Source organism: Thamnophis elegans, chromosome Z (assembly GCF_009769535.1).
Source record: "Thamnophis elegans isolate rThaEle1 chromosome Z, rThaEle1.pri, whole genome shotgun sequence".
NCBI lineage: Eukaryota > Metazoa > Chordata > Lepidosauria > Squamata > Colubridae > Thamnophis > Thamnophis elegans.
The window spans coordinates 93,055,919-93,122,765 of record NC_045558.1 but is presented as its reverse complement, the minus strand read 5'-3'; the positions used below and the strand labels follow the sequence as shown (position 1 = coordinate 93,122,765).

Here is a 66,847-nt window from a genome sequence, read left to right as displayed (position 1 = left end):
CCCCCACCCCATCTGTCATCGCCCGCCGCTTTGCTTTTCGCCGCCGGGTCCAGAAGAAAAACGAATCAATAAGTCAATTCCTAGAAGCATTGCGTATGGTGGCCGCTCAGTGTGACTTTTCTAATTTAGAAGAGAATCTGGTGGAACAGTTTGGGTGCGGGGTCCGCGACGTCAACCTGCGGAGCCGCATGTTCCGGAACCACCAGATCACCTTGCTCCAGGCCGTGGAGACTGCCAGAGCAGCCGAGCTCTCGGAGCAGTCCACGGCCGATATTGAGCGGCTACAGCTTGCCTCGCCGGAACGGCCACCCCCGGAGCCACCAACGCAAACCCATATGATCGAAGACGAGCTGACCTTTGAAGACCAGGAGGAAGACGTTGTGGGACAAATGAGGGCACAGCCTAAACGGAAGCCCAAGCCACAGTCCACAGCGCAAACCGCAGCGCAAAATGTGCCTTGCCGCGGGTGTGGAGGCCGTCACACCCGCACGGCCTGCCCTTTCCGAAATGCTATTTGCCTCAGATGCAAGGGTGAAGGCCACCTGGCTAAAGTTTGCAGGGCCCTCCTACCGGCACCATCATTCCTGCAACCTTCGAGCCGATCCCAGGCGCAGCCGCGCCGCCAGCAGCCGCGGGCCGCGCGGTGGGCTGAAGACTGTTATTCAACCTGTCAGCCGAATGTTTCTGACTGTGCAGCGAACCAAGCCACTGCGGGAGCCCGGAAGGTCGCAGCCTCCGTCCAGCTGGAAGGTCAGCCTTGCCGGATGGAGGTGGACTCCGGCTCTTCCCGGTCTCTCTTGCCCTGGTCCCTTTTCTCCCGGCTCTGTCCTAAAGTTCCCCAGAGCCACTTATTGCCGTCGGAGGTTTCCCTGAGGGATTATCAGGGGAAGTTGATTCCCACTCTAGGCTCCTTCCCTATCTCGGTTTGCTATGGCCCATTCCAAGGGAAACTACCCATCCTCATCGTTAGGGACGACCTACCAGCCCTCTTGGGCCTGGATTGGTTCCCAGCCCTGGGATTGTCAATTGGGGGGGTACACCGGGTTGTCCCCTCTTCCATCGAAGACATATTAAAGGAATATGCCGATGTTTTCGATGGCCAGCTGGGTTGTTATAAGGGCACCCCCATCTCTTTAAGTCTTGATCCCCAGGTTGCTCCCATTAGGCTGAAAGCCCGCAGGGTGCCTTTTGCCTTGAGGGCCAAGGTTGACGCCGAACTGGATAAACTGTTGGCGCAGGGAGTCATCGAGCCCGTTGACCATTCTCGTTGGGAGACACCCATTGTCCTCCCAATCAAGCCAGACGGGTCGGTGAGGATCTGCGCCGACTACAAGTCGACGATCAACTTGGCCCTTCAGGCAAACCCCTATCCAGTCCCTGTAGTGCAACACCTGCTCCATTCCCTGGGGCAGGGTTGCACATTCGCCAAACTGGATATGGCGCAGGCCTATCAACAGCTCCCGGTGGATGACGATGCGGCGGCTGCCCAAACCATCGTCACCCATCGTGGGGCTTTTCGTTGTCGCCGCCTTCAATTCGGCATTTCCGTGGCCCCGGGGATCTTCCAAAGCCTCATGGAGCGGCTGCTCCATGGGCTACCGGGCGTTGTACCGTATTTCGATGATGTTCTGATCGCTGCTTCCAGCCGCTCAGAACTCATCGAAGTACTCAGGAAGGTCCTCAGTCGTTTCAGGGGCGCGGGCCTAAAACTTAAACGCAGCAAATGCTCGTTTGCTGTCCCTAAGGTGGAATTCTTGGGCTTCATGATTGACGCCCAAGGCATCCACCCCACGCCTTCAAAGGTTGCAGCCATTAGGAACGCCCCGGCACCCACCACCAAGGCGGAGCTGCAGGCGTTCCTAGGGCTCCTAAATTTCTACGCCCCCTTCATACCTCATAAGGCGTCACTAGCCAAGCCGCTTCATCGGTTGCTCGACCGATCCGCGGCCTGGCGCTGGGGGAGCCGCGAAGCGCATGCGTTCGCGGCTGTCAAAGAGACTCTGACGTCAGCGGCAGTCCTAATTCAGTACAATGACAGGATGCCAGTGACGTTAGCGTGTGACGCCTCCCCCTACGGAGTCGGGGCGGTCCTGAGCCATATCCTCCCGAATGGCTCGGAAGCCCCAGTGGCCTTTTATTCCCGGACACTCTCCTCGGCGGAGCGGAATTACAGCCAGATCGACAAGGAGGCTCTGGCTGCAGTGTCCGGGATTAAGAGGTTCCATGACTACCTCTACGGTCGGCATTTCACTCTTGTCACCGACCATAAGCCACTCCTTGGGCTTCTGGCGGGTGACAAGCCGACCCCCCCCCCATCCTCTCCCCTCGCATGACTCGCTGGACAGAGTTCCTCGCAGCGTACTCGTATACGCTGCAGTACCGTCCGGGCAAGCAGCTAGGGCACGCTGATGCCCTGAGCCGCTGCCCCTTGCCGGAGACAGATACCGCCCCTGTGCCCAGCCTCTCTATCCTCACCATCGCGTCTTCCGGCCTTCCCATCTCTGCCGCAGATGTCGCGGCCTACACTAAGGCTGATCCAATCCTCTCCCAGGTCGCTTCCTGGGTCTTGAGGGGATGGCCCACAGACAAGGTGGCAGAGGGCTTCCAGCCCTTTAAATCCAGACAAGCGGAGCTCTCCCTCCACGGGGGGTGCCTTGTTTGGGGGGATCGAGTGGTGATCCCCGAAGCACTTCGGCCACAAGTTCTGTCTCTGCTCCATAAGGATCACCCCGGCATAGCACGGATGAAGGCATTGGCCCGTAGCTATGTCTGGTGGCCCTTGCTGGACTCAGAGATAGCGGCCTATGTAGGCCGCTGCACCCCATGTCAACAGTCCAGGCCCAACCCCCCTGCCGGGCCTGCTCGCGAGTGGGAGGCTCCGAGAGGCCCATGGTCACGCCTCCACATCGACTTTGCTGGTCCCTTCCACGGCCAGAATTTCCTGATTGTGGTGGACGCCTACTCCCGTTGGGTGGAGCTGGTCTTGATGCCCTCCACAACGGCTGAGAGGACGGTCCGGGCCTTGAGAAGGCTCTTCGCAACCCACGGGTTGCCAGACTTAGTAGTTTCGGACAATGGGCCCCAATTTATGTCCACCACATTTCAGGAGTTCCTGGCCGAGCAAGGGATCCGGCACGCGCCCATAGCCCCGTACCACCCGGCCAGCAATGGCCGGGCGGAGCGGGCGGTCCGCTCAGCGAAGGAGGCCCTGGGCCGCATGGACCGGGGCGACTGGCAGGCGAGAGTGGCGGCTTACCTGCTAAGCCAGCATTCCACTCCCTGCCCAACGACCAACCGAAGCCCCATGGAGCTCTGGATGGGCCGGCGTCTGCGGACTCCCCTGGATAGGCTTCACCCGCTCTATTCAGGGGATCAGCCGAGCAACCTGGGGGTTCTCCCTCCCCGTTCGTTTAAGCTGGGGGATGCAGTCTGGGCCCGGGCATTCTCAGGGGCTACCCAATGGGTTCCGGCCACCGTAACCGCCCTGACAGGCCCCTGTTCTTTTAGGGTCGGACTGGCTGACGGATCCCAATGGAGGCGCCACCTGGATCAATTAAGGAGGCGCCTCCCGCCACCGGCCGGCAACCCGGACTCTGCTGCAGACAACACCGCCCTTCCGGGGTTGCCACTTGAGGCCTTCGCCAGACCAGGCCTCGCCTCTCAATTGCCTGGAGCTCAAACCGAAGAAGTACATTCTCGGGCCTTCACCACACCAGGCCCGGCCTACCCGAGCTCCCCCAGCAGGGAGCACCAACAGAACTCTCAAGCCGCCGCAGAACAGGCCCCACCTATTGCTCCTGCCTTCCCCAGTGACTCTCCTCCCATACCTAACTCTGTTGTTTTGGGCACGCCGCCTCGTCCCTGCTTACCATCGTTGTTGAGCCCACCTTCTGGGCCTTCGCGAGAGGGCGGGCCTTGGAGCTACACCCCCTTCCGGGAGGAGCTACGACAAGGAGGTCCACCTCCGCCGACGACTCCTGTCGAACTGCGAAGGTCGGGGCGGGTCCGGCGCCGCCCCGCCTATCTACAGGACTACGCATGCTCCACCTGGGGAGCATGCGCGGAACTGGGGGGAAGGGGTGTTAAATATTAATGAGCCATGTAAATTAGGCTCAGCAGTTCAGCACCTTCTTGGAGGCCAGCAACAGCCTGCTGCCTCCTGATTGGCCGGGATGCAGCAGGAGCTGTTGCCGGCCGAAGTTACTCTTTGATTGGACCGGGACTTGACAGCAGTTGCTGCCCAAGTCCCGGGTTCCTATTGGTTGAACAGTTAGTATAAATACCTTGGCGCGCACCGCGCCCCTTGGAATCACTGTCTTAAGTTGTTTGTTAATAAAGCAGTTAGTTGTTCATCCTGGTTGTCGCGTCCCTCCTTCAGTCTTCAAAACTCTCCATTTCCACTTTGCAATAAGTTCCATTCAGTCCTCAAAGACTGACGTCTAGAGGATTGCAACTTGAAAGAATGATAGTCTTCAAGCGACAGAACTGAAATCAGCCCAGAATAACTCAAGTGTTCTATAAACATTAAAATATTCACTCCCCAACTTTAATCTATTTGCAGAAATAGCATTGTCGGCTCAACAGATGGAGGTGGGGGGTGGGGTTAAAAAGACTTTTGATATCTTCTTCATGTTTAATTTGGCTGCCTACTGCACTGTGGGCGACTTTCTAAGCACGCATATGTCATCTTTGTTTGTGGCTGTTCTTGGAACCTTAAATACGTCAAATCTGTGGACCTGCTTGCTTGCCAAATGACTACTTTCACAATTGACTCTCAGTTTTCGACATCTCTTCAGGGAGGATCTGTCATGTGTTGTTTCTAGCTGAGCTTGAAACTAATGATCTTCCCACCCAAACATTCCTCCTTCCTACACTTTGGATTAGCTGAAAAGCACTGTCACTTTCAAAGTGTGTGAGTTGAGAGGCCTCTCACGTTAAGAGTGTAGGACAAAGATGTTTTGAAAAATCAGTTTTATCTTATGGAGTGAAAGAACAGTACACTTTTTTCAAAGTGTAGGGCATTCTCATCAAAAACAGGAGAAGAAAAGGTGATTGAAGAATCAGTGCATTTTGCTGGGTTTTTTTTTCACTTTTTCATAATTTTTTTATTTACAAAAATTGATATTATTTCAGTTTTTCACAATCATAACCTTGCTATGTGGACTGATCTTCAGCTCCCAAATTCTCCATATTCAAAAGGTTGCATTATATATCTATATACTGTTAACGTTTTCGTTGTCCTGACCTTTAACTTGCAAGGGAAGGGAAGGGAAGGAAACAAAAGGGGATTTCCAACGCTGCCAATGCTTCCACAAGGAAATTCAATGACCAGCAGGAATTTGGCCCTTTCCTTTCCCACTACCTTTGATCATTCTGTGTCTCTGTTTGGTAGGAAAATATTTCCGAAACAGTGACCCAACAGGGCATCTAATTGTCTAATTTGGTCTAAAAATCTTAGAATTTGATCAGTATACTTTTTTCATCATTTCCTTTTCTATTATATATGTGTTTTTAAAAGAACCTTTATTCAGCTAAATGTTTGCTTTCTGAATAGAGGATAGTTTTGCCCTGTGTGCATGTGTGCACGCAAAGTGAGTGAAAATAGTGACAGAATAATTACTGTCAACCCTTCAACCCAGAATTTTTATTTTCCACATTAAATCAAGATGTCCACCCAACTGTATTGAACAACAAAAACATTGAGATTGATTTCAAAGCTATCACACCACAGTTTCTTCAACAACAAAAACCATTTTTTTTTAAAAAAAACAGATTAAATATGAAACCAATAATAAAAACTGAAGCACTTTAATCTTTCTGTGATAAATCACACTCTGTATTGTGAGTTTGGCAAACCCACAAATTAAAAATAGGAAGGACAAGCTGTTCCTTAAAAGACAACTTTTTCTGTAAATCGATGAAATTTTTTTCCCAGCCAACGCTTCAGCAGAACCAACCTTATCATTAGGCAGAATTAGCCAGATGCCTCAGGCTGGCTAGATGGGGCAGGAAAAGAAGACAGCTGCTTGCCATAGGGTACATCTACACAGCATTTCTGTGACAGAAACTTGTCACATGATGATTACCTGATGTCACTGTCATAAAATCCAAAGTGATTTGGAATCTGGTGCATTTGCGCTTCTTCATTCAGTGTTACCATTGTTAATTAACTCCCTATGTTTACCAAAGTCATAGGGTAATGAAATACTGTTAGAAAGATTGATTGATTGCCAGATTTGTTCTCTTATCTGTTCCTGAATGCCTGCTGCATTATTGAAGGCTATTTGGGAAATGATGGGGCCACAGTTACTATTGTTAATCATCATAAATAACATCTTAAAGCAGCAAAAACATGTGAGCTTCTTTGAGAAAGGTTACAGTATAATCTGTCAGTTTTACATTTTTCATTTTATACTTGATTTAGCCTCTCACATATTATCAAAGCAATCAATTTATCTTCAGTTTGCTAATTCAGCTTGCATTCAATTCAGAATAGGAACTTTAATACCTCTGTGCATGATTTAATATGCAGAGTGAGATCCCAGAAGTTAACAAGAAATCCTGATACTTTTTTTTAAAATAATCACCATGAAGAAAGGACTGAGACAATGATGCAGAGGTGGGGGGTTGATTCTATCCCAGTATGGTTCTGATGAAAATTGCTCCTGGATATTCTGACTACTCATGATACTAGCATAGTCCTATAGGGACTAATTGCAGCTTTGGGGTATTTTTCATCTGACCTAGGAAGAAACAGAAACTGTGAACACCCCCTTCGCACATGACACAATTCTGATCAGGCTCTTTTCAAATGGTTATTTAAATGGGGGGGAAATCAAATGTCTACTTAAATCTTTTGCACTACGCACAAGCAGCACAACTGCTGTCCATCATTAAGGCTTTCCATTTCATTTTCATTCAGCCCATTGTATTTTAATGTCATATTTGGTTTTGCTCAGAACTTCTGACAATTAGCAAATCTGGCAATAGAACTGAGAATACTTGCAGTAGAAGAGAAGGGACCATTATTTCTGCTGATCAAGAATGTAATGCAGAGTTGCTTCTGATCTGGATTTGATGCTTTGTTCTCTACTGATGCCAACGGTCAGGAACATTTTTTGCCAACTTCACTGGGTAAACCAGCTGTGACCTGTCTTCTTCTCTTCACACCATTCAACATGCATCATTAACCCCCAGCAACAATTAGTTTAATGTCCTTGAAGACACAATGAAGGCTTCATTTGGTTCGAATGCAATTATGAAGTTGCAGGCTGAAATATGGCAATAGGCCAGATCATTCCAGTTCTCCTAGGATTGTACTGTCTACTTAATCTTTTGCACTACACACAAGCAGCATAACTGCTGTCCACCATTAAGGCTTTCCCTTTTACTAGGAAATATTGCCACTTCTTGGAGGAAGTGGCTCTGGTGGCAGCTATAGTATTGCCTATAGGTAAAAGTAAAAGTTCCCCTCGCACATATGTGACCAGCACTGTCCAAAATCATCTCTGTGGTCATGTGGCCGGCATGACTAAACACTGAAGGTACACAGAATGCTGTTACCTCCCACCAAAGGTGGTTCCTATTTTTCTATTTGCATTTTTACATGCTTTCAAACTGCTACGTTCACAGAAGCTGGGATAAGTAACGGGAACTTACTCCATTACGTGGCACTAGGGATTTGAACCGCCAAACTGTCAATCTTTCTGATCAAGAAGCTCATTGTCTTAGCCACTGAACCACCACATCCCTATACTGTTGCCTACTCCAAGGCTAATGGAGCACTCACCAGGATGCTGCAAATTCTGATTTGTCTTATCTTATTGCTTCTAGAATAATCTAGCTATCATTACTTTAGACTTTCCTTCTTTCCTATCTCTCTTTATTCCCTTTTTCTTCCTATGCCATGTCTTTCATAGCATAAACTTTACTTAGGGACAATCTCTTAAGGTAGGGCTGCAAACTGAGCTGTTTTGGCTTGGAAAATGATCTTTTTTTATTCATGTCAGAAGAACTTTCAAATTGTAAACACACACCATTCAAAACTGAGCAAATAAGAGAGATATAAATATAAAATAAAAATACAGCCCATGTGAAAAGTATTTTAAAAATTTGATTAAAATTAAATTGACCAGTATTTGCACATTTACTGCATTATCTCTCCCCAGCATGAGGTCTTCCTCCATTCATGTAGACATTGTATGCACCGCAACATATGTGAGATGAATTGTTCTTCTCCACAGTACCAAATTATCTTGCATTGGAAGCTCCATTTTCTTAGATTGTCATTTGGTTTTCCTACCCAAAGTACAGTCTATTTAGTCACCTTCATTCAAGCCAAGGTTATTCTTGACCAGGCGACAATTGCCTGGTAGCTTCTTACTCACCTTCCATTGTTCCTGGGCAGTCTGCAGCATCTGGTTGTTAGGAAGGGTGGGAGTTTTGAAAAAACTGATCTACAATCTTAGTCTTGGTCTTGGAAGTTGATAGCTGTATGTGTGTTTCTGCAGACATTGTTTTAACCCACTCTTTCTACGTAGCCCTTCTGTGGCAGAATTTTGGAGGGAGACAGCAGTTGGTAATATGCCTTTTGTATTTGGGCTGGTTTTAGACACCTCCTTGACCAGTCTCACTGTTTCATTTTGGCCCTACATGTTTTGATCTGTACCAAATAGAGCTAGCATATTCACCCACAATGTAACATAGGGCTAATATGGAAGTTCTTAATGTGTGCGGTTGGGTGCCCCATCTTGCGCTCAGTTATTTTTCTCAGAATGTTGTTCCTAGCAAATATTTTTTGTTTGGGGTTAAAACAGTTATTCCTAAAACTAAGTGTGAGATCCAGAAATACTCTTAAATACTTTGGAGTAGCACAATATTGTAGGCTGGTACATTCCATCGTATCTGCAGCATTTTGATTGCCTCATGGTTTTTCAAGTGAAAAGCACACTGTTATATTTTAGATGAAATGTGTGTGTGTGTGTGTGTGAGAGAGAGAGAGAGAGAGAGAGAGAGTGAGAGAGAGAGAGAGAGAGAGGTGGATGGATATTTTAAAAAAGTAAAAGTGATTAATTAATTAACATCTGTTTGTTTGTTTGTTTATTTATTTATTTATTTTTACAAACATTATTAGATTGTTTTAGTTGCAAGTCTATATATAGCACTTATTATATCATGCCACTCAAGAAACATTTACCCCTATTTATCAACAATCAATGAATCAGTATTTATCTGTCTCACATTTTGTACTATATTTCCGCAAAAATAAGACAGGGTCTTATTTTCTTTTGACTCTCTCAAATAAGCCCTTGGCCTTATTTTTGGGGGGAGGTCTTATTATTTTTCAGGTGCCAGAGGCAATGAGCATGGTCACCTCATGGCTGCTGCTGTGTTGCAATATTTTTGGGCAGGGGTTATTTGGGGGGGGTTACCGCATGCGCTCAAAAGCCTGATTAGGCTTATTATTCAAGGAGGTCTTATTTTCAGGGAAACAGTGTATCATTTTCGATTTTATACATTCTTGTTCTTTTTCAGGCATTCTTGTTCATTTTCAAAGTGGAAAAAGCATATTTCCATTTATTTTCATATGTCCCTTTTCAAAATCAACATATATTGGTGTGCACTTTTGGAAGAGAGAATTGCAACATACAATTCAGAGCACTGCTAGAAGAATAACTGTATTCTGTTCCACATAGTTGGCTGGGAAGGGTGAATTAGATCGGTTTCATTTTTAAATGATTGTTTTCTGTCACCCAGAGTCACTTGTCTGAGATGGGCAATGGTAGAAATTGAATAAATAAATAAAAATGGTTTCTTTTTTCAAAAAAATATACCATCTTTAATCTTGAGTACTTATATTGTTGAACTAAATAACTAAATAAATTTACATATCTTTGGGGAGTGGGAGAAATCAAGAGCATTCAGGCAAGGGCACTGAAATTACATTTTCTTTTCTTCCCACATCCTCACAAAATATGGGCAAGGTTGTTACAGATGTGAGAGGCTTGTGGGTGGCACTGCATTCGTGAAAATACCATCGCAGATCAAACAGTCTGCTTGGAAAATCTAAATAAAGCAATAATCACAACACTGCAATTTTTTCTCTTTTTTTGGTGAACAGTAGACATTTTATAACATACAAACAGCTAAAAATTCTCAAGATTAACTTCAGTGCATAAACTAAAATAAGACAAAATATAAAACAGGAAAAATAAATTACAAATTCACATTCATTAACATTAGGCTATAAAATTATTTTGTCTATCTTAGTCAATAATGTTACAGTCAAGTATTCAAAATATAGGATTCATTTTGTGTTTAGCATTTGGTATGTATAAGTATGGACATGTAAGAATATGCATCTTCTATCTATCTATGTCTGTCTGTCTGTCTATCTCTTATCTATCTCTTATCTATCTATCTATCTATCTATCTATCTATCTATCTATCTATCTATCTATCTATATATCTATCATCTATCTATCTTCATCATCATCACCAGGGATGGGTTCCTGCCAGTTCTAACCTCTTCTATAGAAGAGGTTCCACAAATCTACAGTGCCGTTTAGAATCAGTTCCAGCTCCCTCCCCCAGCCTGTCTGCACATCATCAAGATGAAGAACGAGAGGAGGAATTCTGGGAGTTGGAGTCCACAAGTCTTAAAGCTGTCAAGTTTGAACATTCCTGGGTTTATTTTCTAAAGGGTTAAGGATGCAAAAGTCTTGTAACTTGACAGCTTTAAGACTTGCACACTTCAATGCCAGAGTTCCTGAGCTAACATGACTGAAGGAGAAATTCTGTGAGTTGAAGTCCACAAGTCTTAAAGCTGTCAAGTTTGAACACCCCTGGGTTTTTTTCCCTAAAGGGTGCAAGGGTCTTGTAACTTGACAGCTTTCAGAATTGCGTGCTTGAAATGCCAGAGTTTCTGAGCCAACATTTTGGTTGCTAAGCAAGAGCGTTGTCAAGTAAGTTTCACCACATTTTAGAAGTTGGCCATGCCCACCCAGTCACATGGGTGACAAGCCACCCCCATCCAGTCACATGGCCAGCAAGCCACTCCCACAAAGCAGGCTGTACCTACAGAAGAGGTTCTAAAAATTTTTGAAACCTACCACTAATCATCACTATCATCTTACAGTTACTAAAAACATTTCCACCATCTTCATTTGCTCTTTTATTGGCTACAGTGCATGGTTTGAATGATTTAGTGCATTCTTCCATGATTCCGAACATACAGTACATATTGCAAGCACTAACATTAAAATAAGAGTCAACCATGACCTGAATGACTGAGAATCTCCATAGATAAATACATGTTTTGCCACTTTTTTCATCATTGTCTGGGCTATAATATGAAGATAGCATGTCAGATGTCTCCACAGTTGAGTACTTCAGTTCCCAGAATTCCTCAGTCAACATGGCTGGTTGAGGAATTCTGGAGTTGAAGTCCATAAATCTTAAATGTTGCCAAGTTGCCAACCGCTCTGCGGTTTATTTCCGCAGTGCAGCAACAGTGAGTTGGCAACAATTTTAACCAATTTCAATCTTATGGAAGTGATGGGTCCCAGGTTTTAAACTGAAGTATGATTGATTGAAGTATGTTGATTGAAAAATTGTTGACCAATGATGCAACATTTCTCCCAAGTTATAAACAATCATGAGAATATTAATGGTATCTATATTCAAAACAACCTGGAGAGCCTAACTAATCAGCAACCTGGCAGCAAATCTAATAGAATGAGTAGAATAGTGCTCTTATTTTTCTTTACAAATTGGTGTAAAGTGGCTTACTAAATTACTAAAACACATCAGAACATGAAATCCAATTATACCTGTTACCAACAGCCCCATTCTGCACGTACCTACTAAATTATCTGCAGTCACGTGAATCTTTCCCTGCATTAACAGAGTGGGGCAGTGAGCTAATAAATGAACTCCTCTCAGAGCCTCAAGTTTATTGTGTAAAAATAATTTTGCTTTTAATCACTTCTTGGTCCCGCATTCATCAGTGAATGTATTGTAGGATGGTGGAACTAAATTCAGAAATGTTCATGAGATGCACAGTTTAAACACGGCATTAGCAGGGTATGTTCAAAAAAGTCAAAATGGCATTGACAATGATGTAATCTGCACTTTGCCGTTTCTTTACCACATGCTACAGATAACCCTGCCTGCAGAAGAATTAAAGGCCAGTTCCATCGATATGCCAGATCAATAAACATCCTGACATTCAGAACAATTTTATGGCATTCTATGCAGAAAAAGTATGCAGAAACCCTCTTAAAAAAATAACCTGCTCCCCTTCCTCCTTCTCCTGAGCAACAGGCAACCTACATGCAATCCTTATTATATAAAAAAAAACAAAGGGACAGGGCTTTGAGAAAAATGCAGTCTTTTCTTGCTTTCTGGTTCTTGTCGTTAAACCACACACACACACACACACACACAGAGAGAGAGAGAGAGAGAGAGAGAGAGAGAGAGAGAGAGAGAGAGAGAGAGAGAGAGAGAGAGAGAGAGATCTTGCAGGACTCTGAGGAAAAAACCCGATAACACGCAGCATTCTCCTGTACATATCTATTGAGAACTAAGCCCTATTAAGCTCAGCAAAGCTTACTCTTAGATAAGTAGAGTTGAGTTGTTGCCTTTGAAGTTCAACTAAGAAACAGTAATTCTTTCATTCTCAAGCTTACAAAGATTGATCTGAAGTACTTGTAGTTTGTGGTGTGGCGTAAAAGTGATCCCTGAAGCTAACCCTAAACCTTCCTCCCTTAAAATACTTGCTTGTGTAATACCACTTATACAGTGGTACAATTGAGAATATCTAGATTTTGTCTATCATTCTAGTAAGTGTAATTTATTACATTTAACCTCTAGGAAATTTTAAATTGGGCCAAGCAAAGTTACACCAATGGAATTGTGTTGTTATTATCTGTGAATATTTGTAACTGCTGTGTGGATCTAAGAAAGAATATATCTTTGGGGCAGGGGAGAGTTGGATAATGAACCATCCTTTACACTGTTATTGGAAGAAAAACTTTGTGTGAAATCAGAAGGTACGATGGTTACCCATGAAGAACATAAAGGGTTGGGTTCATTACTTGAAGCTTTTTTAAATATGATCTCGACTTCCATGGTGATGGGTGTAGGGGCACTGTTGATATAAAAGAAGCTATTTTTAATGAATTATTTTAGCTGCCTCATAAAGATGAAGTGCAGGAATTTTTTTGTACCATGTCCAAGTTTAAGGTAAATTTTCATTTTTGATGGGCCATGGCCATTAACTAGGGAAATGCAAGATAAGGTGCCATATTCCATTTGTACTTATCTCTAGTTTTGCCAACCTAGCAGTTTGAAAGCATGTAAAAATGCAAGTAGAAAAAATAGGGACCACCTTTGGTGGAAGGTAACAGTGTTCTTTGCACCTTTGGCATTTAGTCATGCTGGTCACATGGCCACAGAGACTGTCTTCAGACAGCGCTGACTCTTCAGCTTTGAAACAAAGATGAGCACCTCCCCCTCGAGTCGGGAACGACTAGCACATATGTGCGAGGGGAACCTTTACCTTTATCTATAGTTTTGTTGAAGTGCTCTAACTGTAGGCTTAATGTTGCTCATTGTGGACCAACTATTTTGGTGGCACAGAACACTAATGAGCAAGGTTTCTGTTCTTCTCGATACAAGAAATCATTGAAATAGTTGTGTCTGACTAGCCCACTTTTGACCCAGGGTCTGCAGAGAGAAAGCTCTGCAATGCCCCTACTCTTCTTTGCTAAGTCCTTACCACAATTCACCCAGTTTATTGCAGATGAACCTGCTGTGTCATCATGGATATGGATTTCAAAACTCCACAACCAATTTGAGAGTATGAGCTTCAGAGCCACCAGGTGATTTTGAAGAACAGTAAAGGAAGGAGTGGGTGTTACAGACCATTTTAACATTAGCTACAGTATATGTGTATGTTCCTGTTCAATTACTTTGTTCTTGTTCTTACTTGGGCCCAGATTGCTGGACGTAATGGTAGCATCTTTCAAGGCCCCAAAGATGCTTTTTAAAATAGAGATGCCAGTGGCAGCTCCTCCTCCTCCTCCTCCTCTTCCTTCTTCCTCCTCCTTCCTCCTCCTCCTCCTCCTCCTCCTTCTTCCTCCTCCTTCTTCCTCCTCATCTTTGGTTTGCGTTAAAGCAACTTCAACACACGCAATGTTCTGATTGCACCACAAACGCAGTAGTCATCCTTACCTTTCACAGAGGCACTGAGTTTTATAAATATGAGCATGATAGTGTAGAATAATCATATCCAAGGACCAGTGGTGGATTTCAAAAAATTTTGGAACCTCTTCTGTAGGTATGGCTTGCTTTCCGGGTCCACTGGTGGAACCTCTTCTAACCGGTTCAGTAGATTTCACGAACCGGTTCTACTGAATAGGTGCGAACTGGTAGGAACCCACCTCTGATTATATATATATATATATAACATATACATATACATATACATATACATATACGTATACGTATACGTATACGTATACATATACATATACATATACATATACATATACATATACATATACATATACATATATATATATATATGTGTTATATTTATGCTGATAATATAATATATAATAATATATAAATAATAATATAAAAATAATATACATACATACATACATACATACATACATACATACATACATACATATATATATATATATATATATATATATATGAGATTTGTACAACCCCCGGTATGCCCAAATATGGGAGGAAGATCACTACTTCCATTCTCTGTCCTTCGGCTCATCACAAGAGACCATCCAGGCAGAAACCCAATATTTTTTACTGTTGCCTTTTTGTTACATTTTGTTGTATTTGTGCTGATAAATAAATAAAGGGAGACTAGTATAGATCTATTTCAAGCTATTTAGCTCTCATCAGCTAGCCATACCCTTACTGGGATTTGAACCTGGGCTATATTACATACTAGGCAGACATCTAAGCCATTAGGCCACAGGCTCTTATCCGTTATCAGCGAGGCCAGGGTGAAAGGTATCTATTAGATTTTTACAAACCCCCGTATGCCCAAATATGGTGTGTGTGTGTGTGTGTGTGTGTGTGTGTATGTATGTATGTATGTATATGTGTGTGTGTGTGTGTGTATGTATGTATGTATGTATGTAGAAGAAAGAAGTTGATTATTTCCACAAACAGAAATTATCTCCTTTAAAAAAAATAATAATCAACTTTTTTTAAAAAAAAGGAAAAGAAAAATGTTAATTACAATAGTCATTCCTTATTTTAACCTTCGTTTTTAGAACAGGCCAATCATCGAAGAGGAGGTTTCACAATTATGGGGCAAGGAGAAAAGTTGGGGAGGGGGGATGTGCATATGTACCCCCCTTCCTGTCTCATGTACCTGCTATACCTGTCATCATGCATGACTGCAAGTTGGAAATAGGAAATTGTGATTTTAATTGCTATAATTTCATTTCAAGTGTGCAGCACTCTAAAAATAGCAAGGCCTGCCTCAGATTCCTCATCTGGTAACTATGTTTTCCTCCACACACACACACACCAATATGTTTTCTTGTCTTTATTTCAGAGAGGTTGAGGTCTGATCCACATTATCTAAACTCAGACAGAATATAATAAATTGTCTGTTTGGCTAAATTATGTCATTTCTTTTCCCTAATGCAAATTTTACGTTTGTTGTCTTTTTATGCTGAAGCTTCTTTTTCTAAAGCTAACATGGAATTGGGTGGATCTGAGTTTCAGTGCTCAGTCACATAAAGTCACAAAAAAGTTCATTCTCTCAAGTTGTTTTCAAAATAAATTGAAAGCAATTACGGAGAAGACTATAGCGATATATAAATGGGGGCAAAAAATTGAAAACAGTAATATTCCAGCGATCAGACTATAAACAGTTGATGTAAACACTTTAATTCAACCTCATGAATAACAGTGACTTATATAACATATGATCCAGGTTAAACATCACTCCAACTTATGCCTTCTCTAGTATTATTTGCTGAATAAACCACAATGGGCTGAATTGGCAGATTGCACTAAGCCATACAGTTTATTTCATTTTTATTTTAATGTGGTGTCGTACATGTCAGAGTTTGTTGAATAAATTCAAATCCAGAAGCACACACAGATAACTGATGCAGTAGGATTCATTAACTTCTTTATATACAAAAGAATAGATGAATAAATGTACAATACCAACAGATGGTTCTTCCAAGTAAACATAAGGCAGGAGAGTTACTGGCAAACACAAGCAGTTAGTTTCATTTTAGCAGACCAGCACAGATAGACTGCTTGTTTACTTCTCAGAGCAGTGGACTGCTTTCTTTTTAAGTTTCTGCTTCAATTCTCTGCACAGATTCAGATCTGTTTACGCTCCTATTGGCTGACTTCATTGCTATGCCTATTCATTGGCTGACCTTGTTCCCATGTCTCTCCAAGTCATGAATATTTTAACATTACACAATGTGTAACTCTATAGTAATAGCATGTAATAGAGTAGGCATACTCAGCATAGGAATTCTGATTCAACCGTCAGTTCCAAGTGATCAGCTGGTGGGATTATTGGAAAATTGTTCTGGATAATTTCTAAATTTAAATTCTAAATTTATTTTTAAATTGGAGCATACACATATGATACTCATACAGTGAGCAAAAATAAAGTATAATATTTACATATTAAATATCAGGAAAAAACAAAACAGTTAACTGGTAATATAGAGCAGAAAAGGCAAGGGGAGAGAGAAACATGAGCAACAAGCAAGACTTTAAATTAACTATAGAGCTAATTCAAAAGAGCAGAGAACTTTTCAGAACCATCCAAAGCAATCCTATGTTATAATTAATATGGAAAGTCCCAAAGGTTAATTCCATCTTTAACCTTTTCCACCCTACATAAGGGCAGTAGAAAAGAGATGGAAACTAGAATATCAGAGGATCCTTCCTCTATTCTACACAGTGAAGGAAATAATTTGGTGGACAGCAATTATATATAATTTTATAAAACATAACATTTAAAAAAAACTGAAAATGAATGCACAGCTGTTTCAGCTCTTTTGTCCTGCCTCTAACTTATATTAGCTATAGACTTAGCATGATCATGTTTACTACAGTACTAGTATACTTAAAACCAGATTAGTAAACCAGGTATTTTTGCAATAGGGCCTTAGCTAATATTTCCAATGAATTATGGATTATGAGAGTTGCAATTCAAATCACATGGAAGATGCCAGGTTACCTATTCTGTGGCCACTGTAATACAGGTAGTCCTCAACATGACCACAACTGAACCCCACATTTATGTTGTTAAGTAGACATTTGGGCTAAGTGAGCTTTGCCTCATTTTATGACCTTTCTTGCCACAATTGTTAAGTGACTCAGTTGATAAATTAGTAATCCAGTCCTTAAGTGAATCTGGCTTCCCCATTGACTTTGCTTGTCAGAAAGTCGCAAAATGTGATCACATGACCCTGGGACACAGCAACGGTCATAAATATCGGACAGTTGCCAACAAGCATCTGAATTCTGACCACATGACCATGGGGTTGCTGCAAAGATTGTAAGTGTGAAAATCTGTGAAAAACATTTTTCACTGCTGTTGTAACTTTGATCACAAAGTTTGATTAAACAAACTGTTGTAATTCGAGCACTAGCTGCATTCCATGCCCATTTTTGCCATCTATGTCAAAGTAGAAAATTTAGATCTCAGCTCCTACATCCAACCTGAGAGGTTTCCTACTAAAGGAAAGCAAAAATTGCAGCTCTGCCAAATATGTCTGGATCCAGCTCCTAGGAATGAAACGACTGAGCATTGGCCTACTTCAAACTGGCTGCCCTCCGGCTAGGGAAACTTCTGGAATGGAGGTATTACATTACTGGATTCTGTGTTCTACAAGTGAAACCATGCCATGGATTCTTCATCTTTTTTTTTTAACTCTCTAGAAAATATTCTTCTATAGTTGGTAAATTAATTCTCTGTAAACCTATGCTGGGCATCAAGAAAAGGGGAAGAACATGTAGGAGGTGGTTGTTAACTGATTAGCTCAAAATAGCTTAGGAAGAGATTACCATATTTTTCCAACTATAAGACACACAAACACCCCAAAAAGTTAGTGAAAATGTCTGTACGTCTTATACAGCGAATGTTGCCAAAGCCCCGGCCACTTACCGGCCCCCACCTTTCGGCCCCTGCCTCCCAGCAATTTGCCTCCTTGCAGCAAACAGCCTGGTCAGCTTCAACAGAGCCTGATTTAGCAGGAGCAGGTGATTGGCGGTTGGATCACCCTCCCAGAATACCGCCTATCAGCTGTTCCAGGCTGCGGGAATCACTGCCAATATCACCGCCATCAAGGCACATCACTGCTGCCCCATTTTTGGCCTCCATGCGCCCTGTTTTTGGCCTCTGTGCATCCCATTTTCAACCTCGGCACATCTGGTTTTTGGCCTGTTCCAGGTGGCAGGGATAGTTGTGTCTTATTGTCCAGAGCCTCTTATAGTCTGAAAAATATGGTAAATAAAACCAGAATTGTGAAGTTTGTTCATGAGTAGGGGGAAAAAATCCCTCACAGTTGAAATGGGAGGAGGAGGAAGATGAGGAAGAAGACTTTGAGCAACCTCATGGAAATAACATTGTATGGTAGACAGTAGAAGCATTTAATTATTCATATCAACTTGGCTGCAAATTGTAATAAGAACTTTCTAATGGATGGCAGAGATATCATGCAGATTTGTGCCATAATCTGGGAATATAGGTCCCCATTTATAGGTATACAAAAACAACCCAACCACATATTACTAAAAATATGCCAGGAAGCCTTTATTTACATGCTGGTATTAAAAACTGTATATTGAGAGAATAGGTACAGCAGTTTTTATGTTGCCTTTGGATTATGTGTTGTGTTAGGACCAAATAGAAAATATGAAATAAATTCCGTGCTAGGAGTTATGACCTAAATTAAGAACTTTTGTGTGATAAAAGACACACTTACTAAATTTTACTAATTTGCATGCTTTGTGCTGATGGCAGATTACAAAAAATACAACAGGATACACTATCTCATTTACTATTAATTGTAGCACCCTTGAAAAGGTGATGAGAAAATATATCATATCAGGAACGGCTTTCCTTTTGCTCAATTATCTCACACTTCAGAACAAGCATTTGTGTGCACATACAGCTCAGCTCTGTGATCTTCATTAGAATCCTTTTGCAGCTACAGCCTGACTTAATCAATTTTTGCACTTCAGGCCTTTCTTATAGTAAATAGTCCTAAAGTTACTTTTTCATCCCCTTCATCATAATTACGAACAATCCAAGTTCCTGACTCTAGGGGGCGATGCTCATCTCCATTTCTTAGCTGGGGGAGCCAGCGTTGTCTGAAAACATTTCAGTGGTCAATTGGCCAGCATAACTAGACCCAAAGACACACAGAACACTGTGACCTTCCTACCAAAGTGATACCTATTTATCTAGTAATATCTGTATATATAAAATGCAACCTAGCTTGATATGAAAGATGTAAAATAGGCTATGATCAAGGGAGGGATTCTACCAGTTCGGACCGGTTCAGGTGAAGAGATAGCTCTGATGATCAACTGGGAGTGAACTGATTTGCTCTGACTTTCAGATGCCCCCACACCCCTGTGTTATACTGAACTATATTCCCTTTTCTGAAGTCCAGCTGATAGGCGCGGCACAGCGGATTGCTGCGCCTCACCTGTTTTACACTGGGCCCGCAGTAGAAGGTAAGTTTCCAAACCCACTGCGCGCATGCTCAGCGAACCAGTTGCTACATAGTTGAATCCCACCACTGATATGATATTATGCAGATGCTGTTGGAATTCAACTGTCCCTGTGACACCTTTCCTTCAAGGAAATCAATCACTTGTCTTTTCTTTTTGCAAGTAATTTTTATTTTTATTAAACAAACAACACACACAAAAAATCATCATCTTACATTACATCTTGTAGAAAGTGTGTCAATTGGTTAGAATTAGCTTTCGTGTATCTCTTCCACAGTCATTACTTATATTCATATCAGATGTCAAAGATTCTTAATGAGTCTTACTATCAACATAGCATAGTTTTCATTTGGCTGAAGTTGTTTTAGTGTCCTTTTGCCTTAAATAACCCATAGTTAAAAACACAACCACCTGATGGCATTTCATTAGTTATTATAAAAACCATCCAATAACCTTAAGCCTCTATAACATATTCCAAATAAAGTTGACAAAGTTTCTAAGCCCTTTTCCCCCCCCAAAGTTTACAATTTGTGTCCAGGTTCCTTCTGTTATGGTAGTACAAATACGTATACTGTATATCAATCACTTTTCTGAGTGGCATAGATCCAAGTGGGAAGCTGAAATTGGAAGGGGAAAAAAGGCTTCAGTTGGGTTCTAGGACTTATAGCTGCGATGGCGAACCAATGGTACGCATTCCACAGGTGGCACACAGAGCCATCTATGCAGGCACGTGAGCTGTCACCCAGGTTAGCTCCGTTGTGCATGAGCACACGCCTCCCACCAGCCAGCTGACTTTCAAGTCTCTGATTTTAGAGATGTGTATGAGTGTGTAGGGGGTGGGGTGAGAGGGGGTCACACCAGGGGTGGGTTTCAACCGGTTCGCGGCGGTCCCTGCGAACCGGTTGGTCGCCAAACCCGGAAGTAAGTAACTTCCGGGAACAGCAAAGGGCCCGCCCACCCGCCCGCAGTCCTTACCCGGTTTTAACGAGTTCTGCGCTTCCACGCATGCGCAGGATGCATACAGCGCCTGCGCGATCCTCCAGGAGCAGCTGGAGCATCGCACAGACACTAGTACGCATGTGTGCACCGCGCGCGTGCACGAGGACGCTGAACCGGTTGGAACGGGGCGAGAAACCCACCCCTGGGTCACACGCATATGCATGGGGGGATGCAGCCCCCCCACTCCCTGTTTTTTGTTCCAGGAGGCTTCAGGGAGGCCTTCTAGCACCAAAATGAGGGGTGGGGTATGTGGCACCCCACACATTTTGGTGTTAGCAGGCCTCCCTGAAGCCTCCCAGGACCAAAAACTGGGTGTGGGGGAGCAGCCACCCCATCCTCCTTTTTGGCAGTAGCAGGCCTTCCTGAAGCCTCCTAGAAACTGGGTGTGGGGAGGTGCAGCACACCCCACACCCCATTTTTGGCATCAGGAGGCTTCAGGGAGGCCTGTTAGCACCAAAACAGGGTCATGAGCGCTTATGCGGGGGGGCTGCGCCTGTGGGGGGCATTTCATTAAGGGTGTTGGCATGCGCGCATGTGCTATCATTCGTGCGTGCATGCATTCAGCACCCAAGGGAGAAAGGGTTGGCTATCACTGACTTATCACATCACATCCTATCCCTGGGTGGGGAGATAAAGCAGTCCCCCTTTTCAGATGAAGAAAATAATCAAATAATCTAATATTCTGCTCTCTCCCCAATTGGCACCTGATCCTGCAGTTGCGCTGTTGTTCCCACCCATCCCTACCCCGCACGACCTTAGGTACAGACATACGACATCGGTCAAGACTGGCCATGATGGTCTTAAGTCAAGAATTGCCATCAAATTGGAAAACAGTAAAGGTAGTCTGCAATGTACGACAGTTCATCTAGTGCAGTGTTTCTGAACCTTGGCGACTTGAAGATGTCTGGACTTCAACTCCCAGAATTCCCCAGCCTGCGAATGCTGGCTGGGGAATTCTGGGAGTTGAAGTCTGGACATCTTCAAGTTGCCAAGGTTGAGAAACACTGATCTAGGTGACTGTTCAAAGTTACAATGCTACTGGGGGAGCCAGCTTCGCTTAACCATCGTGTCTGACTGACTTAAACAACAACCCACTTAACAGTGGTGGCAAGAAAGCTCATAAAATGAGTCCAAGCTCACTGAACAGCTTTCTCACTTAGCAATGGAGATTCGGGGAAGCCAGATTCACTTAGTGACTGTGTGATTGACTTAGCGACTGTTCAAGTTACAACGGCACTGGAGAAAGAGACTTATGACTGTTTTTCACACTTAACAACCGTTGCAACATCCCAATGTCAGGGGATCCAAATTCAGACACTTGGCAACTGATTCCTACTTATGACAGTCTCAGTGTCCCAGAGTCACACGATCCACTTTTGCAACCTGACCAATGAAGTCCACGGGGAAGCCAGTTTCACTTACTTAAGAGCTGCAACTACTTAAGAGCTGCAACTATTCGCTTAACAATGGTAGCAAGAAAGGTCATAAAGTGGGTGAAAGCTCACTGATCAGCTGTTTTGCTTATCAACAGATATTCGATGCTCAATGGTGGACATACAGTAAGTTGAGAGGTACCCTTACCCTTCCCTTACGAGTATGTCAATCACCGGTAATCCGGCAGGCCTTTGCTCTCAAATTCTCAATCTGGTTGACAGTGATTGACATCCACTTTTGGAGGATGAATTGAGTAAAATGTGTCGAAACTCACTTTAACAATGCTCTTGCTTAGCAACCAAAACTTTGGGCTCAATTTGGTCATACGTTGGGACTATCTCTGCCTTCCTCTGCATGGCAGCCTTGTCCTATTAAACTCCTTCCCTTTTCTGAGAATTTTCCTCTCCGTTAGAGGCACCAAAATAACCCTGATGATATAAGGTCTCCTGGTAAAGCAGGGTGTTGGACTAGATGACCTCTGAGGTCCCTCCCAGCCCTGGGTTGCTGTGCTGTTTCAGAGCATCCTCTGAAGCTGCATCTAGTGCCAGGATTTGTGGTCCTTCTTTCCATTCCTTTTTTTCTCCTTCCTTCCCTCTATACATCCATCCATATCTCATTCACTTAGCCTTCCCTCTTTTCTTCTTTCTTTCTTCCTTCCTTCCTTTTCTCTCCCTCTCTTCCTTCCTTCCCTCCCTCTTTCTTTCTCCCTTCCCTTTTCTTTCTTTCTTTCTCTTCCTTTTCTTTCTTTTCTTTATTGTCTCTCTTCTCTCTCCCCTCCTCTCTTTCTCTCTTTCTCTCCCCCTTTCCTTCCTGCTTCCCTCTCTCCTTCTAAGGCTAGGATACCCACCTGAAACAAAAACTCCTTTGGATGAAGCCAGCTTACTTACCCCACCCCCACCCCCGCTCTTCCCTTCCAACTAAATCCGGGCGGCAGTCACAGAAACAACACTGCCTGTTCAATGTCAGGGAGGCACAATTAGGTATGGAGGATCCCCTCCCCTTCCTTTCCCTAACAAATGCCTGAGGCCGTTTGGCTGCAGCATCTCCCCCAAAGCCCCCCAGAACCTGCAATCGATCACACCATGGCTTCTGGCTGCCAGCATTGGCAGTTAGCCAATTGGCTGGCGGCTAAGTGTCCAGGGAAGCCAAAGGTCAAGGACAAAAACTGTTTCAGCGAATGGGCCATGCCGAAGGGTGTGAGGCGGAGTGGCTGTGACCCATTGGTCAGGGCGAAAAGCTAGGGATGGGCCAGCTAAGGAGAAAAGCTAGGTTAATGCGTGGAGGCGGGACCCTAGCAGAGAAGCAGATGCAGCCAAGGGTAGGAGCCTGAAAGTCCCATTCTGTTCAATTGTAATACTATCAAAGGGCTATTACATTCCTTTGAATGCAGCTAGTGCAACAGGCGTGTATGTTGCAAAGATTTGGAACAGTGCACTGAAGGTGTTAGAATAGGAGTGAGGAAACCCAGATTCTAGTATTTCCTCAACCATGGAAATATACAGGGTGATGAGGACCAATCTCTGTGTCCAGCTAACCTCATGGGAAGGTTGCTATGGAGAGAAATATGAGGGTGCTCTCTAACCTGTTTGGAACTATTAAAAGAAAGACAGACTATTTATCAAATAAACTAACATACAAGCAATTGCAAGCATGCTGCTGTTTTTTGAAGTAATATTTCATTTCAGGGAAATAGGGGCAGCAAATCCCCAAATATATCAGTTTTCTCAGCCTCATTTATCCCAATGCAGTTCCAGCTCCAGAAATACAATAGTAGGGAATTGAAGGATTAAAACCTCCCCCCCCCACCCCCCATGCTGTTAACTGGACATCATTCTTCAATGAATTCCCTTATATTTTTTAATATTGTACAATCAAGATTAGGGATGACACGTTATTTAATAATTCACAGGAAATGGGATGGATTTAGCTATTGTAGAATTTGCATATAATGACCAGGAAAGATAGGTGGTGGTTGGGGAAGATTCATACTCCCAGCACCAATGGCCAAGCAAAGAAAACCAAGATAAACCTTTGTCAGGGAATTTATTTTTAAGATAATGTGGATGTATAACCCTGGCAGTTTAGACTTTCTACAAAGCCACATTATTAACCAGGTTTAATAAGCCATAAATATTAACCAGGTTTTATTGACCAAACTCTAATGCTTAAAACCCACATTGTGCTAAATTACAAAGTTTAATTTCTATTATAGCGTAACACAATGCTTATTGCCCATCATACGAAACTGAATACCACACTCCATTCCTTGCAAACTGTCACATGGACACTTGGTGGTTGTTTGGAATTATAAAATTATTGGCTTCTGTGTGTGATGCCTGTATGTTTGTAAGCAAAGAGAGCATCCTAATGAAACTAAAAACAAAAACAAAAAAAGTCCTTCCAATGAATGACAATGACCAAGCATATGTATTCTTTAACTTCTCATTCTTAAAGAAATGGGAAAAGCTATCTGACTAAGCCGAGTAGCCTACGATAATCATGTAGTCATCAAATATCAGAAATGTGTCACCCAATTTAGCATTTTTCTTCTGGCAAGCTATATTGGGAGAAATTTGATCCCTGCATTCATTCTTGCACACCCTATAAAACCACACTGGAGCAGGCCAAAAGCCCATGTAATAATGGCTTGTTCATATTTAGTTAACAAGATACAATGAGAAGCCCACAAGTTGATTATATACAACATTTTCCCTTTCAGGAAGCAAATACTGAGTAGCCCAGTTCCACTCATACTTGTTACTTAACCAGTAACTTTCAGATAACACCCACTGATGGATTTTCATTCTAATACCCTCTGAATGTTTTACTAAACTGATGGGAGTTATTTCCATGGGCTAAACTGTGTTTGCATGAACTAGCACTTTGTCCTTCCTATGTTGAGTTTTATAACAATGGAATTTTGCTTTATTTTAAAATCACAAATGATAGAAACTGAGTCATGGACCAGAGGAGGAGCCATTGAATAGATCACTGTTCCCAAAGCCCTAAAGGTGAATGATCTCAAAGTTCACAGCTGTTTGGTTAACCCAGTAATGGTAAACCTATGACAGCCACACCAAGGATGACACACTACATTTAGGTAACTTCCCATCACCCAGCAATTATTCCCGAAACTATGTATCATTCTCAGATAGGTTTTGGAGGCAACGGAGGCTGTGTGACAATGGAATGTATTCTCAATGGCCTGTGGAAGGCCATTTGTGCTCCTGCACTGCCTCCTGGGCCTTTCAAAATCATGTGAGAATGTGGCAGGCTTTTATGTGATTTTTGGAAGTGGCAGAAGAGCATTATCCAAAGGTGCTTCAAGAACAAAAGCTTCATGGACTCAGAGCTACGTCAGGTAGGTCACCAGGAAATGTCAACAGAAAGGAGACCTGAAAGCAAGTAGTGTGTGGCAGATCACACACAATTTGACTGTATTTTTTAAAATAAAAGAATAAATTTTGTTTGTTTATGTTCAGGGTGGAGTGGGGGGGTTGCAGCAAAGCCAAGTTAGGCATTTTCTGGATTTTTGACATGCCTATCCCAATGGGTTCGTCATCACCAGGTTAACTTGTCCAGTTGCATGTGGCTAGGCTGCCTTTACTTCAACAGATTGGAGGCCAAGTAGCAAGGAAACAATATGTAACCCTTGCTGCTCTTGGTTTTTTGTCCTTGTCCAAGGCTTTGGGCAAAAATGACAGAAGCAGCAAAAAAAAAAAAAAAAAAACCCAGCAAGACAGGCAAAAGATCTTTGAAGTATCATTTTTTATTGTCTGCTCTTGAACAATATATCCTTCGTCAATTTCTCACAGCACTACAAGGCAAGTGCTCCAAGTCTAATTAATGCACAACTTAAATGGCAATTGTAACTATCAATTATTTAGACACCTTATCCATTGATAATACATTGTCAATGCAAAGAGTCATGTTGCAAAAAGAAAAGAAAAAAAAATGGTGGGAAAGGAAAAACACAAAATCTGGCAGCTGGGGTTCGAAAAGCAAATATTGAAAGCAGCAATATTCTTTGGAGTTGAGGAAAGGAAAGGAAAAGAGACTAAATGAGGGAAACAAAACAGAGAAATTAAACGTATCTGCCAATTCATACAAGGCAGTTTTACACTGTGCACTGTGTCTTTTTCTCCAGAGCCTTCTTATTCATTGGACTTCTGGATTCCTTGGAATTGAACTCATTCCAAAGAATGTCCAATCACCATGCATAAAGATTTCACCCCCTGCCAGTAAATCACAAAGTTTAATGTTATAAGAAACCTCTCCCTCTCCCTCTGATATTGGGGAAACCCCTGGTCCCATCAGGCCCTCGAGGAAGGTGGACCACTGTAGGACAAACAACTTCTGGTTTATGGAAGATTGTGGAAGGTGGGCGTAAATTTAAAGACTCTGGGTTCTGTACACCTGGTTGTTTATTGGGTGTTACACGCCACTTTGGTGTCCCCATGTTTCCTGGACCTACTCTATTGCCCGAGAAGGAATTGGATGGTTTCTGTAATTCTAATGTGCCTGACTTTGGTGCAGAAATAGGTGAGGGGCATAATGGCTTTGACAAAGGTTTGCATGATTCTACAGCGTCTGCATGTGATCGGCTAGAGGAAATTGGTTTATAGGCCTGACCTGATGAGTTGTAAGGCTTAGTTGTAGACATGACTGGAGGAGAGGAGAAATTCCAAGGAACGATAGGAGTAGAAACTCGGATACTATCTGGTTCTGTAGATGAACTGCGGGGGGAGAAGTCTTCGGGGCCTTCTGGTAACTTGTTGGACCATTTTGTAAAAGGCTTTAGTATCTCTTCAATCTTTTCACTATCTTCTTGAATGACCACATTGGTCCTTTTGAGAGTAGAGAGGTTGATCACTTTGATGCTTTGCCCAGGAGAACAGAACTGCTTGTGGCGAAGCCCTTCAAAAGCCTTTTGAGCACTCTTCAACCTTTCATATTCCACCAATGCACACCATCTGCTCAAAAGCTCAGGATAAGAAGTGGTAGATTTCTTCACTGCGGAGGGAAGCTTTTTGCCAGGTCTGAAGATGCGTATGCAGGCAATGTCACCAAAAGGCCCGAACAGTTTTGTGAGTGTATCCAGAAAGTTTTCTTGAAGCAGGATTGAAGAACTAGCGGATTCTTCACATGAAATGACATTCCATGCAAGGAGCGTCTTGTTTAGAGGGACATTTACAAAGGTTTCTGGGATAGGCTTCTTCCTCCTCACTTTGGTCCCATCTTCATTGAGTTCCAGCAACTTCGAGAATTGCAGAGCATAAAGGGTCACTCGCCAGTTACAAGTTAAACATCTCATCTAGGTTTTTTTAAAGAGAAAAATATCAGTATTGAGTAAGATAACCTTGATAAAGACATGCAAGCTTTCTTGACAAGAGATAAAGCATCTTTTAAGTTCAGAATATACAGATAATATTCAGAAGTAGTTCAAACCTCTCTAATTCCCCAATTTTATTAAAATTATAATGATAAAATCTAATTCAAACTTAGCAAAAGAAATAAAAGGAATAAAAAGTGCAAGAAAAAGAAAAGCGAAGAAAAAGAAAGGAAGTGACCTCCAAGAATAATCTTTTATATTTATCACAAATACCCCCCCAAAATTATTCTTTCCTCTCTCTAAAATGGCAAACTCATCATAGTGGCTTGGATATTGTTTGTAAAAAGTACAGGAAAACAAGTTTATGAATTCCTTGTATAGCTGAAGTAGCCACAAATATTAAAAAGAAAAAAATATTTCATATTTTAGTTCAGTCTTTCCATATCCTGGGGTGCCCAAATATATTGAGCTACAGTGCCTACCATGTTCTACAAATACCCCCATGGTTAGTACTTTTGAGTTGTAGATGGGACAGATAATCCAATATACTTGATGAGGAGCACTCTTAAAAACACAATATTTAAAACCATTCATCTACGTACATTTGGGAAAATAAGATTCTATCAGAGTATTAAAACAGGGAGTACTTTTCTTTCATTTGAACAACTATATTTGTTATCTACATTTCTAAAAGATACCTTTTTCTGTTTTTTCCCCCCTCAATCCTGGAAGTTGACATTCCAAATATGGAAGGGCATCAGATTGGGGAAGGATAGGATGTTCAGACCCTTGGATCCAGGCAATACTTAACATCTCTCTTTACAGATAAACTTTTTTTTAAAAAAAAATTACCCACCTTTTTTAAACTTGTCAGAAGTTTTATGCTCACAAATCCCATCTGTTCCTTTGTATATGCCTCAGGAGGAACAAATCTTTGAACAAGTTGTCATCTGAAAAGTAGAACTCTATTTGTGACACGATTTTTTTTGATCAGGAGTTGATCTGGGATAATGAAATAGCTGCTTTCAGAGGCACTTGAGCTGAGATCATTAAAGTTCTGCTGTGTCCTATCCAGGGATAAGGAAAAAGAGCAAAAATGTAAAGCCAGTGTCTTAAAAAGACAGTAGCATAGGTCAAATGTGGATAGAATTTTATTGCATATTTGCTATATTTGCCTGTACTGTATTGCCAATTACCTCCACTAGACCGATTAGATCCCACAGATTAGGCCTCCTCCGAATTCCATCCGCCGGCCAATGTCGACTGGCGACTACCCGGAGGAGAGCCTTCTCTGTGGCTGCTCCGACCCTCTGGAACGAGCTCCCCGTGGAGATTCGAACCCTCACCACCCTCCAGGCCTTCCGCAAAGCCCTTAAAACCTGGCTGTTCCGACAGGCCTGGGGCTAAAGAACTGTTGCCCCGCCTCGAATTGGTATGACTGTTGTGTTTTAATTATACATTGTTTTTTGTGTCGTTTTAAATTTTTTGTTTGTATCCCCCTTCCCTGGTTGAGTTGTGAGCTGCCCTGAGTCCCCTTCGGGGGAAAAGGGCAGCATATAAATAAAATCAACATTCAACATTCATTCAACATATTGTAAGTTAATACTTGGGACCATTCTATAATTTGGTCAGTCTTTAATTTAATGTTGTATGAATAAAATGATTGTGGCTTGCAAACTGTAGCTTTTGGCTTAGCATGCTGTGTTCTTCATCTGAATTTGGTATAGAAATGGGGCAATTTTTGAAAGACCATCAAAAGTCTGTGATATTCTATTGGGGGACAATATATGGCCACAACCTGACAAAATTGGCAAACATTTGCAAGCTAGGGCTAGAATCAGGTTAAAGGACTGGAGAAGGGGGTGCACTCTTCATTCTCTTCCTCATGGACACACACAAATCTGAGTTCTAGCCAATGTAAATGCACAATTTCTTATGGAAAAAATATTTTATTCAACTTTTACATTGCCATCTCATCTAACTAATGCTGGGAGGTTTAAAAAAAATGCCTCCTGAAAAGCCATTGCATTTTTAGATGGTATTCTTAAAGTAATATTTAAGAGGAGTTCTGCCTGCAACATTTTCTATGCAATGGAATTCAATTATTTATGATTTATTTTATTAAACAAGTTTATATAGGCACTAATCTCACAGAAGTGACGGGTTCATGTAATAAGTAAATAAAACTACAGTGTAAAAACAATCTTTCTTTTTTTTTAGAATTTAGAAAACTCTGGCCAGGAAAACCTGGATTGCTATGTTGTTATCATGTTACTGATGCTATATAACAAACTACATAATTAAAACTTCAGTGATGGAATGAAGGCTATCCAGCATTAGTGATGGACATAACAGAATTGGGTCGAGACGTCACACTAAACTATTATTTGCTTAGCAATGGTTAAAACATAATTGACTGTATTAACATAAGCCTTATATCTGGTTTATGAACTACAATGGGTTTTTAAACCATGATATATGCCTTATGTTGCACAAGGACTAGAATCACACAAACTAAGCCAAACCCAAGAAAGCAATGTATATCGACTGAATATTGATTAGAAATTTTGGGATCTGTGCTCCCAAAATACACTTTGAAGAATATCAGGAAGATTGAAATAGAAGTTGGTTTTCTCAATCTGGAATGTTTCCCTTGATGCACGGAAGAGATTTCACCACCAGATAAGCCCAGCCCCTCTGCTTCTCATTGTTTTTTCTTCTCTTAAAATAACCGTCTGTTTATCACTCACCATTTAGTTCAGAGAAGATTTTACCCATAGAAATAAATGGAAAATCTTGCTCACCTAGCCACTATATTCTCTCGTGGCAAAAAATTACTTCTTGCAGACTGAGAATGGGAAGTGGGAGGAAAATATCTAGAGGTCTGGGCTGGAAAGAAACATTTCAGCTGGGATTCACACCTGAAAGCCATTGTAGGATAGAATGCTTCCTCTGTGAAGAAGACACAAGAGAAGCCCTGTAGAAAGACAGCATTTTTAAATTACTATTGTTGCAAACTGACCCAGTTCAGCTAAATCACATTATGTTTAGCTTAATGAATGAATCCAGCCACAGACATCCAAGGAAGCTCAAAAGTGAAACATCCTCTTAAGAAGACTCAGAAGAAAACTAAAAATAAACAAGCATCAACCCAAAGTAACTTCTAATTTAAAAATTGTTGCAGCAAAATCCTAAACACTAAGTTGCATTTCTATTATTTTGCCCCCAGATACAGAGACATACAATTAATTCAAGGTCCCCTTGTTGCAGCTTCAAACTTCTCCTTGTTTCCACAAACTAGGTTGGAGCAGAAGCACAAGTGGTCTTTTTTCATAATATTCCTCTGCGCTGTGCAGCACATACAAATTGCAAAGAGGAAAAATATTTTACCACAGGAAAAATAGAAATAATGAACATCTTCTAATCTGTCAAGTAATACATTTTAAAAGGAATTTTTGGATTATCTGAAGTACACTTTCCAACCAACCACACAACATGAACTCACTGTTGTAGCTACAATAGTTGTAACTATTCCACTAGTTCACCTGAATTTGAAAAATGCCCTTCAACTACTCATTCCAGATAGAGTTTGTTGGCTTTTTACAAAAGCTCTCTTGAAGAAAAAAAAGCAAAGACTGAGAAAATGCTAACCTGTTGCAAGATAGGTTAAGGGAAGGTTTAGGAAAGGGATCAGCAGCTGCTCCTGTATGGCTATTTAAGCTAAACTCTCCTGCTGAAGCCAGTCAGCATCTTAAAGGTAAAGAGCTGCATTGAGGAGTATAGAATGAAAGGCATCAACCAAACTAATAAACTGTAGTTGATTGAGGCTTAGTAATAGTAATTTTTTTGAATATACCCTGAATTCACTAAACATATTACACCAAAAGACTATGTCTAGTCTTGTTTTGGTTTGAACATCATGGATGTGTTCGATATGTTTCATGAATCTAGCCATAACTTTTGGATTTCTTCAAGATAGTTCTAAGATTAATGTGTTCTGGGCATCCAACCAGTATTGTTTATTCACCAACCCTAATTAAGCATCCTGTTTAGATGCTTAACTGGATAGAGCATTCCAGGGGTTGATCACTCTGTTACTGAAGTCGTATTTTCTGCAATCGAGTTTGGAGTGATTTACCTTGATTTTGTATCTAATGTTTGCCCGTGTATTATTGCAGTTGAAGCTGAAATAGTCATTGACAGGTAGGACGTTGTAACAGACAATTTTGTGTACTATGCTTAGTTAAGACCATAGGCAGATAGTTCCAGGTTGTCCAAGCCCAAAATTTCGAACCTTTCCTCCTTTCTCTTGCCTCTCTTGCCCTCCTCCTGACTGGGTTGGATAATCTGAAGACTGCATAGTCTCAAAAATGGAAAACCCACAAATCATACCATTAAGCTACTTAAATCTAGTATTCAGTAGTGTTGCTTCTATGTTTGTGTAAAATCTGGCTTCTGCCCACAATCAGAGACTTTTAAGAGATCATTGGCATGCCACTCCATGGCATGATCACCAAGGGCTCAAGCAACATACAGCGATTGAACATTACACGTCACAAGCCAAAACCAAACAAACCATATATGACTAGGCTGATGATTGAATGCAGCCATATTGTGTTTTCGTTCTCCTCATGAAACTGAGGGATGATTCCAGACTTTCTTTGGCCACCACAGGGAGAAATGTCTGCAGATAGAGAAGTAAATCAGCCTAGGGGTCTCTTGCTGTAGGATTGGAAAATTGCATAGTAAGAGGGGAATAACCCCAAGATGCTGCAAAAATGATGAATACATGCCAGTAGCCAAACACCCAAATGTTGATAACATGATATGGGGATGCTACAACAGGTTGCACATGTGAGGACTGGTCATAAGTCACTTTTTTCAGTGCTGTTGTAACTTTGAACGGCTGCTAAATGATTGGTTGTAGGTTGAAGTCTACCTGTAAAGGCATTTTGTAGTGTGATTTTTTTTGTGATAAGCTCTCTGACTTTAGTGCATAACTATTGCCTCTGATCAAGGAGAGAAACTGAGCCAGTAAGTGATTAGACATGATACCTGGTGTTGATACTTGTGGAATGTGTTTGTGTGTGTGTGTGTGTGTGTGTGTGTGTGTGTGTGTATGTATGTGTATTACAATTCTAAAAAGAGAGACTAATTGTAGCCCCCTAGAATTTAGGAATTGGTGTTTTTGCCATCACCAATTTAATTGCCCTCTCCCTGTGCAACCAGAAACCCTAAATTGGGGCATATGAAACTATGTTGTTTCTGCAGGAGACTGCTGGGGCCCCAAATGAATCAAGATGGCAGCATTGCTTCTGCTCCCCTTTAGTAAATTGTGAGTTCCTCTTTTTCTCTTTCTTAATTTTATCTTTTCTGCTATAATTGCCTTTGAAGTTCCTGTAGGAATTTGGGCTTTGGCAGATACAATTATAGCTTCTTTCGTACATTATTTAAATGCCAATGATTTTTTAAAGAACTCTAAAATTAAAAAAAAGAAAGACAATTAAACAGCTAGCATTTCAAAGGTTTTCATTAACTGTGACTCGCTGGAGTTATATAGGAGCTTGTGTTACCATAGATACTGTTGCTGGAGTTATTGTGGTCTCAAGCTTGGTCTGTGTTGGTGCTGGGTGTTGTCTTGTGTGTGTGTGTATGTGTGTGTGTTCCCACAGAAAGATATAGTCTTCCTTCTGTCAGCTCCATCTGTTGATTCTGAAATGCTGTTCTTTCATTTAAGACGCAAGATTAAAAAATAACCCAGGTGCAAAACTGAACCCACTCCCCGCACCCCACCCCACCTCCAAAGAAAAAGAAAAAAGCCCCAAAATAATTATTATAAGAACAGGCAGAAGCTGATGTTTTTGTTTTTGCTGCACATATTGAATATTTTATGGGGGAGATAAATATACTTATCTGAATTTTCATTTTTATTCTTATTTATTTTGAAACATTTATATTCCACCTTTCCAAATTGCCTTTCATACTGCACAGCACGGAAGCTGCACTCCAAGCTGAAGCCCCATTTGGCCAATTAAGATGATTGCAACTTGCATCAATTGTGACTAAGTTAACTCCCACTGATTTCACTGGTTGGGTTCTCACTCAGTGCTAAGCTAGGGTTTGTTTTATGTTTTGCTGAACAAACCATAGCAGTCTGATTCATACATGACCTCACTGCATCTGAGTTTGGAAAAGTTGTTAAGCTCAAGCCAAATGACATTATGTTAAGGCAATGTTTTAACTCGGCCAATGGGTTTTCTATAAGAATGATTAATTAGGGAAGAAACCCCATTGGCTTCCTGAGAATATCCCATTTAAGTTCAAAATAAAAGAGCTAAATTGGGCTGATGAACATGAAATGCAAGTTCAGATTCACAAATTTGGAGTATGAATTACCATCTGTTTTTTTTATTTTACAACTTTTACAATATTTGTACTAAATTTTATAGTAATTAGCAAAGTAGGTTTGTGCCCTGATTTAGCCATGGCAATTCTCATAGGGAAACAGAATATCCATAATGAATCTATTAGAAATGAAATGAATGTAACATATAAATGAAATAATACCAACTTCTCTAAGCTGGTGTTCTCCAAATGTGGTAGAATGCAACCCCAATCATACTTAATCAGTTGTGTTTATTTTTCTTCATTCGGTTGTGTCCAATCCTCAGATATTGCCTGAACAGTCTCTGCAGTTTTCTTGGCAAAGTTTTTTCAGAAGTACATTGTCAATGCTTCGTTCCTAAGACTGAGAGAAAGTGACCTAGATCCTAGATCATCACCTGGCTTTATGCCTAAGGTGGCACTAGAATTCACAGTCTCCCGATTTCTAGGATGCCTTAACCATTACATCAAACTGGTTGTCGAACAATGCTTAGACACTGCCAAACACTGGTGGGAGGATATGTTATAAAGGTGGTCAGTGAGTCCACTGTGTAAATAAAAGGTACATGCTGAGCTTTTGTGGCTGCGATTTTTTTTTAACTTTCTGCATTATACTGTCATAATGGGACTTCTACTTTGGCTACTATTATTATCAGAAATATAACTTCTGTTCCCAAGAAGCAAAGTAAGCAGACAGCCAACAAAACATTGCAAATTACATAGTCTGCTGGGAGCCAGAATCCTGTTGTCTTCTACACTTTTACGGAATGAAGCCTATAGGAGTTTCTGGGCACTTAAGCTACACTATTTAGGCTGCAGAATAGCATTTGTCCATTACATGATGGTAATGTTTCTCAAAATAAGATCAGCAGCAGTGTTCATGTGATCTATAGAGTTCCATCAGATGATAAACCACAGCTTTCTCAATGCATGGCTCACAACTGCTTTAGCCCATTTTTCTCTCCTTGAGCTAATAATCAGCTGGTTTGCAAGAATAAGTAAATGGCTGAAAATTGGTTCAGAGAAATGTATAAGTAATCATACAAATAAAAACTTTTAATACTGTAATTCAGAAAAATGAAAATAGCAAACAATGGACTCACTGATTGTGAATTGATATGCCTTGAGCTAAGTAGAACTGTTACCTTGCACAAACCAACCCAAAAAAGAAAACTTCAAGGAGAAAAATGCAATAATTAATATATAAAAGGGAATTGCATTAGGCTGGTGATCCACTTCAAATCAGAAAGTGCTACTGGAAAACATTATTGGGCAACAAAGTTTGTGCTAAAAGTTGTTGTTATAGCATGGTATACATAAAATATTTCAAGTTTTAAATAAATTCCTTATTTTGAATTTAAAGTTTTGGGAGAACATCCAGGCATGTGGAAATGCAGCCATAATTATTATTTGCCAAAATAAATAAGTAAAGCCATGTTTCCTGGTCTTGTAGATGAAAAGTTAGAGAGGGGATTTTTGTGTAACAGGGTCCCTACATTCGTATTATGATCTACAATTGGACAAAATTCTTTAAAAATTCTCTCTTTGTTGCCATCAACTAATTATTTGGATTTATGCAGCAAATATATGGTAGCCATTGTTCTAAGGAGGCCAGTACAAACATATATTACTTAGAAGGTATTATTAGAATTCCGTCTTGATTATTTTTTTCTCTCCAGTCATTCCAGGGGGCTTATAGAGCACTCCCCATTTAGACTGAGAAATAGCAAATGGCTCCAAATCATCCAATGTGTTTCTTTGGCTAAGAATGAATATTCATGCCTGTACTTTTTGTCTTACTGACCTTTCTTTTAAAATGTGCAGTGACATGCATAAAACATTTGAAAACAATGTGCCTCATAATAAGCATTCTCATTCAGGAATCAGTGTAGAATATAGTTGCAAAGTTGGAATGGCTGTTATGAATATGTGTACCAGCCTGACTAATGTATAGGAAAACTCATTAAATCATTCTCAAGCCTCTTCTTAAAAACCTCCAAAGATGGACAACCTCCTTTGGCAGATAGTTCTACTGCAGTACAGATTTACAACTAGGAAATGGTTCCTTATATTTATACAAATATAAGGCTCTACATGGGGCTGCCCTTGAAGAGTGTTCGAAGACTTCAGTTAGTCCAGAACGCAGCTGCGCGCGCGATTGTGGATGCACCCAGGTACACCCACATCACACCTATCCTCCGCGAGCTGCACTGGCTACCCATTAGTCTCCGGACCCGCTTCAAGGTGCTGGTCGTTACCTATAAAGCCCTACATGGCATCGGACCTGGGTACCTGAGAGACTGCCTCCTGCTGATTACCTCCCATAGACTGATTAGGTCTCACAGGTTAGGTCTCCTCCGGATTCCATCTGCCAGCCAATGTTGGCTTGTGACTCCCTGGGGGAGAGCCTTCTCTGTTGCAGCTCCGGCCCTCTGGAATGACCTCCCGGTGGAGATCCAGACCCTTACTACCCTCCCGGCCTTCCACAAAGCCACCAAGTCCTGGCTGCTCCAGCAGGCCGGGGGGGCTTGTGAAACATCCAGGCCCACGGAAACTGTGAATGTTGCATTTTTTTAAAGTGTTGTCTTTGTCTATTTATCCCCCCTCCCTTGTTTATTGTGAGCCTTCAGGAGTGGGCGGCATACAAGACAACTAAACTAAACTAAACTAAACTACAAAACCACCATAGCTGCAACATATCCCCATTTTGGGAGTAGTTTTTGGTAGCAAAAATAGCTTTGGACCATCCTGCCAACAATGCTTTTTTATGTACCTGACCACAGGTACCCCATTCTTCTTTTCTTTAGAATGAATACCTCAACTTATTCCAGCCTATCTTCATAAGTCATGGTCTCAATTTCTGAGTCTTCTGGGCTTCTTAAACCCATCAATATCCTTTGAGAAATATGGTGCTCCATGCACAGTACTTCAGAAGGGGTCTCACCTGTACAAAGTACAGGAAAATGAGGAGTTCTTGCATCTTTGGCACAATGTCTCATGCAGGGCAGCCTAGAGCTGTGTTAGTCTTCCCAGAAACTGCACCATGCTGTTGGCTCATATTCAACTTATTTTCAACAACTGCAGTCAAATTCTTCTCCAATGTAATGCTTCCAGTTTAAAATAACTCCAAGTGATCTGTAAGACAATCAGATATTTGGACTATATATGTCCCTTCCGATTATATTATAATCCATCTTTCATCTGTCTTAATTGGAATGACCAATATTCATGGATGAAGTACAGTGCAGAATATCTGAAGAGCCATAGGGTAATTTCTCACCACTGCACTTTGTAACAATCAGGATCTGGAAGTCAACAGATGATGAGAAAGTTAGGACAAGTTGCTGAAAGGTCTTTTTAGTCTGGCCAAGTGATTGACATTTTTTAATTCTTACACCAGTGGAGAAAAGAAGCAGAGAAAAGTAGAATTAAACTGAAGGAAGGTGACAATGATTTTACAGGAGCATGAAATATTATAGCAAATCGATTTTGTCTAAAAATGAACTAAAAGCTAAAACACTTTGGAAGAGGAGTTCATAAGAATTTAAAGGTGATTTTTCATTCAATGATATTTTTAAAAATTGTGAGAGAGCTGAGAAACTACTCAGTTATTATAGTAGAACCCAACTGATTAATCATACATACAATATAGAACCTTGCTCCGCATCCAAGCCACAAATGACACACATTATATCCTTCCAAGTCTTTTTCCTTCATTGGTAATGGTTGAAGAGCAGCAATCCTTAAAGGCCCAGCCCAGCATTTTGGTACTTTTCCTTTCTCTCATCTGTTAAATATTTTATTTATATTTGTCTCTAGGTTTTATAATTTGTCTCTCTGCCCATAGGACACAAGTTGGTAAAGAGAAAGTCATTCTGAAAGTCCTCCTCAAAGGTTTTTTTTTAAAAAAAAAATTTTCAAAGGATCCAAATTGCCTAATTGAAATTTCTGTTCTCAGGCTCAAAATCTCATATTGCTGCCTGAGGCCATGGCCTCCATGGCCTAAAACCTTGCATTGTAAAAATTAAGTGGTCTCCAGCTGTTTCCTGATATAGGCAAATCAGAATATATGAATTACTGTGCGAGACCCTTGGGCCTCTGCCCCTACTGGATGACATTAGCAAAGGAGAAGTGTGCTTGTCATAGCTTCTTACAGTTCTTCTGACTTGCCTTTCAGCTACCACAAGCCACTAATCAAAAGACAGGCAGCTCTGCTTTCCTATCTGTAAATCCATTGTTTAAGACAGCTCAGCCCTCAAAAAATGTTGAGGAGCATCAGGGCTTCATTAGTAGTACTGCTGCAGATAGATGCTAGCAGCAGGGGTGGGGCACCCTGGGCCTGCAAAAACCACCTAATGAGCCAGCCTAAGACATGCAGTTGACATTGCTTAGGTTTTTAAAAGTTTGAGCAATGTGTTGGGGGGAGGGGAATACCAGATGAAATATCAGTCAAGTATTTGACAAAGGCCTGCAAGACATTTCTTCAATCCAAGAGAATGGAGGGAAAGAATAAGCTGAAGTCTTCAAAAACTGAATCAGTTTTATTTAACCATTGCCCAACTAGTATGGGGAATGATGGAAGCTGTAGTCCCATATACTTGGATGCTATCAGATTATGGAATGCTGCATTATAGTCTTTCCCCCTTCATTGTCATGGTCTACATTTTTTTTTATTCCAGGCTAAAATCTGTTGGGTATTTAACAAACTTCATTTAATGATTGGTCAAGGTCCTGTAACATAACAGGATTCTAATCTAAGGCATCTGGAGGAGTGCAAGTTGGAAAACAACAATGACTTAATAAAAGAGAGCACCTGAGGATGGTGGCAGAGATTTGGGGAAGGAGTCGGAGGACTGCTGTTGATTGAAACTTTTGGCCACAGAAGAAAAACTATACAGCCCAAGGATGATGGAAGTTATGTAGGGAAAGGAATAGAAATGCAGAGTAATCTAGAGATTTGAGAATCCATAATCCATGTTGTATTGAGCATAACAATTCTTCCCATGCATAGGATGACTGATTATTTTACACATGCAAAATATTTTATTCATGCAAAACCTCCCTCAGTAGTTGATAAAATAACTGTAGTCAGATCATTCATTCAAGGTACAGCAAACTAAGAATCAGATACAACAGAGGCTTAAAACTATTATGTTAGAATTAGAATGGCTGTAGTAAACAGAAGCTTTTAAGTATAGATATGCTTTCCCTCTTTTATCTTTTTTAAAAAATAGGAGTGGAGTTGTTTTGGGAAATTTTTTGTATGGGCTTAAGTCAGAGGTGGGTTGCTCCTGGTTCAGCCCAGTTCATCCGAACCAATAGTGGAATTATGACCTGGGTCGCAAAACCGGCAGCAACCCAGGCTCCCCACGGCCCTAAACCACTTCCCTGATCTCTTATGCTGTTGGCGGCATGTTTCTGCACATGCGCAGAACAATATTTGAGTTTGAGTTTGAGTTTTATTTCATTTATATGCCGCCCTTTTCCCTAAGGGGACTCAGGGCGGCTCACAACTCAAAAAGGGAAGGGGGGATACAAACAGTTTAACAAGAACACAAAACTATACATAGTTAAAAAGCACAACAATCATACCATTCGAGATAGGGGCAGCGGATCTTTAGCCCCAGGCCTGTCGGAACAGCCAGGTTTTAAGGGCTATGCGGAAGGCCTGGAGGGTGGTGAGGGTACGAATCTCCACGGGGAGTTCGTTCCAGAGGGTCGGAGCAGCCACAGAGAAGGCTCTCCTCCGGGTAGTCGCCAGTCGACACTGGCCGGCGGATGGAATTCGGAGGAGGCCTAGTCTGTGGGATCTAATTGGTCTAGTGGAGGTAATTGGCAGTAGGCGGTCTCTCAAGTACCCAGGTCCAATACCATTTCATCAACTGTGCATGCACCAGCAACACAGCAAAGTGTGCATGCAGCAAATTGGTACCAACTGGTATAGGAACCCACCCCTGGCTTAAGTCCCATTTATCTGTTTCCTTCCTTAGTAACAGATCTTACTTCTCTTGTTTGTTTGTTTGTTTGTTTGTTTGATTGTTTGATCTATATGCCACCCTTCTCCCAAAGGACTCAGGGCGGCATACAAAATAAAAAAAAACACATATTACAAAAGTTAAAAAGGAAATTAGATAGAGTATCCAAAAACAAACCCAATTAATATTAACAATAACATTTTAAAAATTAGATGAAAATTAACAATTAAATCAATCATTTATTTTATTTTGTTCAGGCCAGGCCGGCTTGCTGGAAAAGCCAGCGTTTTAGGGCACATCGGAAGGATCGGAGTTCAGGGATTATACGAAGCTCCGGGGCAGCTTATTTCAGAGAGAGTGCACTCCCACAGAGAAGGCTCTCCCCCTGGGGGTCTAGCCGACACTGTCTGGCCGACGGCACCCTGAGGAGGCCAACTCTATGGGATCGCACTGGATGGTGGGAGGCTACCGGTGGCAGTAGGTGGTCTCGCAGGTACCCTGGGACTAAGCCATGGAGCACTTTAAAGGTCATAAGTAGTACCTTGAATCGTACCCGGAAAACAACCAGCAACCAGTGCAGGCCGCCTAAAAGGGGTGTAGCATAGGAGCACCTAGGTACCCCCATGATAACCCGCGCAGCCGCATTCTGGACCAGCTGAAGCCTACGGGTACTTTTCAAGGGCATCCCCATATAAAGAGCATTGCAGTAGTCCAGGCGAGAAAGGACGAGGGCATGAGTGACTGTGCACAGAGCATCCTGATCCAGGAAGGGGCGCAACTGACGTATCAGGCAAACCTGGTAAAATGCCCCCCTGGTCACGGCCTTCAGGTGTTCTTCTAAACTAAGCTGCATATCCAGGACTCCCAGATTGCGCGCCCTCCTTGAGGAGGCTAAAATTTCTCCCCCTATCATCAAAGATGGAACAAGATGCACAAATTGGCATGACGGAAACCATAGCCACTCAGTCTTGGAGGGATTGAGCTTGAGCCTGTTCCTCCCCATCCAGATCCGCACAGCCTCCAGGCATCGGGACATCACATCGAGGGCATCGTTTGGGTGGTTTGGGGTAAAGATGAAAACTTGGGTATCATCAGCATATTGATGATACCGTACCCCAAAACCACGAATGATCTCACCCAGTGGTTTCATATATATGTTGAACAGGAGGGATGAGAGAACCGACCCCTGAGGCACCCCACAAGTGATGCGCCTCAGGGTCGATCCCTGCCCTCCAGTCAACATGAACTGTGATCGATCTGACAGGTAGGAGGAGAACCACCATAAAATGGTGCCCCCCACTCCCAACCCCTGAGTCGTCGCAGTAGGATACCATGGTCGATGGTATCGAAAGCCGCTGAGAGGTCTAATAGGACCAGGAGAGAGGAGCATCCCCTGTCCCGGGTCCACCAGAGATCATTGACCAATGTGACCAATGCCGTCTCCATGCTGTACCCAGGTCTGAAACCCGACTGAAACGGATCCAGGTAGACAGCTTCATCCAGGTACTGGGGAAGCTGACGTGCTACCACACTCTCGACAACCTTTGCTACAAAGACCGGATGATAGTTGGCTAAAGAAGCTGGGTCCAGGGAAGGCTTCTTAAGGAAGGGTCTCACCACCGCCTCCTTCAATGTGGTGGGAAAGAACCCGTCTCAATGAAGCATTTGTAATCGCCTGGAGCCAGCCTCGTGTCACCTCCCTAGTAGCCAAGAGGGACATGGGTCCAGCACACAAGTGGCAGCACTGAGTCTCCCCATAATCCTGTCCATGCCCTCAGGGGTCACAGGATCAAACTCATCCCAGATGGCCTCCACAAGATTCATCCCTGTCGACTCGCCCGAATCTACCCAATCAGAGTCCAAGCCTGTCCGGATCTGAGTGATTTTATCCTGCAGATACTGAACAAATTCTTCAGCCCTATCCTGCAAGGGGTCTTTCCCAGTTCCTTGGTTAAGTAAGGAGCGGGTCACCCTAAACAGGGCAGTTGGGCAGTTATCTGTGGACGCGATAAGAGCAGAAAAATGTTGCCATTTTGCCGCTTTTATCACCACTAAGTAGGATTTAATATGAATTCTTACTAGTGTTCGATCAGATTCAGACTGGCTGGCCCTCCAACCACTCTCTAGGCATCTTTTCCGGTGTTTCATCTCCTGGAGCTCCTCGGTAAACCAGGGAGCTACCTGGGATCGACACTGGGTCAGAGGCTGCAAAGGCACAACATGATCCAAGGCCCCAATGGCCGCCCTATCCCAGGCTTCCACTATGGCTTCGATCGAGTTGTGAGCAAGGAATTCAGGGAAAGTCCCAAGCTCCATCAGGAACCTTTCAGGGTCTATCAGGCACCTGGGGCAGAACTTCATCAACGTCATCCTATAAGCCCTCTGCACATATCCACTCTGATTTAGGGGACAATCCTATATTGGTGGGCTCCCTGTTACACAATTGAATTGAACCCAACCCATAGATTATAAAACTATAAAGAAAGAACTATAGTTTTCAACTGTGATTTTTTAATAATGAATATGTGAACAGATCGCCAAAAAGGAAAGCTTTCTCCCCAAAAAAATATAATATATGTATTCTTACACATCCGACTTGCTTCCTTAGGCATTTGCAGACAAAATGGAGCTGTCCGGGTGCTGAAAAGAGACCATTTCACTCTTAACAGAACAGAAACACGCTGAGTGGGTGGGTAAATGGATGTAGTTCTCCATCCCACCTTCGACTTTCCTAATTACAGTTTGATGAAAGGGTAGTCGAAATGTAAGCTACTCCTTCAAGCTGGAGTCTGCATTTTAGCCAATTCCCAGCTGCTTTGGCATTTTTGCAAAACAAAAGGTTTAATTAACAACCATCCACGCATTTCCTCACATTGCTGGCTAAGCTTCAGTTTTAATGGCCTTTTCATATCCATACAAATTCTTTACATGATTTGTTTATCAACTGGTTGCCTGTGGGCCAAATCCAGCCTACAAATGCTCACTCTTTGATCATAAGTAATACATATCGGTTGAGACCAAAAGCAGATATGTGAATCACAACCAGCTTCCAGGCAGCATGTTATTTCTTGAGAACCTGGGATAGTAAAAAGCAGGCCTTGAGAAATTTGAGGTAGTAACCCAGCCAATGTAGAAGAGCAACCTCCAAATCTCATAGAAATGCAGTACTTTGCCATCTTTTTATACTAAAGATAGAAACATAAACTTTCTATTCATGCAGCCCATGCATTTGGAGCCGAGGTGGCACAGTGGTTAGGGTGCAGTACTGCAGGCCACTTCAGCTGACTGTTATCTGCAGTTCAGCGGTTCAAATCTCACCGGCTCAAGGTTGACTCAGCCTTCCATCCTTCCGAGGTGGGTGAAATGAGGACCCAGACTGTGGGGGCGATATGCTGACTCTCTGTAAACCACTTAGCGAGGTCTGAAAGCCCTGTGAAGCGGTATATGTCTAACTGCTATTGCTATTACTATTGCTATTTTCTGCTAGAGAATCATGAAAATCAATTGGTGTGTTAAACCATTGAAAGTGTACCCAAATGAACCCTCAAAAAGTATCTATCATCTCCAATATCATCTATCCCAAAAAGCTAAACAAAATTACTTCAGGGCCCAAATAATTTTAAACAGTTATTACCTGGCCACACTGAGTGCCTTTCTTTGGACTGCAATTTGTAACTGAAACTACTGTATCATAAAAGCTTCTCAATATGAAATATACACTTAGTATCATTTTAATGGCCAAGAATGTATAAAGGGAATGCAAAAAAAACCCCACATCCTGCTATTCAATGCAAAGTAGTAAAGGAATCACAGTAGGATCAGATATTTTAAGTTCTTACATGATTTCTGGAAAGCAAGAAAAAGGATTTAGAATCTAGTTTTCATTCTGTGCTATTCATACACCAATTTTTGACTTTTTAAAAAATCCAGACAAAGTCTTCCATTCATTTCTGTACTCAAAACCACATTTATACTGAATTTTCCTTTTTATATGTGTCATCACCTCAGTGTTGCCCTCAGTGACCCCACATATATTTTCTGATCTGTCACCAGTCTGGTATTTGGGTGGTATACCTATCACTACTGTAATCGATTCTATCCACCTTGTTACTGGTTGTCCTCTTCTTTTTTCCTTCTATCTTTTCCAGCATTATAGACTTCTCAGTGGAGCTGAGATTTCACATTATGTGTTCAAAATATGATAATTTGGGCCTAATCATTTGTGTCTCAAATAAAAACTCTGAACCAATTTGTTTGAGTTTTGTTTTTGTTTTTTGGGGGGTTATTTATGATTCTCAGGAGTTTTGCCCATCACCAAAATTCAAAAGTATCAATACTCTTCCTATTTTACTGCTTGCATTGAACATCATGGGGTAAATATTGTGTGCACAGCAAGCATAGACACATAGCATCAGAATATTTTTTCAAAGGCCTTTATTGCTACCCTACCTAGTACTAGCTTGCAGAATATTTCTTGATTGTTTGTTCCTTTATTGCTTTTTGCTGATAGATCTGAAAAGCAGCAATTTTCTAGGATTTCAATATCTTGTGTCAATATCATATATTCTTTTTTCAGTTGTTTGAAGAAGAGTTTTACAAGATTCTGAAAAATGAAAATCCAAATGACAACATTTGCATTAATTTGGGAAGAGGTACATTATGCAAAGATCTACCTCTCTGGAGAAACTCTAATGCTGAGAAATGTAGAAGGTGATGACCAGCATAGATGGATTCAGTTACAATGGCAATGAATGCACCATTGGAAGACCAGAAAGGCTGAGTTAGGGTCAGATTGTCAGAGAGAAATTCTCAACAATAGTTAATCACATCTTGATGGCACTTAGGGGGGTTGGGCTAGAAGACCTCCAAGGTCCCTTCCAACTCTGCTATTGTATTGTATTGTATAATCAATCAATCAATTTAAGTAGCTATTCAATATGTGAACTGAAGGAAAGCTTATTTGATTCCAAGTAACCTTCTACTTTATCTTTATCTGTCAATAAGTACTTATAGACAACTGAAAGATAGTTACATTAGTGAACAACACAGGGGACTGTTAAGGAAATGTGCTTACACCCTCTTCAGATTTTAAAACTAGAGGAACTGGAGAAAGAGGTTGTACCCATTCCAGTACTCTAGCTGTCAGGCCTGCAGCTAGTTCATTTTGGGATCTTTTGGGGTGTTATTTGGAACCCTGACATTAGCCTTATTATAGCTCCAATCATGGGCTAAACCTATCTGTTAATTCCAAACATTGTTTGTTAAAACAATAATCAAATATTTTCAGTGATGTAGCTGAAACTAAGTTGAAAGCAGCTGAATGGCTTCCAGTTGAGCAGACTTTGTGTAAACAGTGGATATACTTTGCTTTTAGAAGAAAAGAATTATTGGGAAGTTTTATTCTCTGTTTTAAATATTTTCCTCTTGGTCTGATTGACACATTATAGAAAAAGGCTGTTTTAAGCACAGCCTCCTTTAATTTTCATTGTTTTCTGCACTAAACGTTTGATTTTGTAGCACTGAAAAAGTATAAATGGTGTATTTTTACATTAAACTAGGTCTGATGTTAGCCTGGTCTTTTTTTGCTGGCATTTTCCTGCCCTCTGCTGGATCGTTTAGGAATGCCAACAAAATAAAGTATTCTTCCCAACCTGTCAAATTCATAAAAGGCTCATAAATAATTTTCATGACCAATGATCAGACTGAATCTCCATATATAGAAATAGTTGGTCTCCTGAGAATCAAAGGCTTGGGATTCCAACAATTTCCATGAGACTTTTCAGTAGAAGCATCCATTCAACTACAAAAACCAGCAGAGAGTTGGACCCCAAAAACCCCTCTTCCCCTGGTCCAACAAAGCAATTTTTGTATTATTATCCATTTGAAACAGTAGGAAAAGCAATGTTGTACATCAAAGCCCCCACTGAAGCCATCTTCCTATAACATCTGGCATTTTAAGACCACAGTTTTATATTTTGTGGGCCCAGAAAGCACATTATTTGTAAGGACAGCACATCTGTCTTCCAATTACTGTTTTCCCCAGCAATGCACTTCAAATGAAGCCAGTTCCTGTATATTTGCTGTTTTGTTCAAATATTTTGTTAAGAGAGGCAAAATTCTAAATGCTGCATTCCATTCAGAATGAGAGAAGAAGTGTCTGTTTTCTTCCTACACAATTTATAAACCTTTTCTTCCATTGTGGAATATATTGAGAGCTTTTGTCAGGTAAAATAAGTTTCCGCTCACCCATAGCAATGATTCTAACAGGATAAGGTATTGTGGGTATACTATTAGATAGACCATCAGGGAAAAAAGATTTAGATGAATTCATAGCAGATGACTGTAAATTGAAGTATGGCTAAGCTTCTCTGAAGGCAAAATAATAAAATCCTGGCATACTAGAGGGATTATCAGCAGGAAAAAGGAGGTCCTAATCTTGCTATACAGGGCTTTTGTCAGATCTAGAGGTAATATTCAGCAAATTCTGACCAGTTCTGGAGAACCAGTAGTGGAAATTTTGACTAGTTTGGAAAACGAGTAAATACCACCTCTGACTGGCCCCGCCCCATCTATTCTTTGGCTCCAGAGTCCCATCTGATGGGGAGGCAATGGGGATTTTGCAGTATCCTTCCCCTGGAGTGGGGAGGGAATGCAGATTTACAGTATCCTTCCCCTGCCACGCCCCCCCCTCCAGCAACACCCACAGAACCAGTAGTAAAAAAAATTGAATCCCATCACTGGTCAAACCCCATTTGGAATAAAGTGTCCAGTTCTAGAGACCTCACTTAAACAAAGATATTGATAACATTGAGTTGCATCCAGAGATGGGCAGCAAAAATAGTGCAAGATATGAGGCACAGGAAAGATTGGAGAAACTGGATATTTACAGCCTGGAGAACAGACGACAAAGTGGGGAAGACATGATTGAAACTTAAATATATTAAGGATGTGAATGTGTTCTAGAAGACAGTGTTTTCAATATTAAGCAAAAATCTAAAAAAGGGGGGGCATAATTTTAAACTGGCAGTAGGGAAATTCAAAAGTAATGTTAAAAAGTTATTTCACAGAAAGAATAGTCCAGTTGCCTTTTCAAAAGCACCTTTGGGACAATAAATAAAAAAAGAAAAGAAAAAGAAAAACCTCAAAGACAGGCTCAATGAATCAGTTTTAAATGCTTCTATGCCATTCTCAACATTCTCAACCCAATACAGCACAACCAACATAAATCGTAAAAAGAATTACATTGCCATACATCAAGAATATCTCAGAAACCACCAACAGACTACTACAACCAGAGGGAATCAGCGTAACACACAAGCCAACTAAAGTCAAAACATCCTAAGCCAGTGATGGCTAACCTTTTTCGAACTTCGTGCCCAAAGTGGGGGGAGCAGAGGGGGGTCATGCGTGGGTGTGCCACACCCATAATGCGACCCCCTGTATGCATGTGTGCAAACACACACTCTGCGCGCATGCGTGCACGACCCCTGCCCTTGCCCTCGCTTTTGGCCCCCAATGGACCCATTTTTACCCTACCCATGCTCCAGAGGCTTTCTAGGAGCCTGGGGAGGGTGAAAACAGCCTCCCCTGCCCCCCAGGCCCTCTGGAAGCTTCAGGAGGCTTCCCTGAAACCTCCAGTGGGCAAAAAACAGTAAGAAAAAGAAAGCCGAAGTCAGTTGGCCAGGGTGCGCATGCGCACTGGAGCTGACAGGGCAACGCCCCATGTGCCCTAACAAATGGCTCCGTGTGCCAACTGTGGATGCATGATATAGGTTCGCCATCACAATCCTAAGCAAATCAAAAGACCCAGCAAACTCAAAAGAAGAAACAGGAAACATTGACAACACACAATGTAAGAAGTGTGACAACTGCTAGGACAAACAAGCAGAAGACTGGCAGAATGCATCCTTGAACGCCACCTGGCAGTTAGAAGACATAATGAAAATTCTTTAATTTCAAAACATATAGACAGATTTAACCATCGTTTCAATTGGGAAAATGTGTCAGTCCTAGACCAGGCCAAGTCCAAAAATGCCAGGGAATTTCTAGAAGCCTGGCACTCTGACAAATCAGCCATCAATAGAGACATATACATTAACAACATCTATAGTCTATGCAACCGAGACAATCACCAGCCCAAAAGAGAAAAAGACTACAGCACCTACAGCACCCAGAACATCACAGATTAACTCCAAGGTCAACTTCAGACCAACAATCAAGTAAGCAATACCACAATCAAGAAACTGACAAAAAGCCATCAGTAAACCCAACCAAAGAATCTCTTAAGACAGCCCCCACCCACACAAACAGGCAAGACACAAAAATATAAACTGACAACAAATAGCACTCTTTACTAGAACTGATGGTGTTACCTAGTTAGGGTAATGAAATATCTGCAAGAAAACAAGCAAGCTCAGAGAGCACCAAGGACACCTCAATCTACATACAATAATTAGAGAGCAAACTTGCATCTATCACCACTAGAGGACAAGCTTTGCTTATAAAATGAAACTGGGGAACTGGACGGCCTTTGAGTATAACACCAAGAACTTGTAAGCTACTGAAAGAGGAAGCAAAATCAATCTGCCTGATTATCTCCAAGTGTGTTTAACTAGCATTAAGAGAGGGACGTCCACTTCTTTTGTGCTCTGAATCTGCTGAATATAAAGCTACAGGATAAGTGTTGGTTCCCTGATGTGAATGGACTAGAAAACTAGAGGCACAGGTTAACTTCAGAAATAATTAAACATTTGGCCCTATTTGGTTTACTTGTTAACTTTCCTTGTTCCAGAAATTAGGATTCCAACATTTCCTGAGCTGTCTAAGGAAGTACTGAAAGCCTAAAATTTTACTAAAGACTGGGTATATTTATTCAGACTATTTTCAGATAAACCCCCTGAAAAAGTAAGCCTACAGCCTATTCTACTAAATTTCTTCCCAAGCTTTGGAAATCATTCTGCACAGAGAGTACATATTTTTGGTCATTCATGCCAAGATGTACAATAACAGCAACATCATACTCCTTACTGGCATCATTTACTAACTTAAAAATACGCATCTTGACTGCTGGCAGTAGCATCTGGCAGACAACTGACCTCTTTCAAAACTTCCTTATCCTTTCCTAAATGATAGATAGATATACCAAGGTAAGCAATGTTTGGAATAGCTCAGAAAAGGAATAAGAAATAAATAAGCCAAGAAAATTAAGGAGATGAATCTAGTTTAAACGGGTACAATTCATTATATTTCTTCATACCTTCCAAACCACTTGCACTGCTTTATACTCATATTGTCTTTTATTCTTTTAACTTCCAATCTCTTTCTGATTCAGGATTTCATTACCTCCATCTGATCACCAGCACTATTTATTGGCTTTCTCTTTAACTATCCACTCTTCTTTTATGTATTTATTTAGTGATTCAATCCTCATTCATCCTCCTTACTATATATGGCCAAATTACTTTGGTGCACAGTACAATACTCTATATCTAAATTGATTCAGTTTGCATTCTTACTTGTTTCTATCTTTTCTACTTTAATATTTGCTAGTATTCTGCTTCTCTTTCACATTACTTATTTTTGTGTATCTCCTAATATAGCCAATACACTGCCATTTAACCAAAATAGCCAAAGACATTATCTAATCCAAATTCATTTTCAGTTCAGCAAATGCACCATGGGTGGCATAGACACCAAGCTATTTAAGGGATGGCTTATCATATCCTGCTCCAATTATGGATGGTCCTCAATTTATAGAGCCGAGGTGGCACAGTAGTTAGAGTGCAGTACTGCAGGCTACTTCAGCTGACTGCTAGCTGCAGTTCAGCAGTTCAAATCTCACTGGCTCAAGGTTGACCCAGCCTTCCATCCTTCTGAGGTGGGTGAAATGAGGACCCAGATTGTTGGGAGCAATAGGCTGACTCTGTAAATTGCCTAGAGAGGGCGGTAGAAGCACTATGAAGCGGTACGTAAGTGTTATTGCTAAAGCTGCAATTAAGCCCAAAATTTCTGTTGCTGAGAAGTTGTTAAGTGGGTTTTGCCACACTTGTTAAGTGAATTACTGCAGTTGTTAAGTTAGTTACATGGCTGTAACATGAATCTGGATTCCCTATTGACTTTCCTTGTCAGAAGAATGCAAAATGTGATCACATGATCCTCAGACCCTGCAACCATCATAAACATGAGCCTGTTGCTAAGCATCCAAATTTTGATCACACGACCATGGGAGTACTGTAGAGGTGGGGTTCAGCAGGTTCTGACAGTTCTGGAAAACTGCTAGCAGAAATTTTGAGTAGTTCGGAGAACCAGTAAATACCACCTCTGGCTGGCCCCACCCCCCATCTATTCTCTGCCTACCAACTGATCAGGAGGGAATGGAGATTTTACAGTATCCTTCCCCTGCCACACCCACCAAACCACACCCACAGAACCAGTAGTAAAAAAAAATTGAATCCCACCACTGAAATACTGCAATGGTTAGTGTGAAAAATGATCATAAGACACTTTGTTCAGGTCCGTAATGAACTTTGGTCACTAAATGAAAAAATTGTAAGTTGAGGACTATTTGTATATCTACCTGCCCTATCAAACCCAGCAGAAAGGGTAGGTTGGTCAGCCTATCTAGAAAGAAATGTTATTTGATTATTCCAAAGAGGAGACCCTTTTCTACCACAGTGCTTGGAACATCATAACCCACAAGGTGAGATTGGCCCAAACCTTACTAGGTTTCAGGAAGAGCCTTAAGACATGACTTTGTCATCTGGCCTGTGGATTCCTGGGAAGTTGGTAGAAAACTTCCTAAGGGGCTCTGCTTTTTAAGGAAATGAATGGCGCTCTCTCACTGATTATTGCTTTAATAGTTTTATCATTTATAATTATTTTTGTAGTTATTCTTTGGTTGACTTTGCATTGTCTTCTGCATTTTCTTTATACCCTGCCCAGAGACACATTAGCAAGATGGGATCAATTAATCAATATAATTAATTATATCAATTTAATTAATAAATTTATTTCCCCATCTTCAGCAAATATTCATCTATTTCTCTCATTTTTAATCATTTATAATTTGCAATTATTCACTCTATTTCCCTATCAAACATAACTAGGTCTTCAATAAATTAATTTTCAGACTCATATTCCTTATGGAACTATAGAATTTATCTAACATTTACTGTACATCGAGTTCTATACCAACATAGCATTGCTTGCATAATAAAGTATTTACACACTGAAATATAAGACACATCCATGTCTTATTTCCTCTCCCTCCACTCCAAATTGCCCTCCACTTCTGAAATATTGCTAATATTTACCTCTTGTACTTTTCCAGAAGACTTTTGCCAAATAGTTTCCAAGTACTTTTAATAAATGAATCTTCCTTCATCTTGTTATAAGGAAACAGGATGTTCCAACTGTTGGATACAGATGCACTCTTCAGAACACACAGGAAGTATGCTGTACAGTCATAAGCAAATCACCTCTTAGCGTTTCTGCAGTTATATTTACACCAATAGCTTTAGCATTTTTCAGCATTCTCACAGCATTTATTTCATGTGGTCTTTTCTTCCCTTGGGCATTGTCATTTATGTTTTTGTTTTATTTTCACATAGTATCAACCCCATATAATTTCTAAAATACTCCCACTGGTTGGTTTCCTCCACATCATTTCAATATTTTATTTTTGTCACTTAACTGGAGAAACCTGGTTCAAACTATTTCTCTCATTTTTTAAAATTTCCATCCAACTCATCCCATATTTTCTTCCATCTTTTAATCTCAGCCAGACCTTGCTCTTTGAAATTCTTTGTAATTCTTTTCTTCCCATCTAGATTATATATTTGATCCGTATTCACAGCAATATTTTCTCATGAATGTTTTTCTCATCCATTCTTTTATTTCATCCTTATTTTTATACTTCCCTTTCCACAGTTTTTTGGCACTCCATGAGAATCAATTTTCAGTCTGTTCCAAGCACATATCATCTTTTTTCACACCCATTTTTCATTTGATTATATTCTAAGAAAGAACCCAAATGTTCTCATCTTTCACTTTCCCGGTTCATTTCCCCCCCCACCAAATCTACCGTCAACATCATCAAAAAAGTGTTTCTCCCTGGTTACTCACCACTCTTGCATTCCTTAATTCTCGCTCTTTCATCATAAACTATCAAAACTATCGTGGTTTTGAACTTGCATTTCTTTTACTCTGTGTAAGTAGAAATTATTAAACTTTGTATTTAGCTTAAATGGATATTTTTCTAAACAAACACTCATCAAACGCCATCTTTATGTCTCTGAAAAGTTGAAAACATAGTCTATTGTGGATGAAAAGATAAAAATGTATATTGTATCAAAAATAATGTTGGTGTTATCTAGGTTATTGAGTATATCAGTGAAAAGTAGGATATGTCAGCTGCTGTTATTTGTATGTTATGGTCCAGTGAACTGTGATAAATAAACAATAAAATAGATGAGACTTGGTAAATATTATAGACCATTATAAGTGAATTTGATGCATGGGAAAAAATAGATGGCATGAATGGATGGGTGGGAATGAGAGAGAAGACCATGAATTATAAGTACACTCCACTGCATGTATTCTCAACTCCTCTTTACAAGAGTAGGTCACCTTTCTCCAGGTCCACTGTAGAGATTCCTTTCCAGTTTATCCATACAACTTACCTGTTCCCCCCTTTCCTTAGTTTCATTCATTAATTCATGCTCCTTAATCCATTAACTCTCTTATATTCCAGGTAGCAATCTTCTATTTTGTTATCAGGCAGATGCAGACCCTGATTTCTGTTTCCTTGGTGAAATTATTCCCATGTAATTTGCACATCACTACAAACATTTTTTAAAAGGTAACTTGATCTGAAAGGGATTTAATTGACATTCAGGAATTATTCTCTTCCAGAAAGAGCCATTAAATTAAATATTTGTTGAGTACGGAAGGCAGAGACTACATTATTTATGTCTTCGTTCATTTAATTTTTAACCACACTTTTCATTTCATAGTTCAATGCAGCATACATAGCACCCTCTTCTGGTTTTCCCCACAACAACCCTGTAAAGTAGGTCTACAGAGAACTTCTCAATATGGAATAAGCCTTTGTCAGGCTCCAAAAATTCAAGAAAGACAAGTTGAGATCCTTCTAAGCAATTTTCTTTATTGCTCCTCACCTATACATAGAAATCTTGCCAAACCAAAGCAGACTGCTTGCACCTTAAAATATGTACTCAAGGAGTTACTAGGGAGAGGCCATCCTTACCCTCTTTCTCTGACACAATCAATCTAAACTGTGCTACTTCTTGCTCCTCTGGAATACCCTCCCACCCTCCCTCCAGGGAATCTGGACAACAGCTTTCTTGACTAACGCTGCCCCAGTGGCGGTACAGCCCTTAATCTCTACACTCCAGTGACTCAGTGTGCTTACCACTGCTGGTGAGACCCACGTCATGCAGCATTCCCTGTCAACAGCAAGGATGGTTCTGAATAGACCTGAGATATGTGGGCTTCTTTTGTGCCACTAGAACAGCCTCAGATGCATGTCTGATTTAGGCAAGGGTGGGATTCTACCATTGGACCAGTTCGGGTGAACCAGTAGCTCAGCTGGGAACGAACCGGCTCACTCCAACAATGAAGTGTGCCTACCTGCCCAGCCACCTGCCCCTGCGCTTAACTCACCTATATTTTCCCAACTGAGTCCCGCAGCAGAGCAGATTGCCACATCTCAGCTATTTTCCTCCCCAGCAATAATGCAGAAGGTGCTTTTTCTCAAAACTGTGCATGTGCGCACGATCATCGAACCTGTTGTTAAACCAGTAGGATCCCATCACGAGATTTGTGCAATATGCAAGCCAACATACTGTTGCCAGCATTCCACAAATTTGGAGGTACATAGAGTATTCTGCCACATACCCATACACATTTAGAGGCTTTCAATCTTTTTTCAATTTTTTCATGTATAATTCTACTGCCTATGCAAGCTCTCTAATTCATTTTAAGGATCTATGTTTAAAGTTCCAGTTACCTCCATTTATGGCTGTTTATAATAATCTGTTTACTTATATTATACCTACCATTACTAAGGGCTTCGTAAGGCAGACTGAATGTTTCTAAAGATAACATTAATTTGAAAATTAAGATTCAAGGGCTTTCCAATATCTAATACAATTTGTTCTCATAGTATCCCTCCCACTCAGAAATACATCCTTCAAAAAAAATCTTTCACCACGTAAATCCGTACTTCATATTTTACCTTTTAAAAAATGCATGATATAGCATGACAATAAACTTAATTAACATCTAGTCATATTTCAATTAAATACTTCCTGTAAGGCAAAGCATGTGACTCTTTAAAGGAAAAAAAGGAACTTTAATTTAAAAGTGTAGGTCAATACAGCATAAGGGGGGGAAATACAGAATGAAGCTATAATTACTGTTGAATATTTTCCATATCTGTTTTGAAAGTATTTCTAATCTTCTTAAACTTACTGAAACAATATTCTTATCAGTAAAAATAGAGCAAGAATAAAATAAATTGTTATCAGGAACATGGCCAGATTGCAATTTGTACATGATGCCTGGATGTCTATTTTAGCATATAGTAGTATTAATGAATTTGGGAATGTAGAAAATGGCAGTTAAGCCTTGATAATATACCTTAGTTGGCCCAGGTTAATTGGACAGTCAGTCCAATTAACCTGGGCCAACTAACAGTCATTTGCAATCAGAAAATTCACAATACAGGATATGTCAGCTATAAGGATTTCTTGAAATCTTTGAGATTTACAATACAGAACAGCCCACATAATTTGCTGTAATGTAGAACAACATCTATGCTGTTCATTTACTCACAATCAGGTTTTTCAAATAGAACAATAATATTGGCCCTATTGGAAAAAAGAACAATGGATTTGAGATATCAAAATACTAGTTTATATGCATTTACCTGGAAGTTTTCGATTTAACTCTGTTTTTTGGGAGATCTGCACAAGATTTCAATATCACCCCAGCCCCCTTCCCCAAATCCATTAGGAATTATATACTTTAGACTTAAAAGTGGCTAAATTCATCTTGTTAAATCTCACGGTATAAAAAGTTCAGAGCTTTTTTGGAGCATAAAATTGCAGAAATAATTAATGAATTTTGCATTCATGAAAAATAGAAGAAACTGAATGCATAAAAAGCTGGGGGATTAAAAGATGACACTTCTGTGACAAATACAATGGATAAACTGTGAACCAGTGATTCTAAGTATAAATTTTTTAAAAAACACACACATATAAATGCATTTTGTAAGGAAGTTTGTTATTCCCTTGTATGGTAAGCAGCAAGTCCCACACTTCTTTCCCAATACTAAAAGCAGGATTCTGCTACAGAGAGCATTAGCACATGTATCTAAATTATCATGGTCCCTAACACATCCATTGTTTACTTCAAAGTGAGTTACTACACTATTGTTCAGCTAGTCTTCACAGTCTGTTTACGCTAGACAAATGATAGACACAGAATCTATAATTATCAAAAACCATCACCATTGCACATGGACTAAAAGGATTTCTATTTATTTTAATCATTGCTGGGAACAAGACAGTCTCCCTATGTCCCACACCTGCAATAAGTTAAGCCAACAAGTCCTTCAAGCCAAGCGGCTTCATTTTCACCAATAATTACAGTATTCATAGACATCTAGATCTTGAGGAACTATGAAATCTATAGATCCAATAGTAATACTTTCTTTGTTGAGCACTTTGTTGAGAGGCTTTATAACTTATGCCAGGATTATTAAGAGAAATAAAGGAGACAACTCATGCCCTCGTCGACTAAGCCTGAGAGTCACATGGGCAACATGCCCGCTAAATGACTGAAAATGATGGTGTTGTGTAGATAAGCATCTCTGCACACCAACGGCAGAATCTATAAAAGCCACTCAACTCGAGCATCGTATGAGTCACATGGCAGCTGTAGCCAATCCAGGAGATTCACAGTTATGCTGGAAGTCAGAGTAGAAAGGAAGTCCAACCCAGTCCGGTAGCGTGTTCTTTAGCCTTTCAAGTAAAATACTGCACTACGAGGAACATGATTACGCATGTCACCAGCATGCCACCAATCATGAAGTACTTATCCTGGAAGGCACGTTTCTCAATGAGACGCATGACTGTATTAGATAAACCGAGCATATTGGCAACATCCATTATTTTCTTGTGGGTGCCCTGAAAGTGACAAAAAAAAGTGATAATATTAGTTTTTTAAAAAGTTGTCGGAGAGGGCTTTTGACTTTCAAGGTACACTTCTTCAGATATTTCCTACAGAGCCTTCGGTCTCTCCAGAAACAAGATGCATAGTTTACCCCTCACCACTTTATTTTATATATCCATTTTTTTCCCCTCACCCATTCTCGATTACCAATTTCTTTTGCTCTTCAGAAATTTTTTTATAATCCCTATGACTTCTTTAAGTATCTACAATCACCTAAAATTTTAAAAAATGATTTGGGAGGGAGAGGAGGGCAGGAGAGGGGAGAGGAGAAGAATAGTGATAATTTCTATTTTTCTTTAATATTTCCATTCTGCTTTTAAAATTATCACATATCAGTGCTCAATCCAATAGAAGAATGTTTTAAAATGTATACAGTTGAGATGCCATTATCAGTCGTCTTGCAAATTAAGATCAAGTCAAATGGCAATATACTTTTGGATCATGATTTACTCACTGCAGAGCGGCTGATTTTGCTGGAAAACGCAGGCTGACCCCTGACTGTTGTACATAAATTCCCTATATACAATTTTCAATCACAAACTAAGAAACCATTTTTAATAATAGCTCTATATTTTGTATGTTTTTTTTCCATGTGAGTCTGCCCAGCCATAAAGCAATATAGATCATCCTTGATATTTGCAAAGTGTTCCGTTCCAGGAAACTGCAACCAACAAAATAATAAATAATGTGAACTTGAAATGGGATGGGAAGGTGAGCCCGTCTTGAATCTCCAGTCATTATCTTTCTCTCACAAGCACTTACTCTTTCTCCTACAGAGATCATCTCAGCAATGTATTTGTTCCTCAGTTCACCCACTTCAAAGGTGACTTCCTTGTGGTAGTTATCCTTTTTATTCTTTGGACTAGGTTGCTTGGCTGCTGATGAACGATGCTGTTCCATTAGAACCTCTCTTGGCGTCTCTCTTCCAGATGGCTGCTTTTACTGGATTCCACTGCTGCCTACAGATTAATTGGGGCTTGCTCCGCTGGCTGTATGATGCTTACTGTCTGGATGGTCTTTCTTCCTCTGCGCACAGCAGAGAAGTCTAGCATAAGCCACATCACACATAGAATTTTCTCCATTGCCAGTTGAGCAAATCACACCAAATAAGTCCAGCAACCACAAGGAAGTCACATGAACTATGCAGCTAGACTAAACAAATAGACCCACCACAATTACAGGAGGAGCAAATACATTATATGGACAACCTAACTGTAATGAAACTTTACACAGTCATAGAATCCTATCCACAATTTTGTGCATATAGAAGGGAGGAAAAAATGGCTAGAGATATGGTATATACTGAATATATCAAGGTCTGGTCCTGAAGCTGAAAATATAATAACATAAAACATAAAGATAATAAGGTAGCAGCTAATAAGAACCACCTAAAAGTAAGAAGGAATATGCCTGCAAGCTATCAGAATAGTAACACAACTGGAATGTGTATAACTCACTATCCCAGGTACAGAACATTCTGGAGAAGTCTGGAATGTTCTTGCCATCTTCCAGATCGCATAGATTTGGCTACTCCAGTGAGAGTTTGGCAGTCTGTATGTGGGCAAGAGGACAAATGGAATATTGCAGACTTCTCCAGAATGGTATGCGATGCACATATCTAACTACAAAGCAGCACTGTGTAATTAAACAGTGAACAGTAACCAATTGGAAGCTTGTTTGTCCACCAATGCACAGGTGCACAGAAAATGAGTATGTTTGCTATGAAATTAAGAAAAAAAATCTTCCAATTTTTCCTTTAATAGAGGCACTTTATTTATCTGTCACAATTTTAAAGATTTCTGGAATTGGTCACTTAGGTCTGAGAAAACAGTTGCATTCCAAAATATTTCTACTTTCAAAACATCAGAAACTGCCAAATCCACCACGCCCACATCCCTTGACCAACCCAGTCTCTTCCAAGTATCAGCTCAAGAACAAAGTAGGGTTAGAATAAAAACAGGCATCAGGTTTCAAACATCAGCATCTACTCAGCAGTCTTAATTTTTTTCTTTAACCTGTGCAGAAGAAGCTACAGGGCATTTGAGGGTAAGGTGGGGAGAATAATTACAAGGGTTTTGCACTAACATGCTGATAGTAGCAGAATACACAGTTACAAAGTAGATCACATAGGAAAATATGAAGACAATGTGGAAAAGTAAAGGAGATCACATACACAAGGCATGACTGGAGAAATGAGACCAGAACCAGCAATGGTTACGAGCAGGACCTCTGAAGAAGGGAAAAGAAGCAAGGAAGAGGAAGAATGGAAGACTAAAAAGCTGGAGTAAACTTCATGCATGCAATCTCCTTAGGTACCATTGGCATGGAGGATCCACTTTCAGAAGTTTAGAATGGAAGAGACAACCATCAGATAGGGTTTCTTTCTTCTTCTTTTTTTACTCTATTACTTTACTAAAGAAAGTTGCTTAAAAGACTGTTGGTTTGTCTATCTAGTTTGTTGCTCTCTATGGATTCATGAGTCTTTCCCATCAAACATCACTGGAAAGTTGTAATTGGCTAACCGGAGAATCATGATCTCTTGCATGCAAAGATCTTACTATGTGAAACAGTCCAAGTTACAAAAGTCAGAAGAGCTTCTTCTAGAAGCAAACCGGAAAAAATTGAGCCACAGTGTCACAGTGGTTAGAGTGCAGTACTGCAGGCTACTTTTGCTGACTGTCTGCTGCCTGCCATTTGGCAGATCTAATCTCACCAGGCTCAAGGTAGACTCAGCCTTCCATCCTTCCGAGGTGGGTAAAATGAGGACTCAGATTGTGGGGGACAATAGGCTGACTCTGTAAACCGCTTAGAGAGGGCTGTAAAAGCACTATGAAGCGGTATATAAGTCTAAGAGCTATTGCTATTCTCTTATTTCTATGGTTGTGCTTATTTTAATTAGATATCTTCAAAAAAATGAATTGTTACATTAATAAAACACCCAATTCCTCCCAAGGATGAAAGTACTGCAGCCAGCTTGGAAGAGCAAAGCTATAACAAAAATAAAGCTACATTTAAATTCCATGTAATTCAAAGCCAGAATGACTGAATTGGGGGACTTGAACTGTTCTGATGAATTTCTGATATTCAAATTTCAAATGTAGTGGATGCCTGGTCACCATAAACAAAAAAGGTGAAGGTCCCACCCTATGCCCACCTTTAATGTCACTCTCTGATCCCTCAGGCCCTGTAGGATGCTGGTTCCGCTGCCAATAAGATCATCCATGCCACGGTGTGCATTTTGAAGGGATTCATTAAATTGTAATGTTTCGTCAATTGGAATGGTGGTGTCAGAATCCTGCAGGGGGAGGGAAGGAAATGGAAGCATCTTGATTATCTTTCCTTGGCATTCTTAACCCAAAGCCTCTACAGAGTCAACCATATGCTATGGCCGTGAAATTCAAACTTCCTGCCCTCCCAAACTCTTTTCTACATCAGCCCCCAAGCAGCTCCAGTGTATTGTCAAGTGCATTGTTCACTTAATTTTTGGGTAAAAAAAAAAAAAAAACTAAGTGAACAACAACTATTTTTTTTAAAAATGTGGCTGTAAAATTTTGAAGACTGAAATCAGAAAGAAAGCAAACTTATGCCTAAGTCCTCTGGTTTTAAGGGCAGGACTTACATTAGTGGTGAACGTTCGAGTCAGAAGCTCCTCACGTTGTCTTTCTTGCTGCTCCCGTGCATAACGGCGATGCTGGAAATTTCGCAATCCTGTCTGCAGATGCTGAATGTCATATTTCAACTGGTCAACCCGGCTGAAAAGAAGCAATAGGTCCCCCCCACCCCAAATAAGACAATAATTAATGGGAAAAGACTGACTGCAGGAATGTTGTAAAACAAACCTGCTATTGTTCAGTGGAACACTATAGAAAACCTGTGCTCTAACAGTATTATAACTTTGGCCACATAAATATTGATGTACAAAACACCTCTTTAGTTGCTATTACATTATATTTTAGTTGAAAAGCAGCTCTTCATTCCTCAGATGGAAAAAATTTCCAATACTCTCTTTTTCAAGACTCCCAATTGGGCCTACTATTCCTATAGTATTCAGTCCAGGATATCTGCTGAGAAATCACTCGGGGGGGGGGGGGGGCAAAAAAACCCCTGCAAAAAATCCTTCTCAATGGCAGCTACAACTTTATAGAGCCAAAGAAAACTATCTGAATCAGAGCATTTATTATTTCTCATTTTTCATTTGGTTTGGGAGATATTTAATAACATCAGCATAAAAATAACACATCCCTTGATGTGTACCAGTAAGTTAAAATGTGTTAAGATAATATCAAGAAAACAATCACTCACAGTTTGGCATTTTGCCGCTTGTTTGGAGGTTCCTTGCTGCAGAAGATTTCCAGCCGGTCTAAATTGCTAAAAATTCTGTCTATTCGTGCCTGAATTTCATTTTCTACCACTACAGAGGGAGACAAATAAAAATAAGCTCTTTTGCTGCTTTAAGATGCACAATATTTTCTTTCTAACTAAACATCCTGTTTAATCAAAATGAGTATCTCAACTTGTACAGCTCAGATAAAAGGAACTATCAGGAATTGGATGAATCACCCAATGAGATTCGGGTAAATAATAAATGTGATCCAAATGTCATGGCTTCACAATTGATACATATTTTAAAGTCTATTGAGGTATTTTTCAGAGTATAAGGCACACTTTTCTCCCCCACTAAAAGAGGGTGAAAATTTGGGTGCGTCTTATACACCAAATGTAGCCCCGCCCACCTGCTCACCCCCACCCTTCAGCCTATGCCGTGTCTTCTCCAATGGAGCTTTTGGAGGCTGCAAACAATACTGATGGATGATGGTAAGCAGGGGCAGAATTTTTTTCCCCTTATTTTCCTCCCCCAAAATTAAAGTGTGTCTTAAACTCCGGAGCGTCTTATACTCTGAAAAATACAGTAAACTGACAAATGTAATAGTTAATTTCTTAAACCATGTTTTTCTAATCTATTTTTCTTTGTTGAATTCAACAAAGAGAATCTCAGGTATTATTAGAGAGCAAAATGCTTGTGACATTAGATTAAACCAGGGGTAGTCAATCTTTTTATACCTACCGCCCACTTTTGTATCTCTGTTAGTAGTAACATTTTCTAACCGCCCACCGCTTCCACAGTAATGCTGATTTATAAAGTAGGGAAGTAACTTTACTTTATAAAATTTATAAAGCAGTTACAACAAACCCCTATTGCCCACCATGAAAGCTGGAACGCCCACTAGTGGGCGGTAGGGACCAGGTTGACTACCACTGGATTAAACCAAGAGTTAAGTTGCTTTCATACACCAATTACTCACAATGAACAGACTCCTTGTCTGAGGTTTCCAGACGGCCCATGTACGATTGAACTTCATGGATCTGCCTGTTAAAAAGAAAACAGGAAAACAGAAGATCTAATAGCTATTCCAAAAGAAAAGGTGAATTTTTCAAGAATAGATACTAATGCACAGAGCAAGAGAGATTCTCCAAATGATTTTTGTGTGTGCAAGTAAACGAATATTATAAGGTTGGAAACTTACACATGCTTCTTAATATTGATACATTATTTTCCATAAGTATTAAAGGTTTTTCCATAAAGGTTTAGATAAATTTTTTTATACAAACCAAATGCAAGATTATAAGCAGCCATTTGTCTCCCCAATTGTAGAGTAAGACCATCAGCAGGTGACCAAGAAAGCCAAATTGATTCTTTTTACATCAGACTTGAGTAAATACGCTAGAGTCTACCAACTATCGCTGCCTTACTTGCAAAACTGAGGTGACAATTGTAGAAACCCCCCACCCATAATTCACCTATCTCTTTTTTTTATTAACATTTGTTTAAAATTCATGGTGTTCTAAATTAACATTGGTTATGCCAGACAATTGAAAGGAAGCAAATCAAGAAATTATTAAGTCAGCATTTAGTTTTTTACATGCTAATCTTTTACGTTCCCCACATCAATGTAATGTCTTCCTCAAAAGTTGTGCGCTCCAGGCATATTTGGATGAAACCAAATAAATAAACTCTAGTCTAAACAGTCTTAAGGAAAATAGTGAGTTGTCTTCAAATATTTAATATTCTTAAAAGGCAAATTTCAACCCAACCTCTAATTGCTTGAATAAAACACTTCACACTCTTTTTACTTCAATATTTCAGTTTAACTATTCTGGCAAATAGAAAAACCCACATCAATTTAAGCATAGGAGACATTCCACTTCAAGCAATTTCTTTCACATTCTTAATAAAATGAGAATGTTGATGGATCTGTGCTTTCGAGGTTATCTTAAAACTGGAGATGTGATGCTTCCATTAATTATCTGGCACATTTCCTAAGGATCATCTCCAAAACAAACAATGGGAGTGAAACGATGGGAAGAACTCAGCCTTGCCAACTGGAAGACCTGTTTTGGAAACAGAACAAATCACACCAGAGGCACAGAAAATGTGACAGGACACTGGAAATCCAGTGGAGAAAGGAGGGGAAGAATGTTCTGCCCGCAACATCTCCTGCAAACGGATGTGTGATACAGAAATGATTGCATCACACCAGGAGAGAAAAAAAAGTCAATTAGAAGGTAGAGAAAGTATGGAGCAGATCTGCAAGAAAAGATCTCCACTGATGTGAAAACAGGGAGGAGCATGGTGTTATTCTCCATCCAACTGAAAATGCAAAATAATAAATTATGGAATATTTTCCCATGTATTTTATTTTAAATCATTCATAAACTAGATATTAAAAATTGGTCTATATTAGAAATATTTATTTATTATTTATACATGCATTCTATAGCTGCCCATCTCAGCCAACTGTCTGGATGACTTACAATTCTAATACACTACATAAACTAAACATGGGAAAGAATAAGGGCATTGTAACACAGCAACCTTTATTTTTCAAAAAATCATGAAAAGGATAGAATGAAAACAAAGAGAGAGGAAAAGGAAGAGGAACTTTCAATGAGACTTTAGATTCAAAAATTGAAAGATTTTTAAAAATATGACTCCGGAATGTATATTCTGGTCCATAGTTGCCATTCTTTTTTCTTTATTTTCCAATTAAAATTTTCTGTATCTATTTGATAAAGGGAAAAACCCAACCCAGAATATAATGCCTTTCTTCACTTTGATAGCTACATTTCTTTTTATTTCAACATTAGAAGTACACTTGCAAAAAGTTAAAAGACCTACTTTCCTTAAAATTCAGCATTATTAGTTCTATTTATAAGAGAACTTAAAACAATTTTAAAGGAAACTGTCAACTCTATTGCTTGAATGTTTCAATATTTTCAACAAATCTATTTCTACCAGTGAACAATATTATACACATTTTATAAAGTAATGAAATAAATGTCTATCTGGTATGGGTTTTAAAAATGAAGTATCACATATATTTCAATTCCCCCCCCTCCAACAAACTTTTAATTGCTTCACATGGGCAAATTCAATCCAAGGTGTTTGCAGAACCATTTCTTTGAACCAGTATTGATCAAGTCAGCATGATTGCCCCAGGAAAACCTACTAGTAGTCTTCCAATTCTTCTAAGTGGGCAGGAGGGGAGGAAGAGAACTGCAGGCACTACTTTTTGATGGGATGCCTACAGTTTCAAATAAAATCCCCTCTCATCAGAATGGCTTTTTCACAATTAACTGTTTTTCAGAATATATTTGATTTGGGAGATGACATAATCTGTAATTGTGCTATGTATGCTAGGTTTCATCTGTTATTATTACATCCATGGAGAAAAATCTATTTACGTGGTTGTTAAGAATCAATTTGATCATGTATAAGTATTAAGTAATTGTTGGATAGTGGATGCTGTATTTGGTTCTGATGGATGTAGTAACTTTACGAGTGTCTTCTCAACTATGATATGGATAAATTCAATAGATAAATCCAAATTGGCTTTACCAAGTCATGAAGCAAAAGACTTAACCAATATTTAATGTTGTTAATTTTAATAATATGTAGTGTATGATGTTTTACATTACTGTCATTTTATTTTATAATTAAGATATCATTAAATCATATTTCAGCAAAATAACCTTTTAAAACCACAAAAGAAAAGAAAACATACTAACATATTTCTGCAACGGTTAGGATTGGCTAACAAAGGATCTAAACATAGACCAGACCAAGTTAATGAACAAAAGCTAAGCTCAGCTAGGGTTGTATGTCGCACCTACAGTGCAAACCTAAAATACTGAATAGCATTTTAATCAGATGCAAAGGTCATTTAGACTTTTTCAAAAGTAAGTAGTGTAAATAGGCTTACGTACCTAAACCGTGGTACTCAAAGTTAGTACTTCTCCTTGGATTGGAGAAATGGCAAAGATACATTTAGGCAGGAAGATAATAATACATTATAGCTAAGATGAATTCATGTATTGGTCTATTAGACTTTTTATGCTACATTTCACTTATCAATATGCTGCTGATTGTTTCAGACTTTCCCATGCCTCTCATACAATTTCTTTCCCTTTCAAATCAAAATTCATCTTGTCAAACTTCAGGACCATAGTTTCACAAGAGAGCCCTATGTGAAGGCATATGTAAATACAACAGAAGGGAAATTTGCACCTTCAAGTATGCAGTTGGACCAGGGAGACCAAAGTTCAGGTCAATTCATGTCACTATTGATAAAGGACTCACTCTGTTTCAACCTCTATTTCCTAGTAGCAGAAGCGGATTATCTATGTTGGAGTTTTACAAAGATGAAGAGACAAAGTGCATGCCTTTTTCACTGTATCCAATTTCTTCCAATGAAAAATGAAACAGAACTAATATTGTTAGTATTAATCTACTTCATAATTTTCTCAATTGTCAAGTTTATTTAGCCTATTACTATTTTTTAATTATATTGAGGGTTAAAATCCCATTTAAAGAACTCTGTAGAGTATCATAACTAAGATAACGTGAAATTAATGTTTTAAATGCGGAATCATGGATGCCTTGTATTGCTCAAACAAAATAAGAATTCAGAGCCCCTTGCCAGAGCCCCAACCAAAAATTTGTTTGTTGTAATGGGAGCTTATGACTTCTCTATTTCAAAAGCATTAGAAATTCAATAACCAATATTATTTTTATGAATTCTCACTTCAGGGTAGCTCCTGGAATTGGTTATTTTTTTGATTGAACTGTATTGTTTGACTATATTGTGTTGTTCAGTTGTGACAATGTTAAATTAAACAAAGCCTCTTTTCTATAAGCAAAGAGAGTTTTATTGCAATTAATATTTTGTATCAGTCTACTGTTTCAGCATGAAATCAATCAAAACCATCTTTTGTACATCCAAGTGAGTTTTATTCCAACTATTAGACTAAGTCAAATTAAGCAATAATGTTCTCTTATTGGTTAATTAAAAGACAGCATTAAATTCAGGAACTGGCTCAGGAAGCTGTCTGTTGTTCAGCTTCTTGTCCAGAAGGGTTTTCCCCCTAAAATTTGAGTGAAGAAGCGGCAGTTTTGAATCCCTGACCCGCAGTCCTGCAGGGGATATTTAGATACCCAGTGGTGCAATCCAGAACATCTGGAGGTCCTGGTTTCCCCCGTTCTTCCCTTCAATGAGCCTATCGCAAATCCAATGGGCTCCACTAGCGTTATTTCCCGTATAGAGGAAAGGGGACCGGCAGAAGATCGGTGTAACTTAATTTAAATTTAAAATACAAAATGCAGAAAGCGACTAAACTCTTACGGAGACCGCATTGGATTTGCAATAGGCTCATTAAAGGGAGGAATGGGGGGGGGGGACGATCCAGGACCTCCAGATGTTCTGGATTGCACCGCTAGGTATCTATATATCCCCCTGCGGGGCTGCGGGGCAGGGATTCAAAACCGCCGCTGCTTCATTCAAATTTTAGGGGGACGGTTGTGAGATGGTGGAGATGAGAGATGCTGCGTCAACACGGAGAGTTTCGTAAAAGCCTGGCGGCTCTTTGCGCTGGTGCCTCCCGTCCTCTTCCCTTCGCCTCTCTCTTCCCCGCCTCCCTCTCCTTTCCTCCTCCAAAGCCTTCCCGGCGCTTTCCCCAGCTTATCTCCGCCTTTGTTCCCAGCTCCGGAGAGCTTCCCTCGCACACCCACTTGTTGGTCTGATGGTAAAGGACCTCCATGCCGGCTATCCACCCGCCACACTCCGCAGGATCATCGGAGCGCCTCTCAACACGTCAGCAAACCCGACCACTTCCGGCTTCCCGTGAAGCGAAGTCCTACGGGTGACGTCACGCAGTCGCAGCCGGCTGTCTACGCTCCTGCCTGAGTAACGTTTTGCTGCCAGGGCGGCGCATCGGCTCCGCGCTGCCGAAGTTACACGTGGCGTTTTGGCTTGTCGTCTTGGTTAAGATGTGCGATGGTGACGTACAGTGCCACCTCCCCCCCCAACCCGTAAAAAATTAGTCGCTGAGGCATTTTGCATCTTAAATTTTGATAATGATAATGATGATGATGACGACGGCGATAACAATAACAACCCCATTGTCATTGGGGCACTTGGTACCATGTCCAAGAATTTTACAAAACACATCAAGAAGTTGCAGCTTCCTGCAATAACCCCAGGGGAACTGCAACAACCTGCGCTACTAGGAACATCATGCATTTTAAGAAAATACTTGGTTGATACCTAGGACGCTGGCAGCAATCTGTATCAACTATCAGTGCCAGTCAATGGTATTTGTGATGTGATGCATTTTTGAATGTTTAGTTGACTTGAGTTTCATA

General features: G+C 40.6%; 2 protein-coding genes across 3 annotated transcripts; both read right to left on the bottom strand.

The window, feature by feature from the left end:
* Positions 1-26,458: 26,458 nt before the first annotated feature.
* LOC116521229 (la-related protein 6-like) lies at positions 26,459-30,461 on the bottom strand. The gene is given in 6 exon segments (XM_032235918.1): positions 26,459-26,605; positions 26,636-27,511; positions 28,386-28,429; positions 28,432-28,516; positions 28,518-28,596; positions 30,451-30,461. Coding segments are annotated over 6 exon segments (1,242 nt in total).
* A 22,955-nt stretch (positions 30,462-53,416) lies between these two features.
* GOSR2 (golgi SNAP receptor complex member 2) lies at positions 53,417-66,320 on the bottom strand. Of its 2 annotated transcripts, XM_032237258.1 has the most exons (6): positions 66,215-66,320; positions 61,452-61,516; positions 60,451-60,559; positions 59,768-59,900; positions 59,303-59,443; positions 53,417-56,102 (listed from the first exon to the last, which is right to left on the bottom strand). In XM_032237258.1, exons 1-6 carry the CDS (start codon positions 66,241-66,243, stop codon positions 55,941-55,943), a joined length of 639 nt encoding a protein of 212 aa, XP_032093149.1. In that variant the 5' UTR covers positions 66,244-66,320; the 3' UTR covers positions 53,417-55,940. The 2 variants fall into 2 exon arrangements, with proteins under 2 accessions (XP_032093149.1, XP_032093150.1); XM_032237259.1 differs by lacking the exon at positions 59,303-59,443.
* Positions 66,321-66,847: the final 527 nt, after the last annotated feature.

Coding starts and splice junctions, on each gene's coding strand:
- GOSR2 (XM_032237258.1), bottom strand. CDS start 66,243: ATGGAGGTCCTTTACCATCAGACCAACAA. Junction 60,560..61,451: donor AGACAAGGAGTCTGTTCATT/GTGAGTAATTGG, acceptor CTCCCTCTGTAG/TGGTAGAAAATGAAATTCAG. Junction 59,444..59,767: donor CTCGAACGTTCACCACTAAT/GTAAGTCCTGCC, acceptor CTCCCCCTGCAG/GATTCTGACACCACCATTCC.